The sequence below is a fragment of the Vombatus ursinus genome, unplaced genomic scaffold, assembly GCF_900497805.2.
Source record: "Vombatus ursinus unplaced genomic scaffold, bare-nosed wombat genome assembly UNPS02014811.1, whole genome shotgun sequence".
In the NCBI taxonomy this organism is placed as follows: Eukaryota; Metazoa; Chordata; class Mammalia; order Diprotodontia; family Vombatidae; genus Vombatus; species Vombatus ursinus.
Window position 1 is genome coordinate 7,665,728 of NW_020954589.1, and position 72,089 is coordinate 7,737,816.

A 72,089-nucleotide genomic window follows, 5' to 3' on the forward strand; every position below is an offset into this window, starting at 1 on the left:
TAAAAGTGAAGTAATAGGCTAGGAAAATGAGCAAACAATGAAAAAAATTCTGACTATAGAAAGTTATTATGTGACAAGGAAGATCAAAACACATACTCAGAAGAAGACCCAAAGTCAAAGCTCTTACATCCAAAGCCTCCAAGAAAAATATGAATTGATCTCAGGTCATGGAAGAGCTCAAAAAGAATTTTGAAAATCAAGTAAGAGAGGTAGAAGAAAAATTAGAAAGAGAAATGAGACTGATGCAAGAATATCATGAGAAAAGAGTCAACAGCTTGGTGAAGGAGACACAAAAAATACTAAAGAAAATAACACCCTAAAAATAGATATGATAAAATGATAAATGATAAAAGAGGCTCAAATGATAAAAGAGGTTCAAAAAGCCAATGAGGAGAAGAATGCCCTAAAAAGCAAAAGTGGCCAAATAGAAAAGGAGGTCCAAAAGCTCACTGAAGAAAATAATTGCTTAAAAATTAGAATGGAGCAAATGGAAGCTGACTTTGTAAGAAACCAAGAAGCAATAAAACAAAACCAAAGGAATGAAAAAATAGAAGACAATGTGAAATATCTCATTGGAAAACAACTGACTTGGAAAATAGATACAGGAGAGAGAATTTAAAAATTACTGGACTACCTGAAAGCCATGGTCAAAAAAAGAGCCTAGGCATCATTTTTCAAGAAATTATCAGGGAAAACTGCCTGATATTCTAGAACCAGATAAAATAGAAATTGAAAGAATCCACTGATTACCTCCTGAATGAGATCCCCAAATGAAAACTCCTAGGAATATTGTAGCTAAATTCCAGAGTTCCTAGATCAAAGACCAAAATATTGCAAGCAGCCAGAAAGAAATAATTCAAGTATCATGCAGCCACAGTCAAGATAACACAAGATTTAGCAGCTTCTACATTAAAGGATCAGAGGGCTTGGAATATGATATTCCTGAGGTCAAAGGAGCTAGAACTACAACCAAGAATCACCTTCCCAGAAAAACTGAATATAATCCTTCCAGAGAAAAAATAGGCATCCAATGAGATAGAGGACTTTCAAGCATTTTTGATGAAAAGACCAGGACTGAATAGAAAATTTGACTTTCAGTTACAAGACTCAAGAGAAGCATGAAAAGGTAAACAGGAAAGGGAAATCATAATGGACTTAATAAGGTTAAGCTGTTTACATTCCTACATAGAAAGATGATATAGGTAACTCATAAGACCTTTCTCATTTTTAGGGTAGTTAGAAGGAGTATATATAGACAGAAGGCACAGGTGTGAGTTGAGTATGAAGAGATGGTAGCTAAAAAAAATAAAACTAAGGGGTAGGAGCAGAATGTACTGGGAGAAAGAGAAAGGGGGATTAGAATGGGGTAAAATTATCTCACATAAGAGAAGCAAGAAAAAGCTTTTACAGTGGTGGGGAAGAGGGGGGAGGTGAAGGGAGTAAGTGAACTTTACTTTTATCAAAATTGGCTCAAAGAGGAAATAACATACACAGGCAATTGGGTTTAGAAATCTATCTCACCCTAAAGGAAAGTAGAATGAGAAAGGGATAAGAGAAGGGAGGGGGTGATAGGGAGGGCAGATTGGATGAAAGGGTACTCAGAAGCAAAACACTTTTGAAGTAAAACAGGGTGAAAAGAGAGAGAGAATAGAATAAATGGGAGTAGGGGAATAGGATGGAGGGAAATACAGTTAGCAATAGTAACTGTGAAAAAAATTTGAAGCAAGTTTCTCTGATAAAGACTTCATTTCTCTAACATATGTCAAATATATGTCAAAAGTAACTGTCAAATTTATAAAAATAAGAGCCATTCCCCAACTGATAAATGATCAAAAGATATAATCAGTTTTCAGATGAAGTAATCAAAGCTATCTATAGTCATATGGAAAAAAATTTAAATCACTATTGGAAAAAATGCAAATTAAAACAGTTCTGAGTACTACCTCATATCTATTAGATTGGCTAATAGGACAGAAAAGGTAAATGACAAATGTTGGAGGGGATATGGGAAAAATGAGACATTAACGCACTGTTGATGATGTTGTGAACTGACTCCACCATTCTATAGAGCAGTTTGGAACTATGCCCAAAGGGCTATAAAACCATGCATACCCTTTGACCTAGCAATGCCACTACTATGTCTGTATCCCAAAAGAGATAAAAAAAAAGGAAAAGGACCTATATGAACAAAAATATTTATAGCAGCTCTTTTCTGGGGGTAAAGAATCAGAAATTGAGGAGATGCCCATCAATTGGGGGATTGCTGAACAAGTTGTGGTACGTAATTATGATGGAAAACTATTGTACTATAAAGAAATGATGAGCAGGATGCTCTCAGAAAAACCTGGAAAGACTTACATGGGCTGATGCAAAGTGAAATGTACTGTGTACAAAGTAACAGCAATATTGTGATGATCAGCTGCGAATGACTTAACTATTTTTTCAATACAATGATCCAAGACAACTCTGAAGAACTTATGATGAAAAATGCTATCCATTCCCTGAGAAATAACTGATGTTTTTTTTTCCAGCCAAAGAAAATGTTTATTAAAGATCTGCCATGTTTGGCCAAACTCTAAAGGAATCTAAGCATTTGTATCTCTAATGCAAGCAGGCCAGATTTTAAGAATCTGAGCCTGATGGTTTCTGAATATAGACTGAAGCATACTTTGTTTTGCCCAAAGGATGATAAAACCATACATACCCTTTGATCAAGCAATACCACTACTAGATCTGTATCCCAAAAAGATAAAAAAGGGAAAAGGACCTGTATGTAAAAAAAAAATATTGATAGCAGAACTTTTAATGGTGGTAAAGAATTGGAAATCAAGGGGATGTCCATCAATTGGGGAATGACTGAACAAGCTATTGTATATGATTGTGATGAAATAACATTATACTTTATAAGAAATGATGAGCAGCTTTTTGTGCTGGCAAAGAATTGAAAATTGAAAGGATGCCTATCAATTGGGGAATGGCTGAACAAGTAGTGGTGTATAAATGGAATGGAATGAGCAGGTGGGTTTCAGAAAAAACCTGGAAAGACTTACATGAACTGATGTTGAGTGAAGTGAACAAAATCAGGAGAACATTGTACACAGTAATGACAAAATTGTGCAATGATCAACTGTGATAGACTTAGCTCTTCTCAGCAATACAACAATCTAAGACAATTCCAAAAGACTCCTGATATAAAATGCTATCTGAATGCAGATCGAAGGATACTATTTTCACTTTTTGTTTTTTTCTTTTTTGTGGTTTTCCCCTTTTGTTCTGATTCTTCTTTCACAACATGACTAATTGAACATTATGATTGCACATGTATAACCTATATCAGACTGCTTGCCACCTTGTAAAGGGGGGGGAGAGGAGGGAGGGAGAAAAATTTGGAACTCAAAATCTTATAAAAGTGAATGTTGAAAACTATCTTTACATGTAATTGGAAAAAAATACTATTAAGTATGGGGGGAAATAACAAAATGGAAAAAAGAAAGAAAGAATGAGTAGGATGCTCTCAGAAAAACCAAGAAAGGTTCACATGACCTGATGCAAAGTGAAATGAGTAAAACCAGGAGAACATTGTACACAGTAACAACAATATTATATGATGGTCTACTATGAGTAACTTAGCTGTTCTCAGCAATACAATGATCCAAGACAATTCTGTAGGACTTCGGATAAAAGGTGCTGTCCATCTCCAGACAAAGAAATGAGAGAACCTGAATGCAGATCAAAGATACTTTTCATTTAATTTCTTTCTTTTTCTTTTTTTTTTTTTTGGTCTATGTTTTCTTTCACAGAATGACTTATTTGAAAACGTGTTTTGCATGACGACACATGTATGACCTATGTCAAATTGCTTGCCTTCTTAATGAGAGGAGGAAGGGGAGAGAAGGAGAGAATATGGAACTCAAAATTCTAAGAAAAAAGAATGTTAAAATTGTTTTTACATGTAATTGGGAAAAAGAAAATATTAAATAAGATTTTAAGAAATAAATTCTGACTCAAAACAGCATACCAAGTATAGAAACTGTCTACATATGCACCTTCAGCATTGCCTAGGCACCAACATCATTTCTCTCTTCCTCTCTCTTGCTTTCTTTAGTTCCTTTCCCCAAACTACATGTATAGTTGTCACAAACCTTGCATTTTGCACGAGAGTTGTGTGGGAAAGGGGATAGGTTACATTTAGAGTGAGTTGCATGATGTTCAAATAACATTGAATTCCTGCTTTTTTTTTAAAAAAAAACTTTTAAGTTTTTCTACATTTAAAATATTCATCTGGTCTCTTTGGCCATGGCTTTCTCAACTCTATTATCTGCTTTCTCAAATCTTTTTGACATTGTCCCTTTTCCTGTTTTCTTAGCTTATTTAATCTTTGTGGTTACTGCTTTTATTTTTTTTTAATTTTTTTGACCTTCTCTGTCAGATGCCGTAGCCCCAAAGCTCTGTCTTTTTCCTGATCCTCCCCTCCCATCTAAAATAACCCCCTCCTCTTCTTTACCAATTAGTTGTGTAGCCCTTCCAGGATTTTTCCAGGAACATACCATTCTTCCATTTCTTTCACCTACTTCAAGGTATGCCACTGAGGACTCATCCTCTGATTTTATGGAATGCACTTCCACTTCTCCTCTACCTTTTAAAATCCCTGTTTTCCTTCAAAGCTCAGTTCAAACTCTGTCTCCTACATGAGGCCTTTCCTGAAACTCCCAGCTAGTGTCTCCCTCCCCCTACCAAATGCTTTGAATTTATTTAGTATACACATTATATATACATATATATAATCTACATGTGATCATATCTACATATCATCATATATATACACATATATATCTACATATGTACTGATACATCAATGCTGTCGCTCCTGATAAAATATTTCTTAAAGGCAGGGACTGTTTAATTTTATCTTTGATTCTCCATCATCCAGCATAATACCTGGTACGTAGTAGGTACTCCATAAACGCTTACTGATTGTTTGAGATTGTTCAAAGATTGACAGAACATATGATATAGAGACTAAGGTATACCTTAAATTCTCTCCATATATGGAACCAGTTATTTCTTTAAAGAGAGATGCTTGCTTTGTTACAGGGTTAGTTTTTTTCTGTTAGCAAAGATTTGCCCAAATATGCATTTAGAACTGAGGCACCAATCAACTGGGCCCAGGGGGCTGAGACATTCACCCTCCTTGTTCTGTACCCAGCTGTGAGATTTGGACTTGCTGCAGTTCTGAGGAGTTTGGAATTCCCCCACCCAATTTGACTGGGGTGGAGAGAGGAATAATTTTGCTTAGAGTAAGTTAGAATATGGCTTACAATTCTAAGGATTCCCCAAAAGGGGGAGGGGGAATAAAAGAAATGCTCAGTGTACTAAATTAATCTGCTGTGGGGCAGAAAGTTTATTCAGTATGCAAAGAAAAGGTAAACATGAAGAATTATATCTTGAATTACCAGAAATACCAGGATTAACAGGATTTAGTCATTTTACTTATAATTATTATTGTAATGGATTAGGACATAAACAAGTTTTCAGGACTGCCAATCAGCCATTTTATATTTCTTCTTTGCTTAGCACTGTTTGATCAAATACCTAAGCCTGGATCAATCTTCTTCTGGGTGGCCACCCACTCTGATGTGGGAGCTTTCTTTGCCAGCATCCCACTCCTGCTAGATATGTCCATTACTGGACACACAAACACTTTCTCCTGGCCTCAGGGTACTTGGATGCCTGAGCACTCTTGGTTCCAAGTACAAAAATCAATGGATCAATCTATCACATATATGGTGATAGATTGATATATACAGGGAGATATATATATACACACACACATATATACATACATATGTATACACACATATTATATATATATGAAATATATAGAGACACATAGACCTCAGTATCCATGTACCAAGTGGCTTTGTAGCAAACTATCAATTATGATTATAATTGTTTTAATTGTCAGAAATATTTACCCTAAGTGCTGTCAGCCAGTGACATCAGCAGATGGTATAGAGAATAATGTAATCACACTTCTCTTGAGGCCTATCACAATAGTGCCAAGGAGAGTGATCTGCAGGGGGCCACAGCAGAGTCTAAAGGGACAGTGAAAATCATTTCACCCCCAACTACTCATATTAAAAATGTCTATGTGAATTTAATATGGAGCTTGGATTTCTTTTCTCCCTTTTTCTCTCAACTCTGCAGATGTGCAGTACAGGTGGGGGATTACTTGTCCTTCTCTGTCTACTTCTAGAGGTTGTGGGAAGTAGTTCCAGGCACTTTGAATAACTGTCCACACCCAGTTGTGACTCAGAGGGACTTATGGGGCTAGTGATACAATTAAAGAGAAATTGGGACGTGTTAGCAAGCTTCTAGAACTGTGAGAAATGCTCATTCAAATAGGGAAAACAATTCATGTTTGTCTGGAAAAAGGAGGATGTTAGATTTTAGAGTCAATGCTTTTGGCATCATGTTAGTAATAGAGACTCATTCAAATATGAAAAGGACGGAATATGTTCCTGATTCCTGAAAGAACTCTTACGTAAGGCCAGAGGGTGGTAGGACCTGAAAAGCATAAGAGAGGTGTCAGAGCTGGGGCAAACTTTTCTGGCACTGAATTTCAGCTATAAAACAGGAGAAACCGTGCCCCTTCCACAACAGGAATGCCCTAATGCACGTCCTTCTTCAATGCTAAGACAGAGTCTGTGACAGAAGAAAGATATAGCAGTGCCACCTGTTGGCAGATCCGTAGAAGTGCAGGTGGAGGCTCAAGGAAGATTTGCAGTGTACAGAAGCTGGTCAACTAACTGCAGGGAAAAATCAGTAATAGAGAGAGTGACTGTGAGCGCCTGAATATCCTTGGGTCCTCTGGGTAAAGGTGACTCACTAGCATTTGTGATTATTTTCCAAAAATAAAGCTTTTCTTGGATAAATTTAGTAAACTGTGCTTATAAGGAGAGTTATGATATCATGCTATGTGGTATCATATAGCAGGGTTCTTGTTTGCAATACCAGTGCCTTGAGAAGGAGCAGGGATAAGGATGAGGGCAGGAGGTAGGAGACCTCAGGAAGAAATCTCAGATCTCAGGACTCAAGGCCGGGCAGTAGCCAAGACCTGAGATACTATGAGACCATTGCTAGGGAGGCTGCTGCTAGGGGAGGGAACAAAGTAATGCTGAATCAGGGAGGCACTCACTTGAACCAGGCTTCTTGCCTCCAGGGACAAGAAGCTTATATCATATGTGAGGGTAACTTTCAATCTATACTTGTCTGTTCTGTTTGATTCCTTGCTGATATTTTAGTCCAAGTGGGCTAAATCTATGGACAACATCTAGAGCCTGGTCCTAGAGCAACTAGGTAGTGTAATGGATAGAGCTCTGGACCTGGAGTCAGGAAGACCTGAGTTCAAATCTAGCTGCGTGACCATGGGCAAGTCATTCAACTTCTCTCAGTTTCCTCACCCATAAAATGGGGGAAATAATAGCATCTGTTTCTCTCCCAAGGTGTTGTGAGGATAATATGATATAATGTTTGTAAAGCACTTGCAAACCTTTAAGCTCTATATAAATGGGTTAATGAGCTAGATGGAAAAAGGACTGAGGTTTTAAATTTTCGTTCACTAAAAGCTTGTGGTTAAATAATAATGTAAGTAAGCTGCTAAATTTAATATAATATTTGACGGTATTCATAGTGGATTGTCAAGATGTAATAGACCTTGCCTACACTCTTTGCCACTCGGAGCACATCTGCCATTTTCTGTTATTTGCACCACATTCACTTCAGGGATTGTTTGAAGAAACAATCTGAGACTGGAGAAGGGAAGCTCAAGGCACATCACAAGGATTGTTTTCAAAAAGCTTCTGTGGTAGTGATGTGGACCAGGGTGTAGACTTTTTCTGTATTATTCCAGAGAACAAAACTAGAACAAATGGATGGAAATAACATGGAGGTTCAATATAAAACTGAACTTCCTGACAATTAAGTAGCATTTTTATAGTGCTTTAAAGTTGGCAAAGCACCTTACAAATATTATATCATTTAATTCTTAAAACAATCCCATGAGGTAGGTACTATTATCATATCCCCACTTCACAGATGAAGATACTCAGACAGACAGGGTAAATGACGTGCTCAGGGACACACAGCTAATGCGCATCTGAGGCTAGATTTGAACTCAGATCTTCTCAAATCTAGGTTCAGTGCTCTATGACACTTATCCATCTAACACTAGATTTGTTTACCTCATGGAAGAGTTAGCCTCCTACCAGTGACACTGTCAAGTAAAGACTGAAGCATCTTCACTTCTCTCTATACATAAAGTTGACCTCAAAGTCTGTCACTTTGATGACTCACTAACCATTCATCCTCCCTCTGTCCCTTGGAATCTTTTCTCACACACAGACCTTTTGAGCATCTAGGTAAATGTATTCTCTGTTCTCCCTCCCTGGCACTCTCTGGACATGAGCAATGAAGTATGACCTATCTCAAAGTGCCAGATCTCCACTTGTCCAGAGCACGGCGTCTCTCCTCCTCTAAATTGGAGTTTGTCTTTGCCTGGAAAGGAAGTAGCATCCCCTATTACACTCCCAGCTGAAAAGTAAGGAACCTCTGAGATCCCAGTGCTGGAAATTCTGCTTTTCCTTACTTCACCATCTGATCCACATCATTCTTCACCTTCGTGCTTCAGAATTGTTGAGCACCCCTAGAGAAAGCTATGAAATCAAAGCTGATTATACCAACTTGTGATATATGGTATAATCCCATCTGGCCTCTTAGAAATCCTTTTACTCCCTTGACACCCTAGATCATTCCTGATAGTGACTCTTCCAAAGTGTTTCTGCTCTCTTCAAGCTCTAAACTACACATTTATAGCCTACTACTGAGCAACCAATCTCTCTGGGAAGTTTGAGGTGATTTCACTAAAGCTACCTAAACTTCCTTCATCTACTACTCATAACTTATCAGGAACATAACTCACTCTTTCTTTCTTCCCTCTTATCTCAGAGGAAAAGGTATTTCTATTTATCCTTCAGGCTGATCACTCATTTGTATGTACTCTGAATCCCATCCTACCTCACTACAGCAATCATAGCCACTTCATCTTTTGCATCCCCAGTATCTCCATCTCTACTGGCTATTTCCCATCTACTGAGCCCCTCAATGATGCTCAGATACTTACCTCTTTGCGTTTGTGCTCTCTCACTCTTTTTCTCAGACCACACTGTGAGTTCCTTCCTGAAGGGCAGGAATTTTTTTACTCACATCCATTTTACATACTGCATAGTTCGTCATAAGAATGCAATAGTTCTTCAAGATGTAAATGAAGAGCATAGCTCTACTTCATCTTATTGGAGTGAGATCAGGGATATTTGGGAATCCTGCTCTGCAACAGCAAGAGTTACTGCTCCAGTGATCTTGTAGGACTCATTGTTCCAGCTCTTTCCCAATATCTTCTCTCAGCAGGAAGGAAGGATATTGACTGCCCAACCTCCAGTCACTGCACAGGTATCTCAGCTCCTCCTGTTTTATACTGGGGCTCTCAGAGCTTCCTTACTTCTAAGGTGGGAATGTAACAGGGAATTCTGCTTCCTTTCCAGATAAAGAGAAACTCCAACTCAGAGGAGGAGAGACCACGCTCTGGACAAGTGGAGATCTGGCACAATGGTTCTTGGGGGACAGTATGTGATGACTCTTGGGACCTAGCAGAGACTAATATGGTTCATTAGCAGTTGGCCTGTGGCTCTGCTCTGGTTGTCCTGGAAGGACTTGCATTTGGCCCAGGAAATGGGACCATCTGATAGGATGAGGTGGAGTACAGAGGGAAGGAGTTCCCTCTGTAGGATTGCCCTGTAAGGCCCTGGGGGCAGCATGACTGTAGGCAGGAGAAGGATGTTGATGTCCAGGTGAGTGTGAGGACCATGGGATGGGGCTGGGATCTAGAGGGAGGACATGGGGATATGGGGATATGGGGATTCTCTTTATGAAGCCATGTACCAAGAGATCAATTACAACCTATCATGGAACAAAAAAGACCCTTTGAGAATCCCAGGTAAAGTAATCTGTGTTCTCCCTCCCTGGCACTCTCTGGATAGAAGCAATGAAGTGTGGCCCATCTCAAAATTCATAAAATTAGCATCTTCAGAAATCTCTCCTCAGCTCTGCCAGTCATGTCTCCAACATCTTAGCTCCTTGCAACCACTCTCTGCATGGGCAGGCTGGTCTAGTAGCTCCTTTCTTGGAGCCTCTGTGAGCTTTTAGCTTTGTTCCTGGAGGAGAAAAGCCCTAAGCTCCAAATGATCTGGGTGTAGATGGTGCACACAAAGAGAAAGAGAGAAGTTCCTTTTTCATTCTGGGTTCTAGTGACTGTTGTACTGTTCTAGAGTTCACACTAAGGTCAAGGTATGTTCTTATATTAAAGTTCAGTGACTCAATGCTCTTTATTCATTTCACTAAGAGATTGAGTGAGAAGAATCAATTCACATGACCCATACTAAGAATAAACTGATTTAGCGAACAGAGAAGTGGTTTATTAATCCACAATAATAGATTATTCTGGCAGGACATTGGATACCGGATATTGGTACAGGCAATCAATCCCTTTGGGCAGAGAATTCAACTCAGGAGACCAAGTTCAGATCAAGAACTTTCTTGGGGAGCAGAACTTTGGAGCAAATGACTTGGATGTTCCTAAAAGATAATTCCATTAATCATAGATGAATTGTTTTTCTATCCTCCAAGGACATTTTTGTCTATATGAACAATACCGAGCATTCCCCAGAGGGGCAGCCTCTCCCCAATCACTGCTGGGTACACAACTACCAAGTCTCATCTGCCCCTTTTCACATCCTCTTTTCCAGATTCCTTGCAGAATAGCACCCTTTTGGTATCAACCAATCAATAAGTATTCAATAAGAGAGGCTATGAAGAATGAAAAAATCCCTACTGGCAAGGAACTTCATGTTCTAATTGGAGAGATAAGTATGTAAGTATGCACATGTATATATGTGTGTATACACACATGTGCATATATATATACATGCATATACACACGTATATGTGTGTGGACACTTAAAAATAAAGTGTGCACATATAAAGCATGAATACAAAGTATACATCTGTATGCAACATAAAGTAAATAAATACAAATTATCACAACTTTAGGAAAATCACTTAGAGAGGAGGATGAAGTGGAGTGAGCAAAGATTTGAGGTAGGAAGACCAACCAGAAAGCTATGGCAATAGTCTAGACCCAAAACGATGAAGACCTGTATAAGCATGGTAGCCATTTGAGTGGAGAGAATGGGAAGTATTTCAGAAGTTTTGTAAAGATAGAAATAACAAAAATTGAAAACAGATTGGATACGTAACACGAGTGTGAGGAATTGTAGATGACACTGAGTTTGTGAGGCTGCGTGACTAGAAGTATGATAGTCTCCATGACAGCAAAAGGAAAGTCAGAAAGAAGGAAGGGTTTGGGGGGAAAATACCGAGTTCTGATTTGAATGTGTTGAGTTTGAGATGTCTATGGGACATCCAATTTATGACATCAGATTAAAGCTTTGGATTGTTATACACACATACATATATTCACATATATTTTCTTTCTTTTTTATTTATTTATTTTTCCCACTTAATAGTATTTTGTTTTTTCTAATTACTTGTAAAGAGAACTTCCAACATTAACTTTTATAAGATTTTAAATTCCAAATTTTTTTTCTCCTTCTCTCGTCATGCAATCTGATATAGGCTATACATGTGCAATCCTATTAGACATATTTCCACATTAGTCATCACATATATTTTCATACACATATATACACATATATGCACATATATTTCTTGAAATCATCTACATAGAGATGACAATTAAATTCACAGGAGCTGGTAAGAATATCTTTGCCTAGTGTACTACAAATCTAATTAAAAAGAGATTTACGGTGAAAAAGATGGAAGGGGGAAGATTGCCTATGTATATTCCCCAAGTAACTACAAAGAAGAAGGAGAAATAGCAGGTGAGACCCCCCTCCCCTCATCCCCAAATTCACTAGGGAAAAAACCCCCAATAGTGGTAAAGTCCATGGCTTCAATACGATACCACATCACACAATACAACACAACACAATACAATACAATACAACACAATACAATACAATACAATATAATGCAATACACATTTATTAAGCACTTACCATGATGCCATATACCATGCTGATTGCTGGGGTTACAAATAAGAAAAAGAAAAATAGTCCTTGCCTTCAAAGAGCTTATACTCTACTGAGGGAAGACAACACAGAAGAGAAAGCTAAAAAGAGGGGAAAGAGAACAAGGTACGATGATAGTGGATTCAAATTTGTATAGTGCAGCTGGTGGAAAATGAACATACTTCTGAGTCTACTTTAAATAGGAGCTTTGGGATCAGCTTTTTATTCTTCCTTCAGACCCTCCAATCAGAAGGACAGAAGCAACTTAGGGTATTGAAGATGTGTAAGTATCAAAGCTGATACAATCTCCCTAAGGATGAGCTGCAAATGTCCATATGAAAGTATGCAAAGGGTGGGGCAGTTAGGTGACACAGTGCACAGAGCACTGTTCCTGGAGTCAGGAGGACCTGAGTTCAAATCCAGCCTCAGACACTTGACACTTACTAGCTATGTGACCCAGGGCAAGTCACTTAACCCCATTGCCTAGCCCTCCACCCCCCCCCCCAAAAAAGCAAAGTGGAGGAAAGAGAATAACCATTTATGTAGCACTTACTATGTGCCAGGCACTGTGCTAAGCACTTTGTAAAAATCTCATTAGATCCTTACAACAATCCTGCAAGGTAAGTGCTGTTATTATTCCCATTTTACAGTTGAGGAAACTGAGACAGAGATCAAGTGGTTTGCCCAGAGCCACATAATAAGTATCTGAGGCTAGATTTGAACTCAGGTCTTCCTGACTCCAGGACTGGTGCTCTATTTATTGGCTCATTGGGAAATCAGGCTTTGATAAAGCCCATTGTGATTCAAATGTTGCTGCTTGACTATGCCTTAAACTCAAATCACTTTGGCTTTCACTAATTGGCTAATAATGGGCCCCAACCCAAACCTCAGTTGGTCATTGTTTGGCTCAGTGTAAGTATAAATAACAGTTGTTTCTGTTCCGACCAGAAACCCTGAGGGTCTTCCCCTGCCAGATTGATTTTTTTTTAAGTAGGTAAAAGAGGCCATTTTTTTGCCTCATTTCTTACCTAGCCTTAATCACTTACCTAGCTTTGCCTCAGACAAAATGAGACCTAGGAAAGATCTTAGCTTAAAAAGGCCAAGATCTCCTACTGCATCAGGGCCATCTCCAGTCACCCTGATCTATATCCTGCTGTTGGACCCAGATGGCTCTGGAGGAGAGAGTGAGGCTGGTGACTTTGCACTGCCCTGTTTCACTTAAATCCAATTCACTTGCATATCAGGACATCACCTTTGGGATGTCATTGGTCCTCTTCCAGAATGAAGGACAAAACAACAATAACAATAAATAAGAAACACTCTTAGAGGACCTAAGAAAAAGGAGTGACACTGACTTCATAAATATCACTGAGACTGTGTGGAATGAAAACCATGATAAGATCTTCTTATTCAAAAGAATCAGGATAAATACTGTGCCTGATGGCATTCCCATAGGAGGGGTGGTTTTGGATGTTAAGAAAATATGTTCATTTGAGTAAATCCTGCAAATAGAGGAGAGGAAGCGTGGTGATGAATAGTTGGATGAAGGTCAAATGAGACAGAAACTGAAGAGATTTTGTCAGTGAAATGTGTTACTGTCCACCTGGACAGGCAGAAGAAATGATAGGTGGAGAGTGTGGAAAATAGATCATAAGCCCAGCACAGAGGTAGAATAATGTATTGATAAGATGTTTCAATTTTCCATAGAATCTGCTGGATCTTGATCTCTCTCTCTTTCTCTCATTCAAACACAGCACCTAATGTTTTCTTGACTTGTGTAATGGGATTGTATTTTGATTTTCTTTGTATCCCTAGCACTTAACACATTACCTGACATATAGTAGGCACTTATTAAATTCTAGATGATTGATTATAATAGCAGACTAGGCCAATGAGTGTCTAGTCCTTGGAGCACACATGGAGTTACCCATTCTGGTAGGTTACACAGAATATATGCAACATTCTCTACTTATAGCTAATCCAACACAGGGAACTTTGGAGCACTGCCTTCTAGAAATGAGTGATTAAAGGTCTGGTGCTTTGTCATAACAAATTTTCTAATATGTGCCCCACCGCCACCACATACACACACCTCAATAATCTCTAGCAACTCCAGGATCAACTATCAAATCCTCTGTTTGGCTTTTAAAGCCCTTCACAATCTGCCCCCTTCCTATCTTTTCAGTCTTATATTGCATGAACTCTGCAATACATTGACTAACTGACTATCTTGCTGGCCTTTGAGTATGACACTGTGTCTCTCGACTTTGTGCCTTTTCACTGGCTCTCCTCCATTTCTGGAGTGTTCTCTTACATCTCCTCAGAATTCTGGCTTCATTCAAGACTAAGTTGAAAGGCCTTGGTTCTCCACCTCCCCACTCCTCACAAACTTCCACTACTAGTACCTTGTCTCTGAGATTATCTTTCATTTACATTGCATGTAATTATCTGCATGTTTCCTCTCTCCATTAAAATGTGAACTACTTAGGGGTAAAGATGGTGTTTTGGCCTTTCTTTGTAATCCACCAATGCTTTAGCACAATGTAATAAATAATTATTTATTTATTAATAATTGATTTTAAATAAATGATTTATAAATACTTGTTGATGGACTTGTTTACTGACTAAGCAAACACAGTGGTGGTGACTTCATGAGCTGTTCTTCTGGGATGGTTATTCTAGAAGCTGATGAGTGGAAGTGGGTGCTGTATTTCCTTATCTACAACCTATGTTGTTTGGAAATATGTGAAAACATACTTTAAAATATACGTAGAAGCAACTTTGAAGTTGCTTCAAATTATAAAATACCATTACTCCACCAAAGTTATGCATCTGTCAGCACACATAACTGTTCTAAGTGTGGTTTTAATCAGTCAGGCAAATTATAGACCCATTAACATCCTGCTCACTTTGGCACAGTTTTCTGTCAGTTATGGTACGTTGTGGGTATCTGTGGATAAATCAAGAACACAACTGAGTACTAAAGAAATGAATGCTAAATCTATCTTGATTTCAACATCATCAATCATTTAGGAGCTAAAGTCAACTGTGATCTTGTTGCTGTCAGGGTTAGAGGGAGGAAAGGGTATAGATATGTGAAAATGAAATTTACTTTTTTTTAATATTGCTAATAGTAGAAAACTCTGATTCTTAATTTGCTTCTGTTGTCCCTGAAAAAGAAAATAACATTTGGTGAAAAAAGAGTGGAATAAAAATAGCTATCAGGAAGTTGATAACCAAGATAAGTAAGGAGATGGTTATAGAACACCTGGCTGCTCTTGCTGGGTGGTGCAGTGGATAGAGCACTGGGCTTGGAATCACGAAAACTCCTCTTCCTGAGTTCAAATCCAGCCTCAGATACCTACTAGCTTTGTGTCCCTAGTCAAGTCACTGAATCCTGTTTGCCTCAGTTTCCTCATCTGTAAAGTGAGCTAGAGAAGGAAATGGCAAACCACTGCAGTATCTTTGCTAAGAAAACCCCAAATGGAGTCACAAAGAATCAGACACAACTGAAAAGCAACTGAACAACTGGCTCCCCTTAACGAATTAAAATAAGTTGGTATAGAAGAACTATTTCTGAGGTGCCAAAAGATTGTCACTGCTTAGCTGCTCTCAGTGATGTTTGAAATATCATTGAGATTGGGAGAGATATCACAGAGCTGAGAAGAGCCAATGTCCTGTTTTTTAAAAAGGAAGAAAATAGATTTTGAAAATGATAGGTCAATGAGCTTTCCCTTGATTCCTGGTAAAATTCTATGTTCAAATGTTAAAGAGATGCTTAGTTAATATCTAGAATAGGGAGCAGTGATCAGAAAGAGGTATGGTGCTCTGGGAGACATCTCCAAAAGTGGGGTAAATTTCTAGGGACTAACCATTAGCCCTTGCAAAATAAGTCTTTTCTTTTGTCAAAAAAACTGGAAAACTTTTTATTTTAGGTAGAGCAGGGTATTTGGGTGCAGTTTAGATGATTCCAATTTTGTTGGCAACATCTAATGCTTCATAATCTGGAACAGGTCAGACATAGGCCTTCTTCTTCCCATCAGGTCAGATCAGTGTGTTGACCTTGGCCACATTGATGTCATATAGATTCTTTACTGTCTGCTTGATCTGATGCTTTTTGGCCCTGACATCCACAATAAAGTCAAAGGTGTTGTTGTCTTCAGTCTTCTTCATAGCAGAATCAGTGGTCAAGGGAAACTTAATAATGGTATGGTGATCAAGCTATTTCTCCTAGGGGTGCTATTCCAAGGGCTAACTTTGAAGCCTCAATATTTTGGGTGGTTAGAAGGTGGGGATGATCAGATCTTCTTCTTTTTATGGCTATGGTCACCCTTCAATACCTCCTTCTTGGCTTTCAAGGCCTTGGACTTGTCTTATGTCTTGGGGAAAATGACTTTTTTTTGCCTTTGGCACCATTTTGGGCAAAAGGACCAAAATCAGTCTTGATAGAATAGTTGCATGCTTTGGACTGGGGCAGAGTTGAGAGTAAGCCTAAGTGGAACTGGGAAATGGAGTGAGGAGAGAGGGAGAAAAAAGAACCAGTGGTTACCACCTATCCTCCACTAGCAGAGAGCCACAGCTCAGGGAGCCAAAAAGCAGCTGGGCATAGCAGAACAGCTGTGAGGTAGGAGAGGCCATGGTAGAAGGCAGCAGGGTGGTTTTGCTTCCTTGGGACCACAGGAAGGAAAAAAAAAGATAATGTTAGCTATTGGAGAAATTTAATGGCTGCTCTAGGTGTCGCAAGTTTACCTGTGTGGCCAACACTCTGGTTAGATTGTCAATATTTTGTATGGAATTGTGTTGGAACTGAATTATTCTTATTCTACTCCTTCCCCTATCCACTTGCTTATTCATTAACAGGCATTCAATTGTGATATGTTTTCTTACTATGAGCTAAGCTGTTTCTTTATACTGACCTGTGTGCTTTCCTTCTGTAACATTTGGTCTGCAAAGACTTGTATTTGTGTCTATTCTAAATTGCAGCCTGAGACTTTGAGGGATGTGTTTGGTTGGATAGCTCACAGGTGTACAAGCTGGAAGTTCCCAAGTCCAGTTGAAGGGCTATATGTCCACTGGGGCTTAACAAGCCTTTATTTTGAGGGGTGGAGCCCAGATGGTGGAGTGAAGGCAGGGACTCACCTGAGTTCTCCCCCAAACACCTCCAAATACCAAATACCTTTAAATAATGACTCTAAACAAATTTAGGGCAGTACAGCCCATAAAAAGACATAGTGAAACAAATTTTCAGCCAAAGACAACCTTAGAACGTCAGCAAGAAAGGTGTGTCACACTGGGTGAGAGTGGAGCACAGTTCAACGCAAGCCACGCCAGCACTGTCCCGGCCCCAGCAAACCAGGAGCAGTGGCCAAATCAGCAATGGTAGTAGCTGTTTCTGGAGCTCTCAGCCCATAGATGGTATAGGGGGTTTTAACAACTGGTCAGGGCTTCTGCCTTGGAACTGTGAAGAGAATTCCCTCTCCACCACCACCGCAAGCTCCACCACACCAGCGCTTGTCCTTGCCCCAGGACCGCCATCCAGAACCATAACACAGGTCCAAGCATGGGCAAAGCAAGAGAATCCTGCCTCAGTGCCAGCAAATAGATCCCTGCAATCCCCCTCTGATCAGCCGCTTGATCCCCCCTCCACCTGTGGGCCAAGAGCTTTGGAAGCAGCTGCCACCCTGGGGCTGCACCAGAACTTGGGCCAGACCGAGCTCCTCTCTCAACGTGGTCAGAGAGACTTTTCCTACTGACCTCCTAAGTTGTCTTTGGCGTTTGTGGGTTGAGAAGTCTGGAAACCACCACAGCTGCCTGTGATTCAGCCCTCTGAGGCCTGCTCCAGGTTTGCTGAGGTGCCCAGGCAGAACTGTGCTCCTCTCCCAGCATGGCACAACAGATCTTTCCAATCAACCATCCAGGTTGTCTTGGGCTGGAAATTTGCTTCACTCTGTCTTTGGTTCTGCTGCTCTCAAATTTGTTTAGAGCCATTTTTTACAGGTATTTGGAGGAGTTTGGGGGAGAGCTCAAGCAAGTCACTGCTTTTACTCTGCCATCTTGGCTCCATCCTCTATCGATATTTTTTAAAAGCAACAATAAAACTTAAAAAAAAAAGGTTTAGCTGCTATTGTGTCTTTAAAAAAAAAAGGTTGGTTGATCTCACTGGCTGAAGAGCATCTAGGTCTAGACAAATAAATTGGAATTGATGCCTTTCCATGAGCCATGTTGTGCAAAACATCATATATTTGCTAGTTCAAAACCACTGACTCTGGAAGATACTGAGGCAGTGGCTGAGGATGAGATTAATGTCCAAACAAAGTCTACTGAACTTCTGCTTTGAAAAGATTAGCCCAATAGTGAAGTTACTCCTTGCCTAGACATTTTTTGGCCCTTTCATCTACAGATCCAGATCCATGGATGACCAGGAATACTAATTTATTTCCCAACCAGCTACACTCATACTGAATTTCTCTGAACTCTCCACCAGGCCCCAGGAACCTCATCATTGGGAAATCTTGTCATCCTGCAAGATCCAATCAGCCTTGGTCTTCATTATTGTTGTTAAGTCATTTCCAACTATTCATGACCCAATTTAGGGTTTACTTGGCAAAGTACTGGAGTGGTTTGTCATTTTTTTCTCCAGCTCATTTTATAGGTAAGGAAACTGAGGCAAAGAGTTAAGTGACTTATCTAGGATCACACAGGTATTAAGTTTCTGAAGTTGGATTTGAACTCATGAAGATGAGTCTTCCTGACTCTAGGCCTGGTGCTCTATCCATTGCACCACCTAGCTGCCCCCTTGGTATTCTCATACCTCATCAGTAATTTCTTTCCATTTGATTGGAAGGCAGAACCATGAACTCCTCAATCTCCATTTAAAGAGTGGGGCACAGGATGGAATTTCTTCATTTCCCAGCCCATACACTACTTTTGGACTTCCTTTGCTTCTCCACCATGCACCACCCTGTATTTTTTCATATTTTTATCTCCAGTGCTTAGAACAATGCCTCACACATTGATTTATACCTAAAAAACTGTAGTAAATGATAGGAACTGCAGGTCAGTTACAATAATTTAATTCCAAACATTCTCCAAGATATCCATATCTTTACAGACATTCATCCTGGGGCATCCTTGGAGGTGTTCATTCAACGTTCCACTGGAATCAGTGATACCCACAGGTAGCATCCTGTAAAGAAAAGGGCAATGGGAATTGAGATTTCTCAGGCAGTGTGGAACACTGGGAAAATACTTCTAAGTCTGGAGTCAAAGAACCTGGGATCATGTCTGGGCTCTGCCTGCATGACTTCTGGAAATACACATAGCTTCTCCGACTATAGTTCTTTTATCTGTAAGATGACTGAGTGGAGAGAGATGACCCCTGAAGTCTCTTCCAGCTCTGAAGCTGTGGGTTCTAATTCTGTCTGTGCCTAATTTCAAGTTATGACCCTCCCACTTACTAGCTGTGTGATTTTGGGTGTCCCTGAGCCCCTCAGGCCCTCAACTTCTTTCTCTGTATGTCTGTCTAAGATAGGTGTGTCCACATGGGTCAACCAAGGGTATAGATACAGTTTGTGGGTGGTACAGATAATATCTCGGCAATCTGTTCTGCCACTAAAGAAAAGAGAAGATGCAGGGGCTGTCTCTATATTCCTAACAAGCTAGCTGGAGGGGAGGAAGGATGGGAAGGGTAGGTAGGCCCCAGGAGTGTTGTGAGGCTGGGTACTCTTTTCTCTAGTCTGCAAGAGATATATTAGACTAAAATCATGTCTGTCCCCCTCAAATATGTCTTGTCTAGGGTTGTGCTGTTCAAGGCTTGGGAAAAAAAGTTGCTTCCCTGGTTAGTCTTAAGGGGGAAGGGTGACCCTTACCTTGCTTATATTCCCCAGCTTAGCTGCTTCCCATCAAAATATTATTATACGAAAATCTACTTAAAATAGTAGATAGTAAGTAAATCCATAAATCTAAGTAACTAGCAGACAGAATTTGGAGAAATTGTGCTTAATAGAATATGCAAAAGGACACACCCCTTTGTAGAAGTGAGAGGTCTGCAGGTGGGGTATATTGCCCAAATTTTCATATTTTCTCGATGTACTGATAAGTTGTGCTAATCTTTCCCCTCTTCTCTTTCTACATTTTTTTCTTTAGAAACTATTATTTGTTTTATGGGACATTCTGGGAAGATGAGGGTATGGATGCTGGGGGGTGGTATTTTAGTACCACCAAAAAAAATGACATCAATAGAAATTGATTTTTTTAAATAAAGTTACACAAAGTTTGGGGGCTCTGCCAGAGCCTTTTCAGTCTTTGTGGGGTGATACTCATGGCAGAGGCATTATAGTTTGAGGAATTGACAATAATCTCCTCAACTCTGATTCCACTTAGCTCTTTGATAATTTGTCTAAATGGATTTCTTGGGATGACTTAAAAAGAGATGACCAGAGACCAAGGTATGTGATTTTAAGCAATTTTAGACTTGCTTAATTAAGAGTTTATACAAAGGATTTGTTGTTTAATCATTTCATTTGTGTCTAAATCTTTGTGACTACATTTAAGGTTTTCTTGGCAGAGATATGGAGTGGTTTGCCATTTCCTTCTCTAGCTCATTTTACAAATGAGGAAACTGAGGTAAACTGGGTTAAATGACTTGGCTAGGGTCACACACACACAGCTAGTAAGTGTCTGAGGCCAGATTTGAACTCAAGAAGAAGAGTCTTCCTGACTTCAGGCCCAGAGCTCTATCCACTGCTAAGCAAAGGCTATGAGAGGACAAAGAATTGAAAGGATTAGTAATGCAGTCTTCAGAACTTCTAGCTTTTCCTGGCTGCCTGGCTATATGTGGCTGCAGTATTAGTAGACTGCTACAATTGAGGAGCCACATAGCTCCAAAAATCCAGACCAGTAGATGGCAGTAGAGGACCAAAGAGAGATCATAGCAACCAAACACTGGCAAGATGGCAGCAGAGAACAGTATGGTCCAGTGAAAAAACATCAGAGGATCCAACCTCAAAGGACAAAGCAGCTCTTCTGATGTTATCATTGTAGAGCTGCACCTAAACATAACAAGGGAGGACTTTGGCAGCTGTGCAATATGGAAGGGGTGACCTGTCCCTGGGTATGTGTATGCCCTGGTCACATGTGTTCCTAAGCCATGGGATTTCCAGAATATATTCTCTTCTCCCATTATTGGTATAGTAACTTGTAGGGGCAGCTAGGTAGTACAATGGATAGAGCACCAGGCCAGGTGTTAGGAAGATCTGAGTTCAAATCTGGCCTCAGACACTTACTATAGGTGTGACCCTGGGCAAGTCACTATTTGCCTCAGTTTCCTCACCTGCAAAATGAGCTGGAGAAGGAAATGGCAAACTATTCCAGTATCTTTGCCAAAAAAACTCCACAGACAAATGCATGGGGTCACTTAGAGTCATATGACTGAATGACTCAGCAACAATATAGTCCTATGTGGATGGGGAGATCTTTCTTGTCACTTATAATGTTATGCTGATTAATTAAATGTCTTTTGATTTGAACAATTATGTCTTGTGATATTTCTACTTTTTTTAGAGTTAAGAACTATGGTCTGGGATCTGCCCCACAAAATGCCTCAAACCTGGGATATCTTTCAGGGTGTTCACATGTGAGTAGGGTTGACATTATATATCCTTACCAAACATAGCTGAATTAACAGGAAAACACCATAGAATCATAAGGAAAAAAAGTGTCCCTTCTTCATTTGGCACTTCCTACAGAAGCCGTAGGCATAATTCCTAGGAAGAACTGACCAGTTTTTTTTGTTTTTGTTTTTTTTTATTAATAGGGACAACATTTCAAAATCTAAGCTCATCCAGTGATGATGGACATCACAGCCAAGTTCATTGTAAAGTGCCAAAGTGTATCCAAGTGCACATATCCTATAAATAATCAGAAATGTAGGACTATGGTTCAGCTGAGAGGTTGGGGATAAAAATCTAGTTCTGGAAGTTCACTGCATAGAGGTGATTGTGGAAGTAACTAGAATGAATCAGCAAGGTCAAGGGATGGATTTGGAGGGGGGATAGGGAAACTGCTTAGCTTGGGAGAGAAAGAACTTGGGTTTGAATTCTTTTGGTGGGTATTTACATACCTGGGTGACTTTGGACAAGGATCTTAATCTTTTTGTTTCCACATATGGAAAATGTAGCCTTTGTTTCATAGCCTTTATTTCCTTATATGGAAAATGTTGAAGTAAAAGTTTCCTAATTATTGTATGAAAGTGTTGTGAGGATCCACTTAGTTACTGTATGCAAAACACCTTTAAACTGGTACCAAGTATGTATAAATTATTTTTATTATGAGATGAATGAACAAAGCATTTACTAAGTGCTTATAATGTGCAAAGCTCTGGGAATACACATAGAAAAGTAAGACAGTCTCCGTCCTCAGCGATCCCACATTCTGCTGGGATGCCTTTTTGATAACAGAAGGGAAAGAAAGGCTAAAGATATCAGACAAGGAAAAGACAAATAATCATTTGTCATTTAGGAGGTTGTAAGGGATTGGACCTAATAAGCTTATTTCTTCTACAAAGAATTTTGTAGAATTTCTTCTATAAAAATTTTCTTCTATAAACTTCTGCAAAGAAGTTTCCTAGCAGGCCTTTCACAACAATTTGCTGCCTGGAGACAGATTACACAGCTCAGCTTTAAGGCCTATTGGTTCCTCTCTCAGCGTACAATCCTCAGTTTAGTTGTTTCAGTAGTGCTCAACTCTTTATGACCCCATTTTTCTTCATTTTGGGGGTTTTTTTTGGCAAATATATTGGAGTGGTTTGTCATTTCTTTTTCCAGCTCATTTTATATGAGAAAACTGAGGCAAACAGGATTAAGTGACTTGCCCAGGGTGATATGGCTAGTAAGTGTCTAAGGTTGGATTTGAACTCAGATGTTCCTGACTTTAGGTCTGGCACTCTAACCATGGTGCCACTCAACTACCCCAGCTAAGGAGACTTAGAAATGCCAGAGAGGTAATTTTTCTCTAACAAGTGGAGTGCTACATCCTATTGATTGGGTAAGGGCTATCTATCCTGTTGTTTCTTCACTCCCTTTATTCTTTCTCATTTCTGACATAGTGTGTGTTTGGGTCTTTGCTGGCTGCTGGACAGATGTTCTGATGACATTGATGGTGCTGAGCCTCCCAGGATGTCTCAGTAGCAGGGATATCCAAGGTAAATGCAGAGGTGTTGTTCCCTAGATATTCTAAGCTGAGGATAAGGTCCCTGGGCTCCCAAGAAGGGGGTAGAAAGCCCTTGCAGTATGGAGCAGAGACTGTAGGTAGTACTGTGTGGGATTTCCTTCCTTTCACAACAAAGTGAGTATTTGTGGTAAATGACAGGTAGCTATATCCATTCCCAAAGACACCAATGCCATACTCAGGCTAGTCTGGGATAAACGTGTGTTTCTGGGTTAAGTAACAAGGTAGTGGGTCTGAGGTGGATTGTTTGAAGACTGATCAGGTTCCTATGAAAGAATTTCTCTCTCCCTTGGACTACAGAGGCTGTAGCTTTTTAATTGGTCAGCCCAATTTTGGTGTTTTCTCTCTCCAGTTCGTTGTTCACACATTTGTCAAATCCTCTTCCAAAGCTAGAAGTATCACAATATCACTCACATCCTCACAAAACTTCCGTGGTTTCCCATTGTCTCTAGGATAAATGACAAATTCCTCAGCCAGACATTTAAATCCCGTTTGGAGTTTTCTTAGCAAAGATACTGGAGTGGTTTACAAGTTCCTTCTCCAGCTCATTTTACACGAGGAAACTGGCAAACAAGATTAAGTGGCTTATCCAGGGTCACACAGCTAATAAGTGTCTGAGGCCAGATTTGAACTCACAAAGATGAGTTTTCCTGATTTCAGGTCACTAGCTGCCCCCCCTACCACAAGAGCTTAGCATGAATCTTAAGGTTTAGATCAGGGATGACCTTGTCCAATTCTTTCCCTGTGTCTGTGTGTGCTTAAACTTTAATTACTCTCTCTAACCACAAAGGAAAGAAGGAATTCCACTCCAGGCTGGAACGCAGACTCCCAAAAGAACTGAAACTTAGGTAGGAAGGAACAAACCTGTCCAGTGGCCCAGAGGATAGCATGTTAGGACAAGGGAACCACTCCAAGATTGTTTTTTCTCAGTCAGTTCTGGGCTGTTCCAACCACCATGGCCTAGTCCACTCAGCCCCAAAATTTGAACTTCTAGGGATCTGATATATTTCCTATTGTCACTAGCCTTCTGACTGAGTTTCTGTTGTGTTTGATTATGAAAGTTGTTGTTGTTGTTGTTGTTGAATTGTTTCAGTTGTGTCTGACTCTTCATGATCCCATTTGGGGTTTTCTTGGAAAAGATACTGGAGTGGTCTGCCATTTCCTTCTCCAGCTCATTTTACAAATGAAGAAACTGAGGCAAACACAGTTAAGTGACTTGTCCATGGTCATACAGTTAGTAAGTGTCTGAGGCCAGATTTGAACTCAAGAAGATGAGTCTTCCTGACTCCAGAACACTCTATTTAATGTGCCACCTATCTGTCCTAGCGCCTAGTAAAAGGGATTGAAACCTGACAATTAATGAGTTTGTATCCCACCATTCAAAAGCCTGAGTAGGCCAGATGTTACAGACAGAACAGCACTGATGCCCCAAGGTACAAGCAGCAGCCTCTAAGAATGACCTTCAGGACCCCAGTTCAGTGAAGGATTCATCTATCAGCAATGGCAACTTTGGACATGAAATTGACAAAAACAATGCTATGTAGGCAGCTCCGTAGTGCAGTGGATAGGGTATTGGGCCTGGAGTCAGGAAGTCCTGAGTTCAAATCCATTCTCAGATACTGACTAGCTATGTGGCCCTGGGCAAGTCACTTAACCTCTATTTGTCTCAGTTTCCTTATCTGTAAAATGGAGAATAATAGCACCTACCTCCCAGGGTTGTTGTAAGAATCAAATGAGATAGTAATTATAAAACGCTTATCAGTAGTATGTGCTATATAAATGTAGGCTATTACTATCGTTCTTATCAAACAAAGCTAAATTTTGGCCTTACTCTCTCAGAGATACAGGTGGTGTGGGGAAGAATATGCCCTGGAGGTATTGGGGAAAACATCTATATTTTGTTCTTGCTATATTTTTGAAGTAAATACCCTTTTGTAAAAGCCAAATGATGTTAGGTCATTAAGTGGAACTGGGATGCTTTTCATGTTCTTAACTATGGAAAGAACACAGGTGATGGGAGCTTGACTTGAAGGCATAGTGAAGAGATATCTCCAACACCTTAGGATATCTGAGAACCCTAATGGGGAGATAGAGCCTGCCTGGCCTTGAGGAAGTGAGGCCAGGGCAAACAGGCTACATAGCCATTGTTGCTCCCTTATTTTACTGAGGAGTTGGTTTTTTGAACCTAAATATAAGACTTTTTATTTATTCTCATTAAATTTAATCTGACCAGATTTAAAGACTCATTTTTAACTCTGATCTTCCAATGAAGCTGTGTCCATGAGAATACCATAATACCATAGTCTCTAGTGAATTATGTTGATGTTTCCCCAAAGGGTAGTGGAGAGTATTCATAGGCACGAATAGACTGCAGCATCTTCCTAAAGAATTATTCATACGAAGTAGTATCAATTATAACCAGCAATTATGGCATTGTGAAGAACAAAGTTGGTTCCTCCTCACTTGCAAGAAAGAGGTCCTCCTAGAACACATCCATCTCCTCACACTGAGGCGGCTCAGGTCCTCCTTTTTGATCTCCATCTCTACTTCCCTCTCCCTTTGTCAAAAGGTGAAAACTGTTCCTACTGCACCTGTTCAAATAGATCCAGTTTGCTAGAGATCAAAGAGAAAAATTTGGTTTTTGCCAAGGGTAGAATTTTTCCAAATTCACATAGATTCTCTTCTCTGCAAGTTTGGAGAGCTAAACAAATAATAGATTATTCTTATTTGTTATTAATAAAATTATCTAGCTGCTCAGAGAGAGGGCAATCATATTCCAGCAACAAGTCATCTGAGTTCTCTTTGGTTTTGTTTTGGCAAAATGAAGGCTGACTATTGAGCTAGACTTCTATGCTCAGTCCTTTGTTTTGGAATCCATGCTTTGAGATATCTTCAGTGACCCGATCTCCATAGTGGCTACTTTCCTGCACATCTCTCCAATTCCACTTCCTCTCAAACAGAGCAATCTCTTTTCTTTTTAAGAAATATTCCACTCTGTTCCCTTTCTGTTCAGAATTTGTGATGATTCCTGCAGTCTTCTTGGAGGTGGGGGTGGGAGAGAATACAATTCCCAAGATACTTAAGTTAAGGATAGGACTCTGACCTCACCAGTAAAATAGCTAGCCCCGATAACATTGGATGTTTTCAGAGAAGTGCATGAATGGAAATGGAAAAAGGCCTATAATGCAGTGAGAGTAAGAAATAACCAATACACAATTTCCATGTTCCATTGGCACCAAAGCAGTAACAAATTATCTAGACTCCCTTTGGAAGATTTATGGGAAGTCACATTTAAGAGTTACACAGTGTGAAAAGTCAAGGATTGGGTTGTGATCTGCATCTTTAAAGGGAACACCCACATATACAACATAAGGTACTGTTTCTTTCATATAGGGAAATTTTATGTTGGGGGGGGAGGTGAAAGAGCAGAAAAAGAACATCCAGGTAAGGAAAGCAGCTACAGAAAGTTCTTTTTCTAATTTTATTTTTAATTTATGAAATAAAACAAGTAATTCCATAACATAGTATAATAAAAGATAATTGCATATGAAACTGCAAAGCTATTATATACAACTTGCTATTCCTTTTAAATATATAATAAAGTTATCTTGTAGGTTTCTTTGTTTTCCTTTTTTTCTTCTCTCCCCCCACCCTAGAGATGGTATTATGAAGGGAATTATGATTTTTATAATAATCGATATGATATGTGCAATAAATATACTAATAGATCACATTTTTCAGAATTGCCTTTCTTGTGAGTCAGACTCACAATGCAGCTTGAATTAATTGATCGATCAAACTTTGGCAACGCTCACAATCACTAGTATCCTTCTGCCTGTGCATGTACCTGAAGTGAAGCGAATCCTGTACCAGTCACAGAACTCTGGTCTTGTGACCCAGCAAGTAAAGACCCTCAAGGACTCGAGCAACATTGTTTCCACTGGACTCCAGAATTGTTGTATTGTCTTCTATCTGTGGGTTTGTGTGGGAAATTGCTCAAGCCAGGGAAAACATTGTTTGTAATCCACCTTCCCCACTCCCTTCCCACTTGTGATTTATGTATATAATCTCTGTCCTCCTTCAGCAAGGTGGAATTCTGATTGGGAGAATTCCCGATTTACAAATCTGTTCCTCATAATGAAACTAATTGATTAAACAGCTACCTGATTACTGATGGTTGTTTCATCATTCTCGGGTTAGAGACTGGCTCAGTAAAATTCTGTTAACCTTAATTGGTGTCAGAAGTTTTTAAGAGGTGGACATAGAAGGGAAGCTTTGAGCTCTCCAGTATGGGGGGACAAGGGACAGGAACCTCTGGATTTTTTCCAGAGTCCCAACTCACCTAGTCTGGCAGGTTCAGTTGTCACTCTCACTCCGCTGGGATCAGCCTTTGATCAAGACCACCTTTGACTGTGAGGAATGTTCTTGGGACCTTTTCTTTGCCCCGATTACTCTGTTAAGGCCTGTTGTGCACAGATTTGGCTTATAATGCAGAGGTGTCTATGGCCTGTGGTTTTTCTCTTCTCTCTTTTGTAAAGACAGTCTGAGCTATGGACTGCAGGATTTTATTTCCACACACGGTAAAATTTTTTTTGTGTAAGAGTTGCTTGCATGGTTGCTTTTGTGTGCAGTTAAACCGGTTGAAATTAACATTTTAATTGCATGCTCGATAAGAACTGTGGAATGTTTAATTCTATAATTCAAGTGAATTGTTAGCACAGTGTGGAATACTTGTATTTGTGTGCTTGTATTTTTTGCATTTGTGTTGTTATATCCCTTTATAGTGTATTTTTGTTTTTGTATTTTGTGTACTTGTTAGTTAAGTGGTGTTATTATCTTTGAGTGTACTCAACTACCTAAAATATACCCACCTTTAACCAAAAGACTTTATCAGTTCCCCAGTTTCTATGTTCCTTTTCAAAGTACAAGCCAAAGACTAACATGACAAAACAGGAAAATGATAAATGTTGGAGAAGGTGTGGGAAAGTTGGAACACTAATGCATTGTTGGTGGAGTTGTGAACTGATCCAACCATTCTGGAGAGCAATTTGGAACTATGCCAAAAGGGCTATAAAAATGTGCATACCTTTTGACCCAGCAATACCACTTCTAGGTCTGTATCCCAAAGAGATCATAAAAACAGGGAAAAGACCCACATGTACGAAAATATTTATAGTAGCTCCTTTTGTGGTGGCAAAGAACTGGAATTGAGGGGATGTCCATCAATTGGGGAATGGCCGAACAAGTTGTGGTATATGAATGTAATGGAATACTATTGTGCTGTATGAAATGATGTGTAGGCAGATTTCAGAAAAATCTGGAAAGACTTACATGGACTGATGCTGAGTGAAATGAGCAGAACCAGAAAAACATTGTACACCGTGTAACAGCCACATTGTGCAATGATCAACTTTGATAGACTTATCTCTTCTTAACAATGCAAGGATCTAAGACAATTCCAAAAGACTCATTATGGAAAATACTACCCACATGCACAGAAAGAACTTTGGAGTCTGAAGGCAGATGGAGCATACTATTTGCTCTCCTTTTTTTTGTTGTTTTGTTTTGTTTCTTCTTTCTCATGGTTCCTCCCATTAGTTCGAATTCTTGTTAACATCATAACTAACGTGAAAACATTTAATATTAATATGTAAGTAGAGCCTATCTCAGATTGCATACTATCTTGTGGAGGGGGAAGGAGAGAGTGGGGGAGAAAATACAAAACTCAAAATCTTATGGAAGTGAATGTTGAAAACTAAAAATAAGGTAATTATGAACAAAAACACAAACAAAAAACAAAGTACAAGCCAAAGTTCTCTCAGGAAAAACACCCTGAAGACAGTGGCTTTATTGGGAGCTGTTGTTTCAAACCCTGGCAGCACAGAGAACTCCAGGATATCGCTAAGGAGTAAGTGTCCAAGCCTCAGGGAGGATCCCATGGGCTTTGCTGAGTGGTTCTGGCTCACCCTGTGTTCATACAGAGCTGGGCATCTGGATCTGTATTAACCCATGGTTGTCTCAGTCAGGAAAGGGGAGATTAGGAGTTGGTGCCAGGAGCACCCCAGAAAGCATTGAGGGACCATGCTTGAAATCCTGATCACTCAGCATGACTAGGCTCCAAGAAGGCTGTCAGGAGAGGTGGCAAAAGGAGGGGGATGTACAGGCAATGCCTGTTATCCTCATGACTCCTATTGGCGATGTCTGCTTGCTTATACAGGGGCAAGAGGTGTCAGCTGTAGTTGACACTAGTGCCACACTTTCAGTTTTAAACCCCTCTGCCTTCTCCACTCCCCTCCCCCAGAGTCAAGAGTGTATCTCAGATGTGGGGATTGCTAATAAGACCATTTAGCCCATATCTCAGAACTACTCTCCCCTTGTTTTGGAGGGATCAGTGCCTTTCATCCTGTTGTCCTGGTCCCTGAGGTCCCTAGCCCCTTGCTAGGACAGGTCACTATTTCATTTGACCCAGGAGGGACCACTTCCTTGTGTCTTTTGTCTCCAACACCCTCCTTAACCCCTTCTGACCATCCAGCTGTCAACCAAGTTCCCTCTATCTTGTGGACTTCAGATGTTATTGATATTGGATCAGTTATCAGTGCCCCACCTATTGTTGTGCAGTTAGCTCTCCTATCTTATTCATTCACCTCTGGGAAAGGAGGGAATGTAGTTGGTGTAAGTACATTCAATCCTGCCACCTATCCACCTGAGAGGGAAAGTGAGGATGAGACTTTGGCATATGACTTTGAGATGCTATGGAAACATTGGGACTTCCTCACCTTCTCAGGACAGCCCATTAAAAATCAGAAACAGATTTCCCATCTATTAGATTGTTTACTGATTCGCCAAGCTGTAGCAGTAATTAAAATTTCAGGGCACAGCCAAGAGAACAGCATTCATGATCATGGAAATGACTTGATTGACGAAGCAGCGAAAACCACAGCATTAACTCTTCAAGCTCCTGAGTGACTCCCATAGTACAGGTCCCTGTGGAACTTTCACTTTGCACCATAAGTATGGCCTTAGTATATCTATCTCATTCTGAAGGCCTACCTTCTGCCCTGTTATGTATGTGTATGTGTGTGTGCATACATACACACATATATACATATACACACACATATACATACATATGTGTATATGTATGTATACATACACACACATATGTATGTATATATGTAAAATTATTCTATACATACTTATCGGTTCTTTCTCTGAATGCAGATAGCTTCTTTCTTCTTATGTCTGTTATAGTTAATTTGGGTATTTATAAGAATCAATATGATTTATTCACTCAAAGTCTAAGGACCTGAGAAAAAAATGCCACTCAGAGAAATGTACTGAGAGGACCTAGTGCAGGCCTGCATAACTTTTGGCCTGCCAAAGGATTTCAGGCAGCCCACAAAAAATGTAGAGGATGTAAAACAACCCTGTACAATATACCACCTGTGGGCCATGTGTTGTGCAGGCCTGACCTAGTGGAAAAGTTCAAAAGCATAAAAAAAACTCAAAGAAGGTAGGAATGGCTTCAGTGCTGTGCTGTCCATCAGATTATTTACATATGACTGTTTTCAGGATTCTGAAGGTTATAGCTGAGAAATTTTAAATGGAAGAACTTCTTGAGGACTGCAAGAAAATTGTGTGATGTCTGTAGTATACCTGCTGAAACAGTAGATTCTGAGTTTATGAATTTGAGTTAGAACTGTCACTAATCAGATGGAGGTCTTGATATGAGACCTTTGAAACTACAGAAGAGAGAGGAGAAGACAGAAGAAGACATGGCAACCACTGGAAGAGAGATTCTAACAGCGAAGACTGCCCTGTGCTTCTTGAAAGCATTACAATGAAAAATAACAAACTAAGATTAGATGCTTTGGATAGAGCCAGCTGGAAGAGCTAGCTACAGTTGTTAGGAACTCATTGGAAGAGGATTCTTTAGCTACTAGAAGTTGTTTGGAAAAAAGCAGAATCTTGCTATTGTATGAAGAGCTGGCTAGGCTTATTGCCTGCTGGTCCCATCTACAACTGAGAGGAAAATTCAGGAGCTTGTTATCCTCTGTGGTTTGAGAGGGAGAAACAGAGAGGGAAAGACAAGTTTTGCATCTCCTGCTCCCATCTTGTCAGTAATCAAAGCCTCACTTGGAAAAGGGTAGGTGAAGAAGTCTCTGGACATATCTATTCTTGCTTCCCTGTGAACCACATCTGGACAGATCCATTTGTATGTATATATCCTACATGGGCAACACACATAGAACCTACAGCAACATCTGTCTTCTCTTGAGTCCATGACCTGTGCCACAAAGAGAAATTAGTGACTGACCATAACACATAAGTTAGTTGAGCATCAGTTGGAAATTATGTTATATCGGATGTATTCTTTCATCTAGTTGTAAGAGAGTGAGTTCCTTGAGAGCATCCAAGGATTACTCAATAAAGTGAACTGTTCATTTCTCAGAATACCTGGATTCTAAGCAGCCTATGTCTTATATGGGAACTGCCCAGGTCTAAAAGAAGGTGTAGGCACAAAATACCGTGGAGAAAAGTTTATCATTTTGACAGTTTTTATGCAATGAGTAATACTGTGTCAAGTTAAGGATGTTAAGAAGTTAAGACAGAAGTCTGTTCCTGTGGGGAAACAATTCCATTATGGCAAGACCATGTGACAGGAACTCTGTACAATGAAGCAATACAGGAAAGAGGTGGAGTTTTGCCAAGTGGTGAAGACTAAGAACTGTTCTCATTGTGTAAATTCACAGTTACCATACCCTTTACACTGTAATCACTGTGACCGTTCAGGAAGAAGTGCAACTGGGGGATAGAAGGTCATCGCCTCCCTAACAAAACCATAGAGAATTGGACATTTCTCTAACACTTGTGTTTATTGGGTTCTAGGTCCTAACAATTTCCAGGTTAATGTGGGATTTGCCCAGTTCTTTATCCTTCCTGTTGAATATGCTCAAGTTAATATCTAACAGTAGTATCACTAGAAGGCTAAATTACTTTATTTCTCTCATTAGATTAAAGGCTATTGAAAAGCACACTTCTCTGCAAGGCCATGTATGCTCACCCCACTTTATATATGTGATTCCATCCTTATCCAACAGAAAAGATAACTAGTGGTATGCAAATTAATGCAAAAAATGCTTACATAGGGTAGGGTATAATAGACAGGGAGTGCTGTAGGCATTCAGATAAATGGGATATCACAGTAACCTGGAAGAAGGTTGAATTCTAGTCATGCCATGATGGGTAAACATAAATAAGTGTAATGAATGTGGGAAATTTCTAGGATTTCAAATATATTCATTCATTTTACCAATAATCATTGAACATGTAAAAGTCAGTGTCACTGTTATTGTGGGGGTTATGAAGATAGACATGGGATACAGTTCCATCTTTGAGAACAATTCAATTTAGCAACCATATACCATATTTTACCACATAATTGTCACCACCGCATAATCATCAAACCTTGGTTTTTGTTTTTAGTCCAAAATTGGTTTATAACCTTTCATCATGTAATCATTGCATAGTATAATTCTGTTCATCATGCTGCTTAAAATGTAAATAGAGCAGTAATGTATTCACCAGTGGCATATGGAGATGCATTTCTCTCTCATTCAATCTGAGCCACGAGCCTAGAATTCTTGGCACGTGTATTGTCAGTATTCAATTTTAACGTATATTCACAAGTATTCCATATATCCTAATCTTACACCAAAGACAGTTTAGTAATAAATGATTTTTAAGTAATACCAGCACAATTTTTTAAAAAAAGTTTCACATAATGGTTGCACCCCACTTTTTTGCAAGTATGTGGCATAAAATCTGTGCCGATTATGGGGTGAAACACAGTATTAAATACCTACTATATTCTAGGCACTATGTTAGCCAGTACTGGGGATACTAGTATAAAACTGATACTTTCCCTGGCCTTAAGGATTTTGCTATTCAGGTTCTGTGAGAGCTTTTGGATGAAGGTGGTAGTTATGAGGAAGGTGAGTAAGAACATAAGAAAGGTAACTAGCAAAGGGTGAGGAGAGGAGCTGGTATATTCTGTAAGGGATGGGGTAGGAAAGCGACATTATCATGGGATGATAGATTGCATGATCTATGACTCATCTGTGGGAAAGACTCAGAAGCATTCTTCCGGCAAGGCATAATGATAGGCAGTGGAAGTGCCCTGTTTCCTGATATGGCACCTGCATAGATATTCTATAACTGGTCTGCTAGCCGTGTTGTGAAGAGATAGGCTATTGATTGGCTACTGGACAAGAACTGGGGCACATTCAAAAGACACTAACCATCCAAAGCAGATACTCTTTCTCTTTCTTGTTTATCTGTGTTCAAATGGTATTGTTGAGGTCTAGAGGTTTAGGGATGCTGGGACCCCAAAATCACGACACAAGGGTCCTGCCCGAATGAATTCGACCCAAGCCTTCTTTCAGCCAAAGACAAGCTTTATTAAAGATCCACCATACGGAATCTGAATGTTTGTGAGCTATTGGCTAGATTGTAAAAATCTGAGCACTTTAAGGGAGACAAGATAGACCTTATATACAGAAAGACTGGGAGGGACCTAGGAAGGATCTTGTTGGGAGTGACTGGGAGGCTGAGATTGGGATCTAGATAGAGTCAAGGGTGGAAAGTAGCCAGGCCTCATGGGGAGGTAATAGATAATGGAGGGCTGGGCTAGGTTAAAGGTAACAGAAAATTGAGATATTGGGCATAGAAGATAATGAAAGGCCAGTGGATAGAATTTTCACAGCCTCAGGGGAATGCCAGAGACTTCCTTCATCAAGAGGGAGAATTCAAGGAGAATCTCATAGACAAATGGGACCCAAATTCTTTTTGGGGTAAGGGGCAAAGGTCTCAGCTTGGGCCCATATCCCATCAGTATTGCAGGGCTTCTTAAACTTTTTCCACTCTAGACCCCTTCAGCACTTCTGAAACTATGGATCACTACCCCGTTTAGGGTTGCAACCCACAGTTTAAGAAGCTCTGGATAGAGGAAGGTAATGTAAGGGAGAGAGGCCTCAGGCCCTCATCACCTTACCTGGACCGTGACTCCATTGCGGCTTCAGTCTTGGTTATGTCTATTCTTTTCTGTTAAGTGATAAAATATTGGAGGTAGCCAGGAGCTTGTGTCCTTCAAAAGTTCAGAACAGTGAGTCGCTAGAAGGCTGTGAGTTGGAGTTAGTACATGTATTTGCTGGAAGGCAAAACACTAGGGGCAAAGTTCTGAGGGATCTGTTTGGCCCAGGAAAGATTGATAGTAGCCAAGAGGCAATTGCCACTGAATTCATCCAGGGGCTATGCTGCAGGTAAACCCAAGAACCTTAGGAATAGCAGCACACCCTGACCCCCCCCCCCCCCACACTGGTCCTGCTTCCAGCCAGGCCCTCCCAGGCACAGTCCGGTCACTCTTCCCACGGAGATCTAGCAACTTCTAATTCTTCAGTATCCATAGCTAATAAAGACCCAGAAAACAAAGTCCTTACCATATAAGTCCCTGATACTCTCCAAAGGTTTAATATCTGAAAACAATATTCACAGAAACAACATTAAAGAAGATTCAATAATATCTCCTTTACTGTTGTACCCTGTGGAATGTGGGCCCTGTCGCTGAAATCTCATCTATGTGTTGTCTCTCTCATTGGAATGTGACTTCCTGTTTTTCTGTTAGTAACCCAAGCATTTAGCATGGTGCTTTGTACATAGTAAGCCTTGAATAGATCTTTTTTGATTCATTTAGTAAAGGTCAGCATCTTCTGTAGTTGTCCTGAGTCTTAAATCACTTCTCAGGCCTCCTTCCTGCAGTCTGAATATCTCTCTCCTTTTCATCTTCCCTCTAGATTTGTGATTCCAATTCCTCAATTATATTAGTGGCTCTATTTCCATTGAAAAAAAATTATTTTCAATTCATGGAAAAAACAAACATTTCATAACATAGTACAACAAAAAAGATGATTGCACATGAAACTGCAAACCTACCATGTACAACTTGCTATTCCCTCCAAATAACAATGAAGTTATCATGTACATTTCTTTTTTTTCTTTTGTTTTTCTTCCCTTTGTCCCCCCATCCCCCAACTGTTCCACACTAGAAATGGCTATCATTAGACATAAATTGGTATGTATCTAAAATTGTTCTACATATACTTCTAGTTATCAATTTCTTCTCTGGATGCAGTTAGTGTCTTTCTTCATATGTTCTTTATTTTTAATTTGTGTATTTATAATAGTTAAAATGACTTAGTTGTTCAAAGTTGTTCTTAAAACATATTGCTGTTACTGTATATAATGTTCTCTTGCTTCTGCTCACTTTTCTCTTCATCATTTCGTGCAAGTCTTTCCTTGCCTTTCTAAGATCATTGAGCTTGTCTTTTCTTATAGTACAGTAGTATTCTATCACAACTATACAGCACATTTTGCTCAGCACTTCCTCAATTGGTGGGGATCCTTGCGATTTCCAGTTCTTTGCCACCAATAAGAGAGCCGTTATAAACATGCCATTTACATTCACTTGGAGGGGTGGGTGAAGTGGGGGTGAGAGGGTGGGAGGAGAAGATAAGGTAAGAGGGATAGGGTAAGAAGAGAGATTGAGAAAGAAAATATTGAGTAAAAGTAGGGGAGGGAAATTCACATATAGTCATTACAACTTTGAATGTGAATGGGATGTTTATAGTAGCTCTATTTCTGCTGAAATCTTTTCCACTTAGAGCTTAATGATTTTCAGTAATAAGTATACTTGGAAGTAGGTAGGGCCTCATAACTCCAATCTGCTACTTAATAAGGATCATAGATCTAGGCTGGGGTGGGAAACTTGTGGCCTTGAGGCCACATGTGGCCCTCTAGGTCCTCAAATGTGGCCCTTTGACCGAAGCCAAACTTCACAGAACAAATCCTTTTATTAAGGGCATTTGTTCTGTGAAGTTTGGATTTGGTCAAAGGGCCGCATTTGAAGACCTAGAGGGCCACAAATGGCCTTGAGAACACAGGTTCCCCACCCCTGATCTAGGCAGTGCCTTAATGTCATCCCTAAAGGTACATTGAGTAAAATGTCATCTTACTTTTGTACTTCTACTTCTATTCTTTATCATCCCCTGAAACATATGATAAATACTTCTTTTCAGGTGTGTGTGTGTGTGTGTGTGTGTGTGTGTGTGTGTGTTGAAAAGGGATAGATAGCACCTAAAAAGGATAGGAGGCATTATTGCCCATCTGAGTGGAAGCAAAAAGAGAAATTAGGAGACCTGAGGTCTTGTGATACTCTGCTATTCAGATTCTGTGAGAGCTTTTGGATGAAGGTGGTAGTTTTGTGGAAGATAGGGTGGGGATAAAAGCAAAGGGTGAGGCAAAGAGAGGAGCTGGTAGGTGAGTCTGGAAGCGGAAATAGAAGGTTCTGATTAGGCACAAGGGGGCAGCACGTAAACATTCAATATACCAATTGCTAAGACAAAGGCTCATGGACACTGTGTTAATCTGCCATTGCTCAGTTGAGACTGAGATCCAGTGATGTGCTTGCTATTATTATTCAGTCGTTTCAGTCGTGTCTGACTCTGCGACCCCATTTGGGGTTTTCTTGACAAGGATACTGGAGTGGTTTGCCATTTCTTCTCCAGCTCGTTTGACAGATGGGGAAACCAAGGCAAACAGGGTTAAGTGACTTGCCCAGGGTCACACAGCTAGTAAACGTCTGAGGCCGAAATTCAGGAAGATGAATATTCCTAATTTCAGGCCTGCCACTCTATATACTGTGCCCCCAGCTGCCCCCAGTGATGTGCTAGTAATTTTTTTTTTCCTAGTGAGGCAACTGTTAAACATTTACCAGTGATGTGCTAGTAAATGTTTAACAACTGCCTCACTAGGGAAAAAAACACGCCCATGATACACTTGTAAGTTTAATTTGCATTATTATTACTTTCTCCATTGTTTTAAGACCAGACAATAAAAAACAAGAAATCAAGCCCTGATTTGAAACATTTTTGTTGACTTCTAAGGTACAAATGCTCACACTGAAAATGTCACAATAGGCTCTCAAAAGCGGTAGGAGTTGGCTCTGGCTTGCCACTGGCAGATAACCCACTGTCATACCAGTTCCCTTATGGGTCCTAATTGCTGTTGTATAGGTTGTCTTTAGGAGATCCCTTCTCTAAGACTCATTGCCAGAGAAAGTTAAAAATTAAAAATTTTATCCAGAGAGGTTATACAGGCTTAGAATATGCAAATGAAAACATAAAACTGTTCAAGGGTTATCAGATTGTGCAACCTCTGTGAAGGAGGCGCCTTCAGGGCAAGAAACTTTAGAATGGGGGTATAGCAGGAAATTTCTGCACTCTGGAACCTTCAGAAGCTTTGGTGGGAAGTAATGAGTAGTTGGGGATTGATTAAGAAGAAACTGCATCCTGGGGAAAGGCATAAGAGGGAGGAAAGGGTACAGATGGGATAATGGGCACCTTAAGATCAAGTTCATTCTATACCACAGTTTTACTGAAGTTCAGATCAGACCTGCTCCCAACCTTTCCCTTGATCTGAGCCCTGGACAGAAGAGGATTATTTTTCACCACTGGGTTTTGTTCCCTCAGCCTGGGCTCTCTGAGGAGATGGTAGTGCTCTGTATCTCTCCCTACAGCCCTTGGCCACCATCCAAGCCCCCTCCCTGGGGAGGGGGGCAGGGTCGGGAGGCAGGGAGAGTATAAGGAAGTGAGAGAAATGCTTGTGAGGGTCTAACTCAACCCCACTTCACCCCCACAATTCCCGAAACAAGAACTTGAAAAGTTGTTTGTCTGTCTCAAGATTGGACATCCTCAGACACAGAGAACAAATCAGGATCATGACTGAAGTGCGTCATCAATCGCCAGGCAGAGGTTTCTTTTGAAGGCTCACCTTTAATACTTGGACTTTCCTAGTTGAAAAGGGGCACAGAAATCATAGAATCTTGAGATTGGAAGGCTCCTCAAATGTTGTGGTAATACATCCTGTGATAGAAACAGGAATCTATGTCATGGAATATTACATATTTGGTCATTTTTCAGCTGTGTCCAACTCTTTCTGACCCCATTTGGGGTTTTCTTGGCAGAGATAGTGGAGCGGTTTGCCATTTCCTTCTCCAGCACATTTTACAGATGAAAAAACTGAGGTAAATAGGATTAAAGGCAGGGTCACACAACTAGTAAGTGCCTGAGGCCAGATTTGAACTCAAGAAGATAAGTCCTGATTCCAAGCCTAGTGCTCTATCCAGTACACTATCTAGCTGCCCCTTACACCCACTCATCTCCAATAATAGGGACCTCTCATTTCATTTTCAGGCAAGTGTAACCATTAGAAGTGACTTCTCAAATTGAACCAACATCTTTTCAGTGGGGAATGAGCAATCATATTAGTTTATCTGCTATGATCCATTGTTGACTCTTATCAAGGTTGTAAGCCATTAAAGCTCTATTGAACTGTCTCCACTGACTATCCCTATAACTTTCTAAAACAAATTATCCCTCCCTGGTCAATGATATATGTTTTAGAATGCAAACTTCTTTAGGTCAAGACTGCCTTCATTTTTTAAAATTTGAATTTTTAAACACAGCACAGTGCTTGGCATATGTTAAACACTTCATAAATGTTTTTTCATTCATTCCTTTTTCAGTCAGTCAACTAGCGTTTATTAAGCCCCTACTATGTGCCAGATACTGTGCTAAGCACTGAATTTTCATACAAACTAATGTTTACCCTTACTTCTATCCTGCATATGTTCAATTGATTCTTTGAACTTCAAAGTAGGACTTCACACTTATTCCTATTAAATTTCATCTTATTAGATTTGGCCTAGTGTTCTAGCTTATCAGTATATTTTTGAATCCTAGGTCTGTCAGTCAAAATGCTAATATTGTGATTACTTTGGATTTACTTTCTCTGTGAATGAGGCTGACTATTATCTTCCCGTCAGTGTCCTAAAGGGGTCAAGGCAGACTTTCCCTAATACTAGCAAATTGAACCTCCATTCTTATGTGGTCACCCCACTGTCAACAACCAATAATGAACTCTAGAATTTCATTTTAACCAATTAACATGGATTTACCTTTTACAAAATGATATTTCAAAGATATAAAAAGAACAGAAGCACAAGCATTATCCTTAACATCTAGGGACACATTGTTCCCAATACCAAATCCATCCCTGAGAAGAGTGGACTCAAACTTAACACAATTTCTGCATTGTGTTGATCTTACCAAGTTCAATGTCAAACAAATGTCAAATATGATGAATCCACCATAATGATGTGATGGGTCCTGAAGGTTATTGCTTGGAAGCTCGATGTTGGGGTGACAGGCTACGAAACCTAACATGGACACTACTTCCTGACACAAGGGAGTGTCTCACTCTCTTGACCTTTCAAAACTCATGAGGTCATAGCCTTCTCCAGTCTCCTTCACCTAAAATCAGCAAACACAGACACATTTATGAATGAAGCAATAACAGGGCCACATCCTGGCAACTCTAGTGGGGGCAATAAAGACTTGACACTTCTTTCACCACCAAGGGTCTAGTCTTTGCCTCCTTACTTAAATATGTGAAACGGGAAGAGGGAAATTAAGGTTCAGGTCCTGACTGCCTATTGTCGTTTAAATGCACTCCAGTTCTAACTCCAATGACAATCAAGTAAGTCCTTCTTTTCCGTGTGGTTAGTGGATGGGAACCAGTTAAACAATGCTTGTGGGTGTTGCGAAGTCCAAACAGGGATTGCATCAACCAAGCACTCTACATATGCTCATAAGGCTTGGGTTCATTGGCCAATCCTATTAGGTTAGCCATCCTTCCCAGAATACCTTTACACAAGTCATTGATAAAAATGTGGAATGGTCCAGGATCAAGGATAGACATCTATGATGTTCCACCAGATATTTAGTTCAAGAGCTCTGCCTTCAAGAGCCCAAGGCTCACCTTTTGCTGTAGGTTGCCTTCTGGACTGGGTTCCATATCACTTGTCCTTCCCCCAGAGACTACTGGGACTTGCTTAGCTCTCTTGGGTGTTTCTATAGCAGTTTTAGATTTTGGGTGCCCTGGGGCTTGGATCTCTTTAATCTACAAGGTGGATGGAAGTTCCCAGGTACTTACTGGAAGGGGAACGGGCTAACAAATGACGGGATATAGGAGATGGACTGGATTAGAATTGTGAATGTAGGAACCATACAATCCTTGGATCAGAACATTTCTGGGCATAAGGGCTATTCCAAGATCATCCTTTTACTTCCTACCAGCTCTTGGCATCTCAGCATTTTCACACTGTATGGGAGTCCCAAAGATTTTCTTGGAATTCATCAAACCCCCTAGAGAGGCTTAGAAACATCATTTCAAGCCTCAGACCAGCCATCAGTTTTGAGGACATTTACATTCTGCTTGCAAAAGTTAGTGTCTGAGATATTCCTCACTCCTTCTCCTTCTCTCCTACCCCTAAGTAAGGTATTGTAGAACTTATTAAACTATGACTATCAGAATTCATTTCATAGTGTCTGATTTGTTTATTTCTATGAACCTTTTTATGATGTATATAAGGATAAGTTGCTTCTTAGAATTTAGTGACTGTAATCCTTCCACTGGGGAGTGTAAAAAAGAAATTGACATCGAATTACAGAAAATATATACGAGCATAAGCACACTTATAAGTAGCTATACTAATAATTAAAACTTTTTTCTCCATGTTAGGATCTTTGTTTACTAGAAGTTTATTTTTCTCTCTCCTAGGGAATCTGAGTTAGGATTCATCTGTTTGTCCTTTGTTTTCAAAGAGGACCAGTGACATCATATGTAGAATCTGAAGAGAAAAAGTCCTTCATCAAAGGGTCTTTGGCACTCTTTGAGAGAATGACCCAAGCCCATCCCCTTGGCATTAACTGGGTAATTTAGAAGCAAAATTCCCATGCCCATATTAATTAGCCAATATCCTATGTGCCTATTAAGCTTTAATGTCATTTTCTTTTACTTTCACTCCTAAATCCAATTGAGAAGCTTTCTCCCTGTCTCTCTAATTATAACTTCATAAATAAGTATTCAACTGGGTCCAAATAGACCCATAGGACTTGAAACATCAGAATGAATCTTCCACATCTCCCTTGTTAGCCAGTTTGGAGTAAATAGGGAATGGGGGATGTTCCAATGCTATGCTTCTTATCCCCCTCAATTAATTATAGCATCAAAGATCCCAGAGCATAAGTCTGGAAGCACAGGTAACAAATAATACCTTACTTCCTATAATCATCATCCCAGAAATTCCTCCCCCCCCCAAAAAAAGAGTTTCCAAAACTCATGTTAGAAATGGGGCTTTTCCTGTGCAAAAGGGAAAACTAGAAAGCCATCTTGGAAGCCACCACCCCACCTCAATCTGAAAACCAATTTGGAAGACTGAAGCACTATATTTTTCCCTCCCTTCCCCTCTCATCTCCAATGTCCCTAAGGCTCTACAAAACATCCTTTAATAAATTTCACTTTGAAATGTCAATCCTGGGTGGATTTTCTCCTTTTTCCTTCATTGGTGTCAATATTGAGTTACCACATAATTGCTGATTTAGAGATGCCTTTGCTAATAAATATAGGAATTGAAATGGTTAGGAGAAATCAATCAATTCTCCTCATTTAAAAACCCTTAGAACTTATATAGAGCATTCATTCAAATTACTGTGACAAATGGCCCTAATTCATTGATGCTGGGTGGTGGAGACATTAGAAGTCTGTGTCATTATAGGAGATTTTTGTCTATCTTACTTGGTGGAACAGACCCTGGAGATAATATCACCCCCATCCCAGGTATCAGGTTTGGTGCTAAACTCTCAGCTACAATAGATTTCTGTCTTGGGACCCTCAGCATCAGCCCCCACCAAGAATTGTATTTCAACTACAAATTGTTGCCTGTTCTCCCACCATCACTACTTCCTCCCAAGGCTTTTTCCTTCCTTAGGAAAGAACAGGTTATAAAAAAAAAGGGATTCAGATATCTCCCCTCCTATCCTTACATTTTTCCCTGCCAAGGAGGAAAAGTCACTTCATTCCATAGAAGTCTCTTTACCCTGAACTGGGATGATCTCTTAAGCATTTTTTCAACTCCTCTCTTGACGGTCCTGTCTCATGCTCCCTTCACCTGGCAACAGAGGTGTCAGCACAAAGGATTTCTCTGATTGGCTGGTTGCTTTTAGGCTGGGTTTCCCCCACTCAGCTACAAACTGTGTACCCCAAACCAGAGCTCCTTCTTCCCCTTGTGTCTGTCACTGCTCCACTCTTTAGAGGACGTGGTGCTGAGATTGCAGTGTGTGCCCCAAGAAGATGGCCCCCAACAAAGCCTTGCTCCTAGGAGTCTTCATCTTGGCAGTGCTACTGAGTCCCTGGGGTGCCAGAGCTGTTAAAGGTGAGTGTTAAAACCTAGTAGAGGTAAGGGATTGGATTCATCTGGTAATCTGAGAGAGAAGCTTTGGATACAGTCAGGAATATCCCTGGGTGGTACCCACAGCTACACTAAATCCTTCTGTCTGAGTCTTACCTTCTTAACATTTCCATGAAGGTAAAATCTGTTTGTAAGAACAATATAGAGACTGAAATATCTAATCCCTAGTATGATTTTACGTTTCCAGGTTCCTTAATGAAAGAAAAGCAAGGAGAGAAGAGCAATTGGCGGGGGGGGGGGGACCACCTATCAGGGTCACCTTTGGGAACTGGGGATATTTCAAGGCTACTATGAGAATTCTCATCACTTCTGGGAGTTTTAGGGCTTCCAAACTCTGCTTGGGTCCTCAAAATTTCCCCAGAATCCACAACAAATCATACTGGGACTTAGAACCCATCATTTCAAGACCAGGAAAGACTCTGCCTTGGTGGCTAGGGATTCCTGACCTCAACATGCTGCTGAAGAGGTACAAAGGAACGATTATTGGATTTGGAATTAGACAACTTGCACTAGAATCCCATCTCTGCTTCTTAGTACCAGTGTGACCTTGGACAAGTCAAGTTTCTTCTCTGGGAAAGGCCTCAGTCACCTTATCTGTAAAATGAGAGAGCTGGACTAACTCACTTGCAAGTCTCCCTTCAGCCCTTATCTATGATCTTAATGATCACACAGCACTTTGGTAACTGCTTAGGAACAGGGGAGAGGCAGAGTGACAGAAAAAGGAAACTAAAGCCAAGGGATAGCAGCCCGAGTGGTATTTAAAAGAGGTCATTGATAGGACTGCATGTACGTGACTTGTTCTTTTCTGTCCCACCATATTAGGCAGTAGCACAGATCATTGTGTTCATATAGAGCTGCTCTTCCCCTCTCTATCTGAGGTTGATAACCCTCTTCAAACCCTAATTCATTATTCTCTCTAGAAAGTTTTTTTTTATTATTATTATTATTGACCCCACTCAGGTCAGGTAGGGTCAGTACTACTCACTACCCTCTACGTAAACATTGTATCTCCCCCAGGTGTAAGTGCCCATGCTATTGGCACTTAATAAATGTTTATTTAATTGAATACTATTTGTAATATAGGAATTTCCCATGTTGATGTTAAAGACATTCTTCCTTTAGTTATTTAGGCCTGATCCCATGATATTTAGGTATTTATTATTGTTGTTGTTCAGTTGTTACAGTAGTTTCAGCCACCCTTATTAAGGTGTTATTAGCTACTAATAATAGTTATATGGTATATTAAGGTTTGCAGAGAACTCTGCATTGGGGCAGCTAGGTGGTACAGTGGAGAGAGTGACAGGCCTGAAGTCGAGAAGACACATCTTCCTGAGTCTTAGACACTTACTAGTCGTATGACCCTGGGCAAGTCACTTAACACCATTTGCCTCAGTTTCCTTATCTGTAAATGAGCTAGGGAAGGAAATGACAAACCATTCCAGTATCTTCACCAAGAAAGCACCAAATGGGGTCACATTTCCTATACTCCAATACTAAGTACCATAATTTACATATGGGGAGTGTGTAAATATCATTGATACTGACAGATTGACTGAATGATGGGAACTCTGAGGTCAATTCAGTCAGGGTCTGAGGGCCCATGATTTTATGTCAAAGACCCCATTGCTGAGGTCTCATTGGTCGATCCTGAGATTGATGTTCAGTTACTCCTGAGGGAAACAATCTCTTTATCCCTAGCCCCATGTTTCCATTGTACTTTTCTAGGTACATGTGGGACATAGGGAACTGCCACTCAAAGGAGAGAGGAAGCTCAGCCAGTTCTGCATCTCATTTTTCGACCCTTCAGGGACACACACATAGTTGAAAGATTCTCTAGGCAAGCTCCCATAATATCACTGAAGCAGTTCTCAGGTCAGCAACCACAAATGTTCCCTTCTTCTTCACTTTGGGAAAAGTAACAGGTAAAGGTATAGTTTACTCCACAAGCGACCACGCAAATGCCACATTCATTGATGTAGTTTTTGGTACCTGTCCTGTCAGCATACATAATGACATCCTCCTAGGCGACCTTGTGGTTTATCCAGCCCAAGGCACACTGCAGCCTCCACCTGAGACTACTGAAGTCGGACCTCCTCTGAGAAGGGAGGATTGAGAGTTTGAGAGAGCAGAGGGCCTACTGAGCTCTGCTGGGGTTCTCTCACTGGGAAGATTAAGGGGACTGCATGCTAGGAAGAAGGATTTGGGGATCATCTCGGTCATTTTTAGCTGCTGGGCTTCCCACTGCAGGGAGGATTCTGGTTTGTAACTTGGATCCACTACAAAAGTCTAAAGAAGTCCTTCTTTCTGCCCTTCACCACTTTTCTTCTTTCCATGGCTTCTCCTTGCTCTCTCACTTCTTTCTTTTTCATAATGTAACATATCTCTCGTGTCCTTTCTGCTTCCTCCCCCCCTTTGCCCTCTATCTCTCCCATTTTCCTCTTTGTATGCCTATTCTTTCTTTTCTCTTTCCATTTGGGTCTCTCTCTTCCTGTTTCTCTTCAACTTCCTTCATTAACCCTTATGCCTGGTCCTATACAGAGAAGCATGTGATCATCCAAGCAGAGTTCTACCAGACCCACGACCCCTCGGGAGAGTTCATGTTTGACTTTGATGGGGATGAGATTTTCCATGTGGATTTGAAGAGCAAAGAGACAGTCTGGAGGCTTCCTGACTTCAGCAAATTTGCCAGTTTTGAGGCTCAGGGTGCTCTGGCCAATCTTGCTGTGGACAAAGCCAACCTGGAAATCATGATGAAACGATCCAACAACACCCCTGACACCAATGGTACCTGTTTCACCTACACCCTCAGGGCAAGAGGGAAAGGGAAGGGGTTGGGGACTCATAACCTCATAGCATAGGCTTCTACTCCCTTAGATTCAATGTAAGATTTTGTCTCTAAGTGTTATGGACAATTTGCATATTTATGTGACTTGATATAACTCTATGTCTTGAAAAAATGTTGAACCTTGGCAACAAGAGTCCTGTTTACACACATGGTACATTGGGTCAGGACCTTCACACCTTCATGTAGTGTCCCCCTCTTTCGAAGCATCACATAAGCCATTATCCCCAATTTTAATCCCTGGGAAGCTAGGCATTGGGGCCTAGCACCCTCCATGCCTCGATGTTGACTCTAAGTTGGTGGGAGGAGGCTTAGGACATAAGGTACACAGCATTGGATCAGAAGGAACAGCTCACAGGGCCCCTAAATTCTAGCAAGCTCAGGAGAGAAGGTCTGAGTACAAAACGTTCATTTTTGTTATGTGTTCTCCTAGTACCCCCTGAAGTGACAGTGTTTCCCAAGGGCCCAGTGGAGCTGGGTCAGCCCAACGTCCTTGTCTGCTTCGTTGACAAGTTCTCTCCTCCCGTACTTACTGTGACATGGCTTCATAATGGGCGTCCCATCACTGATGGTGTGTTTGAGACTGTCTTCCTCCCCCGCCCCGACCATTCCTTCAGAAAATTCCACTACCTCACTTTCATCCCCTCTGCCACCGATTACTATGACTGCAAGGTCGAGCACTGGGGACTGGAACAGCCCACTGTCAAACATTGGGGTAAGTGACTATTTCAATATTCCCATAAGCTACTTCTTCAGAGGACCCAAGATTCCTCTGAAGGGCCCCATAGGCCCCTTTCCAGTATCCAAGTATCCTGATTATACAAATTCTCACCCAAATTCAGACTTTCTGCCCCATAACTCCAAACTCTCAACAAATATTTATCCAACAGCCTCCACGTGCTGAGGACTGAGTCCCATCATGACCAAGCCCAACTCCCTGCCATATTCACTATGTCTTTGAACTGGATCACCTTGTTCTTTGTTCCCCTCAGAACCAGAAGTACGGACCCCACTGCCAGAGACAACAGAGACTGTGGTCTGTGCCCTGGGCCTGGCCATAGGCCTGGTGGGCATCATCATAGGCACCATCCTTATTATTAAGGGCATGCGAGCAAGCAACGCTTCCCGTGGTGGTCCCCGTGGAACCCTGTAAGTTGCTTTGATGGAAGGGAAAGGGAGGGAACAGCAGAATAGGCAGAAGAGTGAAACATGATAGAAAATTAGTGTGTGCTTCCCTAGACTAGAACTTGGCATGAACTCCAAGAGCACTTTTCCCTCCCTCCTTCTCCCCTCCCCCAAAGTACTTCCAGCCATATCCTTTCAGCCCCTTCTTCATTCATAAATCCAAGCTGTATTCCTGGGCTATTTGAGTCCAGAATAATCCAGGAGAAGCTGCTCTGGAATAAATATCTAATGGATCAATCAATAAACATTTTTTAAGCACTTACTATGTGCTAGGCACTGTGCTAAGCACTGAAGTTACAAAAAGAGGCAAAAAACAATCCCTGCCCTCAAGAAGCTTATAATCTAACGGGAAAAACAATAGCAAACAATACAAAACAAGCTATAAACAAGATAAATAGGAAATAATTAATAGAGAGCAGGTACTAGAATTAAGAGGAGTTGAAGAAGAGAAGACCATGAATGGACAGTTAGTTCAAGATTTCTTTCTGACCCCTTGGCTGGATTTGGTTCAGTCTAGATTTCTCTACATGAAATGGAAACACCATGGGGTCCTAGCACTTACCTAAAGCCCTGAGAATTCTGTCCACAGTCTGCGTATTCCAAGTTAAGAAATCCTGGTCTAGATGATCCTTATTGCAGAAAACTTTAGACCAGGCATTCTTAATTTGGGACCCAAAGACCCCCAAAAGGTCTGTAAACTTGGATGGGGAAAATATTTTGATAGCTATATTTCAATATATTTAGTCTCCTTTGGAGTCCTGTATATTTTATTTTGTTCATTTAAAAAACATCATTCTGAGAAATCATCTGTAAGCATTACCAGACTACCAAACGGGTCCATGACACAAAAAAGGTTAAGAACCCCTGTCTTTGACCTTGGAATCGTTACACAAATTCAGGGGTATGCTGGTAAATGTTTAACAACCAGATCTCTAAAAGGAAAGACACACATTTACATTTAATCTGCATTATTAATATTTTTTCCATCATAATAAATTCTAATCTAAATCTTAATTCTAATTTAAATATGAATAATAAATCAATTCCTGATTTATAGGCTATTGAATTTCTCAGGTACAAACGCTTATACTGAAAATTTAACAGTCAGCTCTCTGGAGTCTATACCATCTGGCTCTAGCATACCCTGCTGCCCTCACTGTCCTTTCTCTGAAATAACTTAGTTGCTCTCCTGGGTCATTAGGGCATTAAGAACTTAGATCTGTGATAAAGAATGAGGAAGGGTTAATGTGATATTGTGGAGTGAAAGAATTCAGGAAAAGAATCTTGATACCCCTGAACCCAGGGCCCATCATTCACTTTGTATTCCTCTAACTGCAGGTGACAGCCTTTCTAGGAGATGAGAATAACCAGAAGATCCCAGCTCCTGACTTGGCCTCCCAACCCAGCTTTCCTGTGCTCCCCATTTCAGCTTCCCTTCTGGATATTTGTTTTCCCCCAACTCTTCTGATTGACTTCTACCAGTGACTCTTCCAACTCTTTCTCCTCTTGAAAAACCATAATTCCATTTGGGGATCACACCCATACACCAACACCCACCCATACATACCCCACATACATTCCCATTGCTACACATATCCACACTCTCCCCAACCTGTGCACCCCCCTCCTTGAACTCTCTACCCCTATCATCCTGCTTAATTTTCCCCTTACCCCATTAAAGGAACAAGGTATAGTGAGAAGAGTACTTTGGAGTCAGAAGGATATAAGTTCAAATTTTGCCTGATACTTATTACCTGTGTGACCTCGGGAAAGTCATTAACCTCTCAGGGCCTCATTTTCCTCATTTGTAAAATAAGGGACTGTACTATATGATCTCTAAAACCCCTTCTAGTTCGAAATCTGTTATATCATGGTCTTATATCTCCACTTCTGAGCCCAACCCTGCCTGTCTACCCTTCCCTTATCTTCTATAATCCTGGAAATTTAGCACACATGAATTGTTTCTCATCTGTACCTAATTAACTGCTCTATCCATTGAGGTGAGGGGGCACCTAGGGTCCCCCTGTGATTGTCCTCCAGTCCTCATCACTGTTGCCCATTCACATCCTGGAAACTGTGCTAAAACAAATAAATGCCTGGGCATGTCAGTATTAGAATCTCTTTTGTCTGATTCCTTATTGCTAAAGGATTTTCAAAAACTCATAAGCGAAGGATTTGGTTTTGAGAGAAATTTAAGATTGTATTGATGACTGGGCCCGAACAGCCCCTACAAGTCTGGCCCAACCTGATCACGAGGACCTGGAATGAAGGGGGGAGGGGGGCTGGTGTTGGGTGGGTTCTACTTTCATGTCATCCTTACCCCCAGTCTGAAAGCTCCTGCCCCTAAGGCACTTTTTACTTTATGACTATCGGCCATTTGTGAATTTTTTTTATGATGAGGTTAGTGATGAGTATGGGATCAAGATATTCATAGTTCAGTTCTAGGACTTTAGGGGAGTGGCGTGGGAGAGAGCTGACCAGGGGAGGGCCAGAGTTGAGTAAAATGGAGTAGAAGAATGGACATGCAAAGAACACGGAAAAAAGGATCAGGACATCTGAATCCTTCTGCTGACCTTCACTGTCTTTGTAAACCTCTGCAGATCTCATTTCCCTCCTCTTTAAAATAAAGGTCTTTACAGGAACTTCCAGTATTGCCATTCTATCATTCTTGGCTTTTTAGTTTTTTCAGCCAAGAAGGGACAGAGCAGCAGGACCTGGGGATAACCCGAGTAGCTTTGAGACAGTGAGCATCAGTCACTCTTCCTTCCTCAGAGCCCCCTAGATTGAGCAGCTATGGTTCTTCTATTAGAAAACCAGGTTGGAACCCCTAGGGATGGTAATGGCTTTGCTGGGCTTGATCCATGTCCTGGGAAATGGATCCAAATGCAAATTTATGGTAAATTCCTAAGCATAGCAAATAACTTCCTGAAGGGTCATATTACAACAGGATATTTACACGGGGTTTTAAGGTACTCAAAACATTGTACACACATTTTCTCATTTGGTTCTCAAAATAACCCTGTGAGATAAGATGCAAACTTGATTCCCAGAGCCGCCTACAGTACTTTCCAGCTGGCCTAGAGGAGAACATGCCACAGAGGTTCATCAGCCTAGGCTTGCACCTGCTGCATTCCTGTCAGCTTGAGAAGGAAATACTGCAATTCCCTGAATTGGAAACATCTAGGGAGACCCATGAAGGCCAGTAAGCCAAAATGCAGGGGATGGTGGGATTTGCTGATTGTCATTATTGTCAGCATCTGGAAGCACAGACTGAGACTTCTTTTCCTCTGTGCTGGGACCATCGCTGCTTTGGAGTCATCAGGGGATAACAGAAGTTGCATCTGTAGACTAGAGTCATAAAATCTCAGAATAAAGGTCATCTGGCCCAATCCCAAGCAAGAGTTCTTGGATTAATCCGTGGAGAAGGAGATTATTTTATTCTCTGCCCTAAGGGCAAATGCCCCCACAGATATAGCTGTGATTTAAGATCACTAGACCACAGAGTAAAAAGAAAGTTTGCAAACAATCCCAAACTTACTCTCCCCTTCCTACTTGCTTAGAAAACACAATTTATATCCATTCTCAGAGTCAGGTTTCTGAGGCCTACACAGCGCTCAATCTTAAGGAAGGAGGGATCCTTCTTTTCTTCTGTCTCCTCCATCGTGGTCCAGGCACTACATGAAGAGATTGGACTTTCCTGAAGTTGCTAGTCTAAACCAGAGAACTGGAACCATTGCCAACTTCCGCATGAGGGAGAGGAGGCCAGAAATGAAACCAAAAGCACAACTCCTGGAATGTAAGGCTTTCCTCAGGCAAAGCGGTAGGGCTCTTCTACCTAGGAAAAATGTGGAAATATAACTATACTTTAAAAGAAGAGCTGATATTTACAAAGCTCTTTAAGGCATGCAAAACCCTTTCCAGGTATTAGTTCATTTGGTCCTCACAGCTATCCTGTAAAGTAGATGCTAGGCCTTTTACAAATAAGGAAATAGAGGATGAAAGAGATTAAGTGATTTGCCCAGGGACAAACAGATAGTAAGCATCTGAGACAGGATTGGAAGCAGGTTTTCCTAACTCCAGGTCCAGTGCTCTATCTATCTATGTTGTCATCTATCTGCCTCTAGGTCTTAACTGTTGGGCAGTGTGGTTTAATTGATCGACAGGTAAGGTGGTCCTCTAGAAACTGTACTTTAGGTCACCCAGAAAGGCAAATATCTCCCAGGCATATGATCTTAAATTCTTCAGGAGAGTAATTCTGCCCAGTGGGAGAAAACCACCAAATATTAACACTGTTAGAAATACACTTGACACCAAAAATTTAGCATTAAGAAAGTTTATTACAGAGAAAGTCCAGAGGATTTAATCATTTCTGGCCACAAGCAGGCTCCACTCCTCTTCAGGACGGGTGGGCCCTGAGTGCAAGGGCAAGCGTGTTTTTGTGCAGTTAAATTCGGTGCAAAATCTCCCAGGCCTGGATTGGTCCGTTCCTTCTAGGTTACATTTGTTCTGGAACACCCCCTGTTCCCACCCTATTGTGCCGACAATTGTGCTATTGCACCCCCCCTCCCTGGGCAGAGAAGTTACTATGCCTGAAGTTCACTAAGCATGCTCTTATCTTGATTTTGGGGTCTTCTTGGACCCATCAGCTTTCCGCTAAGCCCAGACCCACCTGCTCCTTGACTTGTTTTTATAACTCTCTGCACTATTCTACCTGTGGAAACTTAAGCCATCTAACTGTAACAACACAATTACCCATTAACACTTCTAGAAGTTCAGGTTTTTGCTTTTGTTTTTTGATTCTCCGGTGGTCTTTTATGACACTATTCTTCTGTACTATGAATTTACTTTGGTTTACTCTCATCTTTCTTAATTTCATACACATATACATACACATGCATACAATACATACATATATATATAATATACATATATGGTTGGTTTAGTTGTCTTTTTGTTCTCAAAAAAGAGCAAAATGACATCACTATCAAGTTACAGTGTCAAGTTACAGTGTGTCCAACTGTGGCTAGTCAGACCAATATGAGCTCAGAATGCTCTACCACAGGTTGGGCACAAATAGTCCGTGTGAACATTTGGGGTGGATTGTCTCAACTTGCGCATCTCGAGTTTCTTTTGAGCTACTTCAGTTCTGCTTTGCTCATAGACCATAGCACCTTCTCTGATGTGGGCACACCAAGCTGAGTGGTCCCGTGCCAGTGTCTCCCATGTCACGAAATCAATTCCAAAGTTCTTTAGAGAGATCTTAAAAATGTCCTTATATCGCTTCTTCTGACCACCATGTGAGCGCCTGTCTTGTGTGAATTCTCTGTAAAATAGTGTTTTAGGTAAGTGTACTTTTGGCCTTCAAACAATGTGGCCAGTCCATTGAAGTTTTGCTCTTTGCATTAGAGTTTGAATGCTTGGAAGTTTAGTTCAAGAAAGGACCTCAGTGTTTGGTATCTTATATTGCCAGGTGATCTTCATAATCTTCCTAAGACAATTCAAATGCAAGAGATTCAGTTTCCTGGCATGGCACCGGTAAACTATCCAGGTTTCACAGGCATTTAACAATGAGGTCAGCACAATGGCTCTGGAGACCTTCAGTTTGGTAGGCAGTCTAATACTTCTTATTTCCCACACTTTTCTTTGGAGCCTCCCAAACATTGAACTAGCTCTAGCAATGTGTGTGCCAACCTCATTATCAATGTGTACATACCTGGAAAGTATGCTCCCAAGGTAAGTGAACTTATCCACAGTATTCAAAACTTCTCCATTTACTGTAACTTATGGTTCCACATATGAATGGTGTGGTGCTGGCTGGTGGAGACCTTGTGTTTTCTTGGTGTTAATCATTAGGTCAAAATTAGCACAAGCAGCAGAGAATTGATCCATACTTTGTTGCATCTCAGTTTCAGAGGCTGCATTGAGTGCACAATCATCTGCAAACAAAATAATTAAGCACCAACTCTCCCTCCATCTTAGTCTTGGCTTGTAGCCTTTTCAAGTTGAATAATTTACCTTCAGTGAGGTAGCTAACCTTGATGCTATGTTGGTCCTCATTAAAGGTGTCTGACGGTATTGCTGAAAACATTGCTAGAAAGCAATGAGAGCAAGCACACAGCCTAATGAATTTAGGACTTGACCATTCTTTGAATTTTTTGTAGCAGAAGATAAAGACCAAAACAAAAAAAAAAGAGCTATATATTTAGCCATGCATATAGTTCCTGACATCATCATAAGAGTAATGATAATAATAGCTAATATTTATTTGAAATTTACAAAGTGCTTTAAGCATATGTTTTCATTGGAGCCTCATGGCAACCTTCTGAAGCAAAGTGTGAAAAGTTAAATGACTTGCCAATAACACTCAGCTAATAAGTGTAAGAAGCAGGAATTCAACCCTGGTCTCCCACTACGCCATTTAGGTAATGTTTATAACTATTCATCAACAATCCAGAAACATTTGTTGTGGGGATGGGGGAGATGGTGGATTTTTACTGGTTAAAAAAAAAATTTGTAATTAAAAAAATTTAAACCAAGTGTTTATGAGATGTCTACTCATTGTCAGTCCCTGTGCTAGGTGGTAAAGATAAAAGATAAATGTGAAAACAGTCCTTGCCTTCTATGGATAGGTGGTATAACCCTTGCAGGGATGGCAACCTTGGACCTCGAGGCCACATGTGGCCCTCTAGGTCCTCAAATTCTGCCCTCCCTCAGGCCGCAGTTTCCCCACCCTGCATCAGCTGAGGATAATAAGGATGGAAGAAGCACAGTGATTTGCTCAAGGGCATACAGCAGAGCTCCAATTTGAACCCAGCTCTCCCAACTCCAAATCAGGCACTCTTTCCATGACACAGATGCCTCTAATATAAATATATACTTATACGCACAGGGAAGGGAAGTTTGGGAAGGAAGTCATGTTCTCTTGCTTCACTAGCCACTTACATTTTTTTTTTTTTAGACAGGTTAACGGAAGGGAAAGGCACGAAAGGAATCCTTTAAGTAGCATTTTCACTTGGTAACTGATGATGTTGCACATCTTTGGCTACTGATTGGTCAATAAGGTCCTGAGCCACTAGCGATTGGAAAATCCCTGATAAGAGAAATTGTAAAACTAGAGCAGAGATTCTGCCAGTTGTTAGCTCCACCCCTCATTATTTGTATTTATCTTGCATAGGTTTTGTAATGACCTGCTTGTGTGTGTGTTGAACCCACTTCCACCGTTTTGTCTTTGTCCCACCCCAGCATATAGCAGGGCAGGTATTTGGCATTTAATAAATACTTGTTATTAAACATAAATATCATAAATCAATATATACATATATATATAAATATATATAATATCAACTTTGCTTGAAGGTTATTTCTCAGTATCCTGGCCCTCCCTCTTGTTCCATTTTTTTCTGAATGTTCCTTTTCTACTCCTTTATGATGAAGACACATTCTGTTTGAGAGCCAGCTTTTCAAACCTACGAATGTCCCTACATCGTGTTCCCGGAGCTTTAGCCTCAATTCCTTCTCTCCTTTGGAGACAATTGTCCTTTTCTGATTCATCTCCTCTTATCTTTGACATGAGGGGGATGGAAGGGGAGAAGGAAGGTGATTCATAGTTTGAATATAAATGAACATGGATTTCAGAATCATTGAAGGTTTAATGTAGAAGGGACCTCTGAGTTCATATTGTACATGTAGGATTACAAGGTTAGATAGAAGAAATGAAGCAAAATGTTTTTTAAAAATTAAAATAGAAATTAAATTTTAGGAGAAAAAAAGTAGAAAAGAGAATAAAGTAGTGGGCTGCCTGACAAATAGAATGGAACAAGGAGAACTATATGAATCTAGTAGACGAGAAAAAATATTAGAAGAAAGTCAAAAGATTGAAAAATAGAAAAATATGGAAGGTATCAACTATCAAAATCAACTGACAAGGAATATAGGTAGAGGAGGGATAATTTAAGAATCAAAAGACTCCTTGAAAAGCATGAGTAGGAGCAGCTAAGTGGTGCAGTGGCCTTGGAGTCAGGAAGATCTGAGTTCAAATGTGACCTCAGACACATGTCACTCACTAGATGTGTGACTCTGGGCAAGTCACTTAACTCCAATTGCCTCACCAAAAAACAAACCAAAAAAAAAAACCCAAAGAATTAGTACAGCTGAACATAATCATTGATGGAGAATGCTATCCACATCCAAAGAAAGAACTATGGAGTTTGAATGCATATCAAAGCATACTATTTGCTATGTTTTTTTCTGGTTTTGTTTTCTCTTTCTTGGGGTTCCTCCTATTGCTTTTAATTCTTCCTTACAACATCACTAATGTGAAAATATATTTAATGTGAATGTGTATGTATAGCACATATCAGATTGCGCACTGTCTTGGGGAGGGAGGTGAAGAGGGAAAGGGAGAAAAATTTAAAACTCAAAAGCTTATGGAAGTGATTGTTGAGAAATCAAAATAAATTAATTAAAAAAAAAAAGAAAACCATGACTAAATAAATAAACTTGGAAACTTAAAAAAGAATTGTCTAGATCTATTAGAAACAGGGGACAGTGTAAAAACATAAAGAATTCAATGATTACCTCTTGAAAGTTACCTCAAACTGAAAATGGAGATGGGGATGTAGTTGGGGGGCCTTAATAGAAGAAAGGGATTTGAAGCATTCCTGATGAAAAGAAAAGAACTGAGCGGGGGAAAAAACAAACAAACTTTCAAAAGCAAATACAAGAGTCAAAAGAAACCCAGAAAGCTAAATACATTTGAGCAATAGGAAGGGACTAAATGATAAAGTGTGTATATACATAGGATTACAATCTTCCTGGGGGCAGCTAGTTGTGCAGTGGATGGAGTGCTGAGCTTGGAGTCAGGAAGACCTGAGTGCAAATCTGGCCTCAGGCATTTACTAACTATATGGCCCTGGGCAAGTCATTTAACCCTGTTTACCACCATTTCTTCTTCTGCAAAGTGGGCTGGAGAAGGAAATGGCAAACCATTCTTGCATCTTTTCCAGGAAAACTCCAACTGAGGTCATGAAGAGTCAGACACAACTGAACAACAACAATCTTCCTAGGCCTTCCTAGGACATTGGTAGATGTCCTAGGCCTTGATAGAGAACCTCCCAAAACTAATTCAGGAGAGGGATAATCAGTTCTTCATTGTGATTTATGGGAGAGGAAATGATACCATCTGACAAAACAAAAAATATTGCTAGAGATTATTAAATCCTTGCGGGTGGGGGTGGGGTAAAAAAAACAAACAAACGAAGAAGCATCTCTACTCCTGATTTAATGTAGAAAAAGGCCAAGAGAGAATGCAAATGGCTCACTAAGGTGGTATACGAGAATGGTATTTAAATTCTAGTACCATAGTTTAAAATATAGGAATGACGGTTTCTTTCTCAACGATAGAGTACAACCAGAAATAACAGTAACAACAACAACTAATAATAATAATAATAACAGCTAACATCTATATATTGCTTTAGGATCTGCTAGGCACTTTACATATTTTATGACATTTGATCCTCACAGCAATTTCCTGAAGTCTGATCAAGAGGACTTTAAACTGATAGGGAGGGGAAGTAGGTGGACATTGTCTATACATATTTATGCCAAGCCTAATGTCATACAAAGTAACAGCTTCAACACAGGAAAAAGAAAAACCAAAGAAGGCAACAGGCATTACGGAAGACAATATCTAAGAAGAAGGATAGCAATAAAACCTGTGGCCTCAGATTTCTATAGACAAATGTACAAGGTACAGGGTTAAAAGCGAGCTCCAGATCTGAAAATAAGAAGGCAAAGTGACCTCACAGGTCACAAAGCACAACAGGGACTTAAGACTGTAATTTAGTTCTGGAAGAATATAATTTTTGGAAAAGTAAAAGATTAGATGAGGCAGCTAGGTAGTGCAGTAGAGAGCGTGCTGAGCCTGGAGTAAAAAATCTTTCTGAGTTAAAATCTGATCTCTTACTAGCTAAGTGACTCTGGGCAAGTCACTTAACTCTGCTTGCCTCGGTTCCTCAATCTATAAAATGAGTTGAATAAGGAAATGGCAAACTATTCCAGTATCTTTGCCAAGAAACCCCAAATCCAGTCACAGAGTTGGACATGACTGAACAACAACATAAGATTAAATAAAACTGGTGGTACAATAGGACTAGGTAAGGAATTGGGCATGGAACTAAAAAAACTAGAAAACCAACAAAGCAAAACCCCCCAATTAAATACCATGATAGGAATTCTGAAAGTCAACGAAGGAATTAACAAAAATGAGAGCAATAAAAAACCAAAAAACAAACAAAAAAAATCCCCCATCGAATTAATAAATAAAAGCAGGAGCTGTTTTGAAGAGGAAAATAACACAATAAAATAGATAGATCACTAGCTGACTTGACTTCAAAAAGAATAAAACCAAGTTACCAAGATTAAAAATGAAATATACTAATTTATAACCAGTGGAGATGAAATAAAAGAAATTGTTAGGAATGATTTCACTAAATTGTATGCCAGCATAACTGATGATCTAAATGAAATGGATGAGTATTAAAAATATAAAATACTTAGATTAACAGTGCAAAAAATTAGGGACTTAAATAATCCAATCTTAGAAAAAGAAACTGAATAAGCCATAAATGGATTCCCAAAGAATAACACTGGTTATTAAGAAGATACACTTGTATGAAGAAATCCAGGAACAGAGGAAAGAAACAGAGGTGAGTATTCAGGTGAGGATCAACAGAGGAAAAACAGAAACACTGTCATTGTTTGGGGACAGAAAGAAGGAGGAATTAGACAAGGAGTTTTGGAAACAGATTGCAAACACACCCTAAAGAATTGCAGTGATTTGGTCATGATGGATAGAGAGCTGTACTTGGATTAAAGAAGACCAGGGTTCAAACTCCACCTCTGAAACTTACTGGCTATATGACAATAGGCAAGTCACTTGATAATTCTGAACCTCAGTTTTATCATCTTTTAAATGGGGATAATAATAAAGAGTGTCCCAAAGGTCTTAGTGGTTTAAGCTTACTAAAGTAAATAATACTGTAAGTGTGGTGCTTACCTCAATGGGTTGTAGAATCAGGCAGTCAATAAACATTTATTAAGCACCTATTATGTGCCAGGCACTGTGCTAAGCCCTGTGCACAAAAAACAAAAACTAAAACAAAAAACAAAAGACAGACAGTCCTGACCTTAGATCACAATCTAATAGAGGAGGCAACAAGACAACAAATATTCACAAATGAGCTATATACAGGTTAAATAGGAAATCATTAAGGGAAGGAAAGCACTAGAATTAAGAGGGGTTGGGAAAGCCTTCCTCTAGAAGATGAAATTTTAGTTGTGACTTAAATGAAGCCAGGGAAGCCAGTAGGTTGAAATGTGGAAAGAGAGCACTCCAGGTGATGGGGTATGGGCCCATCATGCAGTTTCAGAAGCCAAGACCTTTGCCCCTTTCGCCAAAGGGAATTTGGCTGCCATTTGTCTATGGGCCCCAGAAAATCTTTTTTTTTTTTTTTTACTCTGGTCTCTGGTTCCTTATGGACTCCCCTTATCTCCCTTTGAAAGCCCTATTTTGATCTTATTCTGATGCCCTTCAAACTTCTTCCTTCCAGTCCCTCTCATTATCTATTTCCATTGTCTGTTCAATCTCTCAGACCTTCCAATTGGAATTCTCACCTAGACCCTTTTCCCAGCCCCCTCCTCTGGCCACCCAAACTTACTTTAGTGTATATAAGATCCACCCTGGCTCCCGTTCAAACTCTGAGACTCTCTCATATGCAAAAGGCTGAGAGTCTCTCATGCCTGTTTGTCCCTATGGGTGTTACCAATATTCACATTACTTAAGCGTCTGGCCTATGTAATTTATCTCTAATAAACTTTTCTCTGACTGGAAGAAGATTTGGGTTGAATTCATTCAGGCAGGGCCTGTATCTCGATCTTGGAGTTCCCAGCACCCCTAAACTTCTAGACCTCATCACAGGCACCAGAAACAGCCAGAGAAAATGGCCAGAGCCAAGAGGCCAGCATCACTGGATCAAAAAATTCATGGTGGAGAGGAAGGTATCAGAAGACTGGAAAGGTAGAAGGGGCTAGGTTAGGAAGGGCTTTGAATAACAAACAGAGCATTATGTATCTGATCCTGGAGGCAAGAGGGAGCCACTGGAGCTTATTGAATGGGGTGGGGAGTTGACATGGTCAGACTTGCATTTTAGGAAAATCATTTTGGTGGCTGAATGGAGGATGGATTGGAGTAGGGATAGATGTGAGGCAGGCAGATGTACCAGTAGGTTATTTTATTTTTTTGGAGTGTATGTTTTTTAAAAGTACATTTATTATTTATTTTTAACATTATTTTTTAAAAAAGATTTTGAGTTCCAAATTCTCTCCCTCCTATCTGCCCCTCCATCACCCATTGAGAAGGCAAGCAATATGATATCACTTATGCATGTGAAATCATGCAAAACATTTCCATTTTAGCCATGTTGCGAAAAGGAAAACAAGAAAAATAAAGTAACAGTGAAAAAATTCTACTTCAATCTGCAGTCAGACTTCATCAGTTCTCTCTCTGAAGGTGGATAGTATTTTTCATCATGAGTCCATCAGAATTGTCTTGGGTCATTGTATTGATCAGAGGAGCCAAATCTTTCACAGTTGCTCATCATTACAATGTTGTTCTTACTGTATACTATGTTCTCCTGGTTCTGCTCACATCACTTTGCATCAGTTCATATAAGTCTTTCCAGACTGCAATCCTTCTCTTCTCCATGTCTTGTTTTGTTTTGTTTTGTTTTGTTTTTTGGCTAGGCAATGGGGTTAAGTGACTTGCCCAGGGTCACACAGCTAGTAAGTGTTATGTGTCTGAGGCCAGATTTGAACTCAGGTCCTCCTGAATCCAAGGCTGATGCTCTATCCACTGTGCCACCTAGCTGCCCCTTCATTATTTCTTATAGTACAATAGTATTGCATCACAATCACATACCACAACTTCTTCAACTATTCCTTCAATTACCAATTCTTAACCACCACAAAAGAGCTGCTATAAACATTTTTGTACATCTAAGTTCTTTTTCTTTGACCTCCTTGGGATACTGACCTAGTGGTAGTATTGCTGGGTCAAAGAGGATGCCATCTGGGCATAGTTTCAAATAATTCTCCAGAAGAGTTCACAACTTCACCAACAGCACATTAGTGTCTCAATTTTTCCTCATCCCTTCCAGCACTTGTCATTTTCCTTTTCTATCATGATATAGTTGGAAGAATCTGGTTGAATCTTCCATCTATTTTTCCAAGCTGATCACAGCAGGAGTTGAGCCTGAACTGGAAAGACAGTTGAATACATATGGGAGCAGAAGAGAAAAATTTGCAACAGAGAAAATGACCTAGATTCCTTTGTCTGGCAAGTCTTTTCTTATGTCTGTAATAATAGCCCATTAATAATAATTCTCTTACTGTAACAGTAGCCCATTCCTCAGGACACTCCTGCTTTTCCTGGCATCTTTCCTCTGGACCTTCGTAGTAAAGGACAATAGCCAGCATGAGAAATAGCTAGGAGCAAAAGATCAATGATGGAATATATTTCGGAGAAAAGGTTGTATGGATCCTTCATCTCCAACCACCACTAGAAAAGAGATAGGAAATAGTGTCACTTGTCTATAGCAGACAGAACTGATGTAGAGGTTTTCCTGATCTGTTTTGTCATGGAACAGTTAGGAGAAACCCCAAGTCACCAAATGTGACTATCTCAAGGAGCTGCCCTGATGCCATAGAAAAAAGTGTTGGTGAAACCTACAGGTGAACCCCATCTCCAGTACTTAATGCCTCAATTTTTTTTCACCAGTAAAATGAAGATAATCATGCCTACAGTGTCAACATTAAAGAGCTGTTCTGAGGACTGAATAAGATGATGTATCTAAAGCATCATATAAATATATTATACAAATGATTATATTATTTTTGTGACTGGAGTAGACATCAATATCTAACAAGTTAGTCAGTCAATGAATATTTATTGGGTGCCTACAGTATGCCAGGTACTGTGCTAAGCAGAGGAGATACAAAGAAAAACAAAAGACAGCCCCTACCCTCAATTCACATTCTAGTGGGGAAGACAACATGCAAACAACTATGTAAAAACAAGATAGTTTATAAACAGAAAGAAGTGGAAATAATCAAGAGAAGGAAGGTACTTGAATTAAGCAGATTCCTGCAATGAGAAGCGTTGAGAATGGTGAACTTATAGCTGATGCTAGGGGGTCTCTGCCAACTAAATTCCTCTAGACCTGTCATCAACCACAAATCTTCTATTAATGAAATAGCCCTCTCTGTACTCTTGAATGAGGTAGAGAGAGAAGTGTGGGATTGGAAGGAGTGAGGAGTACCTAGTACGAGTCGCCATCCATGCCACAGAAGAATGAACATCACTAAACTTTGCAGATGAATCTGGGTATACCTGTGTGATTTTATTCCTTTTCTCATCCCCCCACTTAGTTTGTCCCCTGGGCCATGTTCCCTTCAATGTTGGGTTCCATGCAGCAATGTACCTAGTCCCTATCAGGGACAGAGGAACAGAACAGTTATCTTTCACTTGCAAGAAGGGGCTTCTGAGTTTCTAGATGGGGAAGGGGGTTAGATTACAGGACAGGTTTTGGTGAAATTGTTGAGAAACTATCTAATCATGCCTTGCAGGTTTTACCCTCTAGCCAATGGGAAATACAGGGATGGATCGCATCATCTGTCTCCAGCAGAACTACTGAGCCAGTCCAAGCATCATGTCTGGCCTCAGGGTTTAGAAAAGACAGGGGAGGAATACAGTGCTTGTGACAGATGACTTAGGGAGAGAGGTGAAGAGGGAAAACATAGGGGTCTAGAAAGCACAGAGCTGTTCTCTGAAGGATCTGGAGGTGTGAAGAATTGGAGGGTCCACACATAGTTAGAGAGATCTGATCTATGGATGGAGCTAGAGAGAGAACAGGGTATAGGATACCTGGGTTCCACTGGAAGAACCCTGGCCAGGGTCCAAGGAAAGGATGTGTTAGTAACACTTCCATCTCCCTGTTGCCCAGTTGCCAGGGCTTGTGGTTGGGAGATGAGAAGTGAAAGGTGGAGGAGTCCCTGTTCAGACCTGCCCCAGTCACCAACGGGATGAGACCAGCAGCTAAGCATCAACACCAGCATCAGCACCAGCATAAGCGTCAAACATTTACTTAGTGAGAGGTTTCAGTGATTCAAGGTCATTTGCCATTTTGGGAACTGAGATGGAAGACGAGCCAAATCTTGAAGTGGAATTGACCTTGGAAATGGGAAAATTAGTCAAGACCATGAAATCATCTCTCAGTGAGGTATCTAGGGCATATCATGCCTTCTAATAGATTCCTCAGTGACATGGTACTAGTGGTAGCTTCAGATGCACCCTTGAGGTGGATTCCAGGCAAGAACATGTTGGTAAATTTTTACAACCAGCTCTCTGAAAAACATTTTTAAATTATACGACACACTTTTAATTTTAATCTGCATTATTATCATGTTCTCCGTTACTTCCTTAAATCTACATAATCAACAAAACAATAAATCAAGCCTTGATTTGTAACATTTGCAACTTTCCAAGTTGTAAATACTCATTGAAAATTTGAGAACAAGTTTAAAGTAGCTCAAGAACACTCTTGGTTTTAGCCATCTTGCTCTAATTTCTCTCCATTCCCATTTTACTCCATCTCTATGCAAAAGCTTTTTAAATAACTAAATCTAAACCTTCATTTCTTCACACATTCAGATCCCTCTGTTTTCCAGGACCCTAGCTTTTCTTCCATCCATCTATCCATCCCATGTACCATGTCCATCTTCTGAAATAATTGGCTTTTGGGGGCTTCTTGGGCTGATAAACTCTGTTTCATCCCTTCCATTTAGTCAACAAACTTACATTAAGTCCCTACTATGCTCAAGGCTGTATGGATGCAAAGGCAAAATTAACAAATAAAAAAATAGATCCTACCCTCAAGAATGTATGTTCTATTGGTATAAATTATATATACATATCACATACACAATAAGTAGAAGATAATTTGAGGATGGAGGGACCACCAAATAGAGGGTACAGAAAAGGATTTCCATGAAGGGTAGCACCTGAGCTGAGCCTTGAAGGAAGCTGTAATGATTCTAAGGAATGGAGTGCATTTCAGTAATGGGGGGTGACATATGAAAAGACTTGGAGGTAGGAGATAAAATACCATAAGCAGAGAAGCAGCAAGTAGGTCAGTTTGCTAGAACATAAAATGGTTAGAGGGGAAGTAATTTGAAGTAAGTCTGGGAAGGTAGCCTGGAGCCAGCCTGTGAAGGGCTTTCCATACCAAATTGAAGTGTTCACATTTTTTTCTTACAAGAAATAAGGAGTTTAGGCCCTTCTATTTATTTACTGTAAGACTTTGGATAAGTCATTTTCCTTCTCTGAGCCTGTTTCTTCTAAGTAAAATGGGGATAATAACACTAATTCTTACCTTCATAGAAGTAGTGTTAGGAGAGAATGAAATCATGTAAGAAAAGCACTTTGTAAACTTCAAGACACTATAAAGGGGTAAAGTACTGTTCTACTCATTGTAATCTCTTTAGGGATCTAATGTCTTTCTAAACTTTCTAAATCAGAGCCAAGGTTGTAGCTGGTTAGAGCTAAGTATGTCAGAAACCAGGGTGGGAAGAACGTTGGGGAAGACACTTTATGGAACTCCTAAGAGCCGCAGTTTTCCTAAGTTGGTAAGGAGAGAGAAAGGAAAAGGTTCTTCCAGTCACTATTTTACCAAGTTACTAATGAAGTATGGGGTTTCTGGCTGCTGATTGGTCAGAGCAATCCTTCTGTCATTCAAAGATGGAAAAACCCTGGCTGAACAAAAAGGTAGGAGGTGGGAGTTGAGAACTTGTGACATCAGCCCAGGCTTAAGGAATGAATGGAAGGGTGATAACTCAAGGTCCTAGGAATTTTTCCCTAGTCTTTTTCTTCTTCATTCAGTGGTTTTCCCATGGGTTTCCTGGAGTAGTGACTTAGCCCTCTGATAGACAGGACATGCTCCTCTTTGGAATCTCCAACATCAAGTCACCCTAAAGTCCAGTGCTAGTTCTGTCCTCACTATGCCCCCACTCCCCAGAAATTTCCTTTGGAGTAAAGCTCAACTCTTCCCTCCTCTGGGAACATCCCTGTACTTCTATTCTCCTCTCCTATGTAGAAAGGGAATATTCCTCAGATTCCAGCCATCACCTAGGCTCATTTGTTAAAATTGCTATTGATGCTGAATAAAACTTGGGACAACTTTGGGTTAAGGTCTCAAAGTCTCTCTACCCTTATCCCATGAAGAAGTCAAAGTGTCAGTGATCAGTCATCAGAGACGCCAGAATAAAATTCTACCTCAGAGTTGTTCCTCATTTGAAAGGAAACACATGTTAGAGAGATAAGGTGGGGGAGGGGGATCCAGCAGAAACATGACTGAAAATTCTTTCACCTGGGTGAAAAACATTTGAGAGTGGGTGGCTGGGAGAAGAGCTAGACCAGGGGTGGGGAGTCTGTGGCCTTTAGGTCTTTTATTTTATTTATCATTTTTTAAATTTTTAAAAAATTTGTTATTAAATAACTTTATTTCACTAAAAGGATTTGTTCTGTAAAATTTGGATTCAGTCAAAAGGCTGCACTTAAGGACCTAGAAAGCCACATGGGGCCTGAAGGCCGCAGGTTTCCCACCCCTGCACTAGGCCTTCCCAGATGGAGACTAACCCATATCTACTGAGAGATTGGGAAGGGAATGGTGGGGTATCCAGGAAAGAGACGGCATAGCTGTGGAAATATGGTGGGGATAGGAAAGGAGCCTAGTAAGGCTATAGGTCATACTATGTGGTACATGTCTGTGGAAGACCCTGAGGTATAAGGATGGCAGTCCTAGGGAGAAAGCACCTCCAGGTGTCATGGTCGAGAGGAAAAACCCCAGTTGTCCCACCCTAGTTACAGCTATGGGATCTGAGAATCAACGAAAAGAATAGGAAGCAGTCTTTCTTTCCCAATGTGAAAGGAAAGAGCATTTTAGTCCCTGTAGCTTCTACTGGCCAGAAAGAATAATGCCACAAGTTTCTCAATGGTCTGGAAAACTCCCACACAAGAGCATTAATTTAGAGCTGGAGGGGACCTTAAAAGTCATCTAACCCAAACTCTTCATTTTACACATGAGGCAGCTGAGTCCCAAAATGTCCAAGGTCACACAGGTAGGAAGGAGCAGAACTTTGAAACCAAGTCTTTTAGTTCCAAATCTCTTGTTCTTTCTTTGGTACCAAGCTGCTTTTTTTCAGCCTTACTTGCCTTCTATTTGTTTTCTCTGATCCCAATTTTACTCCAACATCTTCAAGTTAAGCCTTTAAAAAAATATCTCTAAGATCTATTCTAGCTCAAACACTCATCCAATTCAACATTCATTAAGTACCTACTGTATGCAGAGGACTGCCTTCTGGAGCTTAGTAGATGACTGTGGCACACACTGGACAAAAGCTATAGGACAAAATGATACATAATAATCCAATATGTGCCAATAAAGTGCCATATGAGTTCTAAATGGGGGAGATCAGGGAAAGTTTCCTGGAGAAGGTGATATTTGAACTGGATTTTAAATTGACAGGGTGATAATCAACTATGATTGACTTAGCTCTTCTCAGCTATACCATGATCCAAGACAGTTTCAAAAGACTCATGATAGGGGTCAGCTGGTGGATAGAGCGCCAGCCCTGAAGTCAGGAGGACCTCAGTTCAAATCCGGACTCAGACCAAACACTTGACACTTACTAGCTGTGTGACCGTGGGCAAGTCACTTAACCCCAATTGCCTAAAAAAAAAAAAAAGACTTGCAATGGAAAATGCTGTCCACATCCAGAGAAAGAATTGATGGAGTCTGAATGCAGATTGAAGAATTCTATTTTCACTTCTGGGTTTTTTTTCTTGTTTTTTTCCTTTTGTTCTGTTTCTTCTTTCAAAACATGACTAATGTGGAAATATGTTTTACATTATTGCACATGTATAACCAGTATGAGATTGCTTGCCACCTTGAGGAAGGGGAAGGGAAAATTTGGAACTCAAAATCTTTTAAAAAATGAATGTTGAGGGGCAGCTAGGTGGATAGAGCACTGGCCCTGAAGTTAGGAGGACCTGAGTTCAAATCTGGCCTCAGACCAAACCCTTGACACTTGCTAGCTGTGTGACTCTGGGCAAGTCACTTAACCCCAATTGCCTAAAAAAAAAAAAAAAAAAAAAAGAATGTTGAAAATTGTCTTTACATGCAATTGGAAAAAATAAAAATACTATTTAAAAAAATAAAGAATGGGAGGGAGAAAAATTTGGAACTCAAAATCTTTAAAGAAATGAATGCTGAAAATTGTCTTCACATGCAATTGGAAAAAATAAAAATGCTATTTAAAAAATAAACAATGGACAGGAATTCAACAAGTATATGGGGGAAGGATATGTGGGAGAAATTGTGGAGAGTCAAAGTCATTTCAGGCATAGGAAACAGTGTGAGGGACAGAACCAGGAAAGTAGTGCAAGATATATATGATAACCATGTAGTTTATAAAATCATTCTTTCTCCTGCTGTTTCTCCCTTCTTTGACCCATTCCTAGTTTGTCCATCTCCCTCTCCAGGGAATCTTGTCTTCATATAACTTAGTTTCTCATCTCCAGATCCTGGAAAGTTAATCAGCCTCTCTGTGCCTCAATTTTCTGATGTTTAAAATATGAATATTAATACTTGTACTAATTCTTGTGAAGTTCCATGTAAATATGAGCCATCCCAGTCAATTAAGTGCTTAATTAACTAATCCAGCTATTCTTCTTCATTTCAGTATCTCAGCTCATCTTTCTCACAATAGCTAGAATTTGTTGTTGTTCAGTCGGGTCCAGCCCTTTATGACCCCATTTGGGGTTTTCTTGGTAAAGACACTGGAATGGTTTCCTTCTCTAGCTAATTTTACAGATGAGAAAACAGAGGCAAACAGGGTTAAGTGAGTTACCCAGGGTTACACAGCTAGTAAGTCTGTGAGGTAAAATTTGAACTCAGGTCTTCCTGATTCCAGGCTCAGTGCTCTATCCATTGCATTACCTAGCTACCTCCAATAGCTAGCATACTTAATACATATTACTTCATTTTATCCTCATAACAACCTTGGGACTTTAAACAGATGAGGAAACCAAGGAAGACAAAGGTTAAGTGACTTGCCCAGGGTCACACAGCTACTAAGTGTCTGAGGCTAAATTTGAACTCTGGGCTTCCTGACTCTAGGGCCCCAGCTGTATCTGCTGTGTCACCTAGCTACCTCTTCATCTAGTAGTCCAATCTGGACTTTTATCCTATCATTTATTCCATCCTATCCTGACCTCCTCATTCCAGACTCCCCCTTTGCTCAGTCCTGGTCGTTTTGTCTCTCCTAGCTCTGTCCAAAGTCCTCTCCAGCACTTTCCCTGGGCCCCATTGATTTTACTGAGACTCTGGCCTTCACAGTGCCCCGCCCTTCCTAACAATCACATCCTCTGCTCCTCTGTTCTCAGTACTTCTCAATCAAGTTTTTCTCTCACGTCTACAAACTTTCCCTCAAGATATCACTAAGCTCTTCTTGGCAAGCCACACCCTTCCTCCGAGAGAGAGCCTTTTCAATAATGGTTTCACCTGGCAACTAGTGATGTCACTGGTTCCTAGCTGCTAATTGGACAGAACTGTCTTCTGGTGTTAAGGACAGGAAAGTCCCGGCTGAAATCTAATTAGGGAACCTAGAAGTGAATAGGGGAAGAGAAGTAAGTAATCCTTAGTTTCAGAAATCCCACACCCCGCAGTGTGCTGCGGTAAGTTCCAGCTGTTTGTGAAAATTTCAGCCAGAGCATTTACATTCCACAAAATTGCAAATGCTATGAAATCAGTGTTTGATTTATTGTTTGTTGATTGTTTAGACTTAAGAAAGCAATGAAGAAAGTGTTAATGATGCAGATTAAATTTAAAAGTGCGTTGTGTGCACATTATTTTTTGAAGAGTTAATTATTCCGCATTTACCAGCCCACCACCCCTCTTCTTCCAGCTTCTTTCCGCCCCAGCCTCTGGTCTTTTCCATATATTTGGAATTCATCCCCGTTACAGCCCTGATTTCTGAGCTCTGCTCAATCTGTCCTTGGCCCCTTTCCCACCCTACACAGTCCTGGTGGCAGATCTGAGCCTGGAATTCAGGGCATTAGGGGAAGTGGGGGAGGGTATTTGAGATCAACTGTGTGGGACGCAAAGTGAGAGGGGAAGAGGAGATGGAGGACTTCAGTTACTCTGAATCTAAGTGGAACTGTTCTGTATGGGAACTCGGTCCTCTTAGGGTAGAAGTAGCTCTCTTTGGGAGGCTGGTACAGGAGGAAAAGTATCAAATTTGGAGTCAGAAGATTTCATGTTGAAGCCCATCTCGACAAGCCACTTAAGATGCTGTATCTCACTTCACTTGTCTGTAAAAGAGAGGGACATAGAAGAAAGATTCCTCTTAGGTAGGAAGTGCCCTTCTTTGCATTACTGCCATATATAACCCATCTGCTTTATATCATCAAACTGACTGAAGAAAAAAAAGAAAAAAACAACAACCCAGCAATACTTGAGGTTTCTGTTGTCATTAATAGGCCAGATAGGTAGGATGAGCTGCTGCTGACACCCAACCAAGGCTCCTGCCCTGGAACCTGTATGTGGGACTGCAGCCCCATCTTTGATTAGGTAGTACACTTGGAAGCTTCCTCACCTCAGAATATCCTGCCCTGTGAGGGGTTATACCAACTCCATCCTGCTTAAATGAACCATCTGAGAAAAATGCCTTGGCCTTCAATAAACAATGAGTACTCAGGTATCAGGCCTCTTGCCTCCAGGGTCCCTCCCAGAACCAGGGCCTCATTCACCAGAAGCCTAGTCATGTGCCACTATTCAGGTGTGTTCTGGGTGTGTGCCATCCTCTGCCATCTTGGGAGGAGGCAAAGGAATTCATATTGAGTATGGGTTTAGTCAGGGAACTGATCATCAGAGATTTACCTAAGCAGATGCCTGATGTGTTTTTTCCTACTAGTTCAGGCTCTTCATGTCTGGTTTTTGGACCAAGAATAGACGGATACCGCCACCCTTGATTATCCCCAGATGCTGAAGGGTGGGGATCCCAGGCAACTGGCACTTTCCCAGTCCTATGGCTTACCTATGGTGAGCTAACAGACCAGCTGGTCAATACCCAGGTTTGAATTACTAGGTACTAGCAGTCATTTATGGGAGAGACTAATAAGGCCAGAAATGTTTATTGAAGGATTCACAGAATCAAATAGAAATCCATTCCCACTAGTCCTGAAAGGTTAGCCCTATTCAACATAGCATTTCCCAAGCTCCAGAGACATGTAGTAGACACAAATGATATAAAATATGCATGGTGACAGGAAAGATAGCTCCCCAACACCAAACCAGTCCTCACCTGCCCTCCAGAAGGAGGTTTTTATTCACAAAAGAAGGAATAAAAAGTATTAGTTGTTCTATCAAGACATCTCTAGAGTTAGTTTTATGCAAGAGACTTTGGTGAGAGACAGGAGGAATGGGAAAAACTCAAGACATGAGGGTATTGAATGATTCTATCTTCAGAATGAGCCTTCAAGAGCTAAGAATGACTGGTAAGTGCCTGACACAAGGGGGTTTATAGACTCAGGCCTTCCATTTGTACCATTGGTACAAACTTTTGTAGCCCTCTAAAGTAATACATCTCCACCTTGTCCTTATGTGATTCAGAGTCATTATTACATTAGATGAAAATCTTTCCCTGGAGCCACTCTCCATCACTTCAGTCCTTTCCCTCGCCTGTCCCTATCCTCTTCTGCTCTCCTCTTCCATATGGCCCTATGGAGTTCCATCATATTATTCATGCACTTCTTTTCTTCCTAGATCCTTTCCTTTTACAATTTTCCTATCATTGAAACCTGGGTGCTTCCAAAAGACAGGGTATCTGTCTCCATCCTCTCCAGTACTAGATATTGCCCTTTATAGGCATAATGAATTAGGCCAGAAGAGGAATGGGTAAGTATGCTCTTTGTTTTTCATATCCATTTCCAGTCTCTCCCTCTGTTGCCATAGCTTAATTTTAGCCCCTTCCTCTGCTGCCATAACCTTTTCTCTTTTGAGGATTATGCCATCAGTCTCTTGTCTCATCCAAAACTCTGTTGCATTTATCTACCAGCCTCCAAGTTACTCCTTTCTGAAACATGTTTAATATTTGACTGAGTCATCCTCTCTGCCCAACCCCTGTCTTACTTACAGCTTCAATATACCTATTAATAACCCCTTGGCAAAAAACACTTTGACCTCCCAGGTCATGAGCTTCTTCAGCTCTGGTGATCAACATCTTCATTTCACTTCAGTCACCCACAGAGATGGTCATATCTTAGATTTCACCATCCTCCCTAACCATGACATTTCCATGGTCTTCAGCTCTTAAGATGTACTCTGATGAATGAATGAAAAATCATTTATTAGCACTTATTATGTACAAAGCACTAAGGACACTGGTAGAGTGGATGGAGTGCTGGGCTTGGAGAAAGGAAGACCTGAGTTCAAATCCAGCTTCAGATACTTCCTAGCTATTCAGATACTTCCTAACCCTGAGCAAGTTACTTAATCTCTGTTTGCCTCAGTTTCCTCATCTATATTATATGGGGATAATAATAGCACTTCTCTCCCAGGGTTGTTGTGAAGATCAAATGAGATAATAATTGTAAAGCACTTAGCACAGTGCCTGGTATATAATAAGCGCTATATAACTGTTAGTTATTATTAATAATGATAGATCATTATTAATTACTATATTATATTATACATGTGATATATGATACAACATATATCTTACAGAATAGATTTCACAATTAATTATTATAATTATTATTAATAATAGGTAATCCCTGGTCTCTCCTTGAGAGCATTCCAATAGAGAAATACACAATGGCAGGTTTTAGCTATAGGGCAGATGGAAAAGCCCAGTGGTCCTTAGCATAATGCATCTTTTTAATGTCATATCCAATAATAAAATCATGTATATTTCTGATGTTGAGCTGTTTGACAGTTTCAAAAACTTTTGTGGCAAGAACTTCCTTTTCTTAGTAGTTGCTTGGTGCTTGTGGAGGGTGCAGTAAGCTGCAGCATTTGCAGAAGTAGTTCTCATTTCAAATCCCCATAGGAGTTGCTCCTCTCAAAGATGGCAGCAAGGGATGCGCCTGAGGCAGGGTCAGAGGTACGGGATTAGGTGGGAGATTCAGCTTTTTCTAGAGCTCTTGGCAGGGGTGTGCTTGAGCCAGCTCCAACCTGCTAGGGAGAACTGACTATTAAATTTTCAATATTAGCATTTATACCTATGAAATCAGCAAATGCTACAAAATGAGGCTTGATTGATTGTTTTGGTGATTGGACTCAATAAAGTGATGGAGAAAATGTTACTGCTGTAGATTAAACTTAAAAGTTTGTCTTATGTACAATCTTTTTTTCAGAGCTGATTGTGGAACATTTTTTAGGCCACCCTTGGCTCTTGAGCTTACCTGCTGTAAGACAATTATATAATGTGATCATATCTTCCTATTCTTTCATCTCTCCCTCTGCCTCACTTCTCCTAGACCTATTCTTCCTTACCTCTCATCCCTCCATCCCTGCTCTCTGATCTATCACTGCTATTCTGGCTTCAATTCCTTCCCTTTACCCATCTGATCTTCTGCCTCTGACCTCCTTGCCCCCTTGTTCTATTGCGACTCACACCTTGCCAAACCCTAATATTGGGTTACTCCCACCCTCTGTCTTCTTCATTCTTATACACATGCCCCTGATATCCCACAGTTGGATAGACCAAGATGACTACAACTCAGGTTGTAATCTTAACTAGGCCTTTCCTGGTATGTGGAAATCCTTTTATTTTTTCCAATTGACTCTCCATCATATTCCCCACAGTGGCTCTTCTAAATATTCGTTTCTTTCCCCCTAATGCCACATCTTTTCTTCCTTTTTAAGCAGAGGATCTAGCTTTCCATTTATTATTATTATTTACTGCATACGCTCTCCCTTTGTTTATCTCTGAGGGGATAGACTCTTGAAGAATTACTCTATGGTTCCCACTGATCTGACCTTTCTTTAGGGTGAAACCTTCTGGCCCACAAACCAGAAAGCAGATGGAC

The 72,089-nt window shown here is 40.4% G+C and overlaps 1 protein-coding gene and 1 long non-coding RNA gene across 2 annotated transcripts; both read left to right on the forward strand.

Annotated features, from left to right (window-relative positions):
- The first annotated feature begins 23,090 nt into the window (after positions 1-23,090).
- On the forward strand, positions 23,091-27,555 carry LOC114053339. The gene is made up of 3 exons (XR_003570371.1): positions 23,091-23,202; positions 23,308-23,403; positions 27,171-27,555. It is a non-coding gene; the product is annotated as an uncharacterized LOC114053339 (long non-coding RNA).
- A 15,099-nt stretch (positions 27,556-42,654) lies between these two features.
- Positions 42,655-48,999, forward strand: LOC114053294 (mamu class II histocompatibility antigen, DR alpha chain-like). The gene is made up of 5 exons (XM_027876235.1): positions 42,655-42,819; positions 45,394-45,639; positions 46,131-46,412; positions 46,690-46,846; positions 48,221-48,999. Exons 1-5 carry the CDS (start codon positions 42,738-42,740, stop codon positions 48,222-48,224), a joined length of 771 nt encoding a protein of 256 aa, XP_027732036.1. The 5' UTR covers positions 42,655-42,737; the 3' UTR covers positions 48,225-48,999.
- The last annotated feature ends 23,090 nt before the right edge of the window (positions 49,000-72,089 follow it).

Bases quoted from the DNA above. Each gene is read 5' to 3' on its own strand.
- LOC114053294 (XM_027876235.1), top strand. From the start codon at position 42,738: ATGGCCCCCAACAAAGCCTTGCTCCTAGGAGTCTTCATCTTGGCAGTG. The intron at 42,820-45,393 runs GTGAGTGTTAAA...GGTCCTATACAG, and splicing joins GGGTGCCAGAGCTGTTAAAG to AGAAGCATGTGATCATCCAA. The intron at 46,413-46,689 runs GTAAGTGACTAT...TGTTCCCCTCAG, and splicing joins GCCCACTGTCAAACATTGGG to AACCAGAAGTACGGACCCCA.